The 68,372-nt window shown below is 40.2% G+C and overlaps 5 protein-coding genes across 8 annotated transcripts; 2 read left to right on the forward strand and 3 right to left on the reverse strand.

Annotated features, from left to right (window-relative positions):
• Positions 1–1,946: 1,946 nt before the first annotated feature.
• Positions 1,947–9,730, reverse strand: pus7l (pseudouridine synthase 7 like). 4 transcript variants are annotated; one of them, XM_079652684.1, is made up of 11 exons: positions 9,622–9,659; positions 9,502–9,525; positions 7,864–8,682; positions 6,925–7,084; positions 6,083–6,296; positions 4,928–5,026; positions 4,664–4,745; positions 4,333–4,498; positions 3,571–3,679; positions 3,032–3,085; positions 1,947–2,558 (listed from the first exon to the last, which is right to left on the reverse strand). In XM_079652684.1, exons 3-11 carry the CDS (start codon positions 8,636–8,638, stop codon positions 2,190–2,192), a joined length of 2,028 nt encoding a protein of 675 aa, XP_079508810.1. In that variant the 5' UTR covers positions 8,639–8,682; positions 9,502–9,525; positions 9,622–9,659; the 3' UTR covers positions 1,947–2,189. The 4 variants fall into 4 exon arrangements, with proteins under 4 accessions (XP_079508810.1, XP_079508808.1, XP_079508809.1 ...); XM_079652682.1 differs by lacking the exon at positions 9,502–9,525 and having other exon boundaries at positions 9,622–9,730; XM_079652683.1 differs by lacking the exon at positions 9,502–9,525 and having other exon boundaries at positions 9,553–9,691.
• Positions 9,731–12,486: 2,756 nt separating this feature from the next.
• Positions 12,487–17,689, forward strand: LOC307022796 (tetraspanin-8-like; the record flags this gene model as incomplete). Its single annotated transcript, XM_079655688.1, has 6 exons — positions 12,487–12,561; positions 12,657–12,740; positions 14,002–14,094; positions 15,796–15,867; positions 16,366–16,443; positions 16,726–17,689. 6 exons carry the CDS (start codon positions 12,487–12,489, stop codon positions 16,852–16,854), a joined length of 531 nt encoding a protein of 176 aa, XP_079511814.1. The 3' UTR covers positions 16,855–17,689.
• On the reverse strand, positions 17,333–25,231 carry LOC307022834 (tetraspanin-8-like). The gene is made up of 9 exons (XM_079655731.1): positions 25,015–25,231; positions 23,932–23,997; positions 22,750–22,863; positions 22,524–22,598; positions 22,298–22,396; positions 21,548–21,634; positions 21,390–21,449; positions 21,058–21,141; positions 17,333–20,328 (listed from the first exon to the last, which is right to left on the reverse strand). Exons 1-9 carry the CDS (start codon positions 25,093–25,095, stop codon positions 20,224–20,226), a joined length of 771 nt encoding a protein of 256 aa, XP_079511857.1. The 5' UTR covers positions 25,096–25,231; the 3' UTR covers positions 17,333–20,223.
• A 1,324-nt stretch (positions 25,232–26,555) lies between these two features.
• LOC307023075 (ras-related protein Rab-19-like) lies at positions 26,556–30,426 on the forward strand. The gene is made up of 4 exons (XM_079656092.1): positions 26,556–27,426; positions 28,852–29,035; positions 29,446–29,549; positions 29,638–30,426. The coding sequence occupies exons 1-4, from the start codon at positions 27,232–27,234 to the stop codon at positions 29,824–29,826; spliced, it is 672 nt and encodes a 223-aa protein (XP_079512218.1). The 5' UTR covers positions 26,556–27,231; the 3' UTR covers positions 29,827–30,426.
• Positions 30,427–31,184: 758 nt separating this feature from the next.
• Positions 31,185–60,351, reverse strand: lrrc17 (leucine rich repeat containing 17). The gene is made up of 5 exons (XM_079656091.1): positions 60,073–60,351; positions 48,805–49,165; positions 47,116–47,611; positions 37,569–37,724; positions 31,185–32,148 (listed from the first exon to the last, which is right to left on the reverse strand). Exons 2-5 carry the CDS (start codon positions 49,075–49,077, stop codon positions 31,715–31,717), a joined length of 1,359 nt encoding a protein of 452 aa, XP_079512217.1. The 5' UTR covers positions 49,078–49,165; positions 60,073–60,351; the 3' UTR covers positions 31,185–31,714.
• Between the last annotated feature and the right edge of the window lie 8,021 nt (positions 60,352–68,372).

The raw sequence follows: 68,372 nt of genomic DNA on the forward strand, positions 1-68,372 counted from the left end.
CCTCTATAGAACCAGTGAGATTGCGAAAAAAAACGCAATTCCAGAAATGTCTCAGCAGAAATATCCACAATTGTTGTAACTGGACTCACAGCAAGGATGTTTAATTGGTCTAAAGAAAAAACTTGGCCATAGAAAGCCATACTGCTCTGTGTCTTTCATAACCCTTTCCTTCCACTTCCTCCTTTCTAGAGTAGGCCTATATACGTCAATGGTCATCATGGTAATCGGCGTTCATAACCCTTGACTTCCTTGTCTCAAGACTTTTCTCTGCCTTTCTCAATGAGACGAGTAGTAAAGTTGTCATTTTTGCTGTTGAAGTGGGTCAACATTTATCTATAGCAAGCTGGAACAGGATTAGCCCGAGGATGCAGAGACGTCACTCGCCCATTTCTGTCAGTGTAGAAAAAGTATAGCGTAGCGATTTAGCGTAACGTAGAATCAGGCCAATTATATCCTACTTTTCAACTGCAACTATACTGGGCCTTATCCACACCACCACTTTGCAAATTGTGCCAGTAAAGTATATACTCAAGTTAAATTTGGAAGCAATACTATTTTCTTTTCTATTTTCTGTGATCACCGGTTGGAAACGTCGTGTTTAAAACCAACATCTGCAGGCAAGGTTAAAAGTGTGGTGACTGTTGAGGGGTCAAGGAGTTTCACACTTAAATATGCAGCCTTAATGCCTCCTGGGACACAACTTCTATAAACTCTCATTTCATATCAATGCGTGAGATCTTTTAAAACAATAAATCACAAGTATTAGGAATGAAAGAACACAGGGAGGTATTGGTCGATCTGTCAATATTTAGTTTGACTCACAAGGCAAGAAACTCCAAATACATACAATCTTTTTTTCTGGTTGATAAAGTATTTCGCTTTGTAACTAAACTCCTGAAACAGTTAAGAAACTCATTACTGCTAATGCGTCTCCTTGGCTCAGAGGGTTCGTTTGCTGGCAGGCAGTTTATCACCCAGCGCTGTGGGTTAATGACAGACTGCATGTCAGAACCCACCTCCAACTAAAACTTCCATAAAGTCAGTTTTTACATTGCTTACAATAAAAAAAAACACCCTGCAGTTATAACCAATGTGAGTTATTCATGAGGGAGATTTAATATGCTGCTGTCTTTAAACATTCTCATACAAATTGCATAAATCAGTCACAGGAGGCAGATCCGGATCAACTATAAGAAAGATTGAATGCTGCCCCTCAGCACCGTGATTATACAAGAGTTTTATGCTTCATTATTTTTTATATTACTTCAGGAATGCCTCTCCTGCTGGTGTACAAATCATTTTTTAACTGTGAGTGGATCATGTGTACGGACACACTGGATTTAGCCCCAGATTAGTGGCGTGATATACTCATTAACATCATCAGCGTTTCTCTCATGTGGTGCAGGTGCTGTTTTCACTCTGATAACAACTCATTAAATATTCAAACTTATACAAAAATGTTGAAACTCTCTATTTACATTACATTGAGAAGAGTCGGAGCCCCTGTTATACGACCTAATATTGCTGTGTGTTGTCTCCATCTAGTGGTGATTAGTGACCAGTACACTACTCTTCACTAATCACAAGCACACATTTATTTCTAAACGCTCTTTATTTGTACTGCCTGTGCTGCAGCACCTCTTTTCACCCTCTGTCTGAAACCAGAGCCCAGTCTGCTCAGAATGTTTAGCTGGCCGGCTCTTTTGTGATTGGTCACTTAATGATGTCCCGCCCCTTAGCCTATCACTTGAAATGTGTCAGAGCGCTAGCCAATAGAAGGAAACACAGGGATTTTAGCCTTTGCAGACCATTTACATGCACACACACCTATAACACAGTACAGGAAAGGGACAACTCTAAAAAAAAAAAAAACATAATAGGGCCTCTTTAACATTTGAAAATAAAAGCGCGGAAAAAAGTTATGGAAAAAAAGTAAACAATTTGTTTTTCTCTAAAAGTTTTATTCATGGCACAAAACACAAATACGGTTAACACTGTTTTACATTTATAGTTGTTCATGTGTTTTATCAACTGCACATTATGCATTTTTTTTTCTTTTTATAAACACAGACTTATGTGTTACCTTAACAATGAAAGAAATAAGGCTACTAATAACGTATCACAATGAGGGTTTACAAAAAAATTAAAACAAAAAAACTTCTACAAATGTGTAGAAATACAAGTGACCTCTAGGGGTCACACTTCATGATCTCTCTGAGGCAGATGGTGGCGTAGCAGGAGGAGTCCAGGTCGAAGTTTAAAGTGAGAGTTAGCTTCCCCTCTGCCATAGTGCCGTTGAGCTGCCGGTCACTGTTTCTACTGCTGTTCCCTGTCGACTCCTCCTCCCCCGCCTCCCCACAGGCCGCTCTCTGGAGCTGGTAGCTGAGGTTGCGTGGCGAGGCCAGCAGGGGGCGGTGGCAGCCGGGGAGGTTTAGTTTGAGGTTGCTGACTCTGAAGCGACAGCCGTCCAGCCCGTCTCGGGACAGTCTCTCCTGATACCAGGCCCCCATGGCGTTTTCTGGATACTTCACTGTGTTTCCAGGCATCGGCATCAACACCTGAAAGGATAATAATAATAATATTTTATTTGTATTTACTTGCACATCTCAAAACATTGTCTTGCACTATTTTTATTCTATATTAATGGACATAAAATACACACTGTTTTCACACACACATGTAAATAATATGTACAAATGACCAAATATTTATATATGTTCATTTTAATTCATTTCTTATTTTATAGTTATAATTAAAAAACTTTGATTTTATCCTTAATTTGTATTAATCTGTGTGAATCTGTGCTGTCCTGCTTTTCAATCTTATCTTATCTTATTTGTTCTATGTCCTATATGTATGTTAAACTGTTGGAGGAGCCTGTGACCTGTACGTTTTTCATTGCCATATCTACACTGTAGCTAATGTGCAAATGGCAATAAAGCCTTGAGACCTTGAAACCTAAACAGCAAAAGTTGCGAGAAAAGTAGAAAAAGGAGCAATTAATGTAAAAGTATTTCCCAAAAGCACATACATGTCCCAATGTGTACACCTCTTCTTGCTCCTCTTGGTCCGTCACCACATGGATCTGCAAAAGAGAAAAAGGAACGTTTAAAAGCACGGACATGGCTTTTGCAAAATTTGATAAGATGTCCTAACATTAAGAGTTCCTGCAATGAATAGGTACACTTTCTAGAAAACTGTGCCCTCACTGTCATCTAAAACATATTTCCCATTCACTGTCTATGAAGCTTTGACATCACAGATTCAAGTTGGACATTTATTTAATATTTTGACTGTCTTAGACCGTAGAAGTAACAGACATATATTTTGGAAATGGGCATAGGTCCCCTTTAATAAACAAGCACAGATACTAATTTGCATACTGACATTTGAGCTGTTTGATCTGTATATCTAAGGTTTAAGTCAGGCTTGTGTAGTCCCATACTGTACTTAGTCCAGCTGAAAGCAGTGTTTGCTCCATTGGTACAAATATGGCTGCATTACACCCTAAATATTCAATACTCTTTATCCTTATTCAACGTGTGTTACCACCCTATAACCGTCTGTTACCTGAGGCAGGCTGCTCTCAGCGGAGTCCTCCTGCAGCCACACCAGGTCTCCTCTCCGGGCTCTGTGGCCCAGAGTGCTCAGTCTGTGAGCCACAGCCTCGTTCCACACTCTGGGAAACAGATAGATCACAACAATCATCTTTATTTAACAATTAAAGCACTGGTAGCTGGATTCAATTTCCCTAAACAGTTTATCTCCAAAAACGTATTTCCAGTCCCTTCAAAAGTCTAACATATTCAGTCTGCTGTACAGTCAAATGGTAAACAGTAATGAGATCGCCTTAATAAATGTGTGTAAAGTCAAACAAAGGAAAATAATTCACTATGCATTATTTTTGTCTATGATGATGTCATATTTTCATATAAAATATGTATGTAAAATATGTATATAGTGTATTTATATACAAGAATATGCGTTTATATTGTGTTTTATGCTTGGACACATCATTTTCCAGCTTCCTTGATGCAAAATACAGTCTCACATTAAAAAGAAAAAATATATATATTTGCAGTAAACTGAATATTTATTCAATAATAATAATATAATAATAATAATAATCTTTATTTGTATAGCACCTTTTATAAAACAAGTGCAGTCCAAAGTGCTTCACATAGACATTTCACAGAACACTGATATCACACAGAATACAGTTACCAGTAAAATACTTTTTTTTTTTTTGATGAAAACTAATTCTTTGGGGATTTTTCTTTAAATGCCTCCCAGTGTGTGCAGTGGAGCTAACAGTGTGCTGTGGGCTCTGACCTGCTGCAGTAGGCGTGGGGGTAGAACACCCTCATGCTGTGGGGCAGGCTCAGCCAGCCCTGGGTGCATCCATCCGCCCCGGTCCCGTAGCGGTTCATGGCCCGGAGCATCAGCCGCTCCCTGGCCTTCGACAGCGGCATCAGCGCCAAAGACTCCTTAGCGTTATCTGGCAGGGAAGACAAGAGAAAGGGATAAAGAAAGCGAAACAGTTATGTGGAATTCCTAAAAAGGTCATTCGTTAGTTGTTCTCAAAAAAAGATGGATGACAGCAAATGACTATCTTTTTACATTGTTTGCAAAAAATGAAACCCAGAATTGTCCTAGCTCTCACCTGTTTGAATGAAGTGTCTCTTGGCGTTGTTCACTGGATCACTGAGGTCTTCTGGAGTGAAGAAGAGACGCACGGCACTCACCTGCCACACACACACACACACACACACACACACACACTTCAGATTAACTGACAGGGCAATGATGTGAATGATCTCACACTTTCTTCTGGAAATGTTTCAGGCTTTCTGATACCCTTCATTTTACAGCATGATAGCTTGTTATAACATCAGGTGTGGACATCATAATGCTCTGCCTGACTTACCATGTCTTCTTTGAGTAGAGCCAGCCCTACGCGGTCAGACTGGACGCTCTTCACGCTGCCAAACCTCTGCGGGCCGTAGTAGTTGACAAAACCTCTGGCCTGCCAAGAGAAACATTATACGTTAACGCACAACTTGGGAACAGGAAAGCCAGGACACTACTCTGAGCTCCGATTCATTTCACTCAAACTTGAATGGTTTGAAGTAAATGAAGAACAAAAAGTGCTCTACATATATTAATTGAAGTTATTTAAAAAAAAATCACTGGGCTAATTCAAGTATTACTGAATAGCAGGAGTGATCCCAAAGATATTGAAGTGACTGTTATTTTGTATATATTGATTGTTGTGCTTTTATTTATGTCTTAATGTGTGCATATGTATAAATGTGTCTGTTGATTGTGTATATATAGCAGGGGTGTCAAACTCAATATCATCGCGGGCCACATTCACATAAAGGTTGCACTCAAAGGGCCGGTTGTAACTATATAAATATACATATATAAATATGTAATATATATATATAAAATAATGTATTAAATTACATTATTGCTTCTGAATTGGTTTATTATTAGATAGGATAATAACCTAGTAATTAACTACGTCTGAAAGCAGAAGTCCAGGGCAAATAATTGCAAGTCTCTTCAGTGTGCATGTCACAAAACGAGATGCATTGTGGGACATGTAGTTTATGGGCAACCTGCTTCTGTAAAGTGGCATGTAACCGTGTAATTATACGTGTTATATTCTTTGCAAGCTCTTGCGGGGCCACATAAAATGAAGTCGCGGGCCGGATTTGGCCCCTGGGCCTTGAGTTTGACACCCCTGATATATAGGATATACATATTTTTATATATTTTTGTATTCGGGGTTGTGGGAAACGGTATTTTCGATCTCTCTGTCTGTACACACAAACTGAAAGATTGACAAGAAAGTTTGACTTTGACTTCGATACAGAAACAACAGGTCTCAGCCGTTTGAGGGTAAAGTTGGTAATGTTTTATATTTCTCATACTTTTTCCACAAATCCCATACAAAAAAAATGAACAGTGATTAGTGTGTCATCGGTGCCTACTGAGCCTGAAAATAGGATAAACTAACATGTAAACTAAACTAACCAACGAAAAAACATAAAAAATACAAAAAATGGTTCGCTACCTTTACGTTCTCCACTGCCTCCTTTACCAGCGCAGCCAGGCGAGTGTGTGTGTCTGCAGCAGAGGAGTGTGTGTCACCGTGGGGCCTCAGGTCGCGCACCACCAGGTCGAAGTGGTTCCCCTGCAGCCGGCCCAGTCTGAGCTGCTCGCTGACGGAGCGGATCTGGGTCACACACATCCCCCTCCTCTCAAACTCTGCCATCTTCTCCTTCAACCTGGTGGGGAATAACATCGGGGGAAAAGGAGTGGATTTATGATATTCATTGAGAGGCTTCGAAGTGTCTAAGAAGATCTGAGATTGTTCATGGGCCAACTCAAGACACTCTTTTTTTTATTTGACAGTTTGCTTCATTTAGTCCTGTGTTGACTTTTGGTTGAAGGTTTATTGCCAAGTAGGTTAACACATACAAAGAATTTGGTCAGCACATAAACACAGTAGGAGGGAATACTACTGTATATATACTGTTGCTAAAAAAATTGAAAATGAGCAAAAACAGAACTACATCAAAAGGAAACATCTCAAAAAAACGATTTGACATAACAAAAATAAAAATAAATATACAATAAATATACAATAAACTAAGTAAAGCAACAATAATTAAAAAAATACAGAATATTAAAGTTTGGAAGTGGAGAGCTGTTCAGATTTTAAAATAATGTGTTGCTGTGTCTTTGGATTGCAAGGGGAGTTGGTGAGTTTTCTTAGTTTGTGAAGCACTTCATTTCCCCTTTTGTGCTATTTAAAGATGTATTGAGTAAACATGGTGGTAGCTTGTTGTGTACCCAACTTTAAAATAGGTTATTCCTAGACCAAACAAATCCCTCACAGGAACACAGCTGTACCTCTGAGTTGAGACCTTCTTGACCACCATGGACTGGAAGGTGATGGCTCTCTTGTCTTTGATCCCAGCGTAGGTGAAGTCTGACGGGAGGACCCCGAGAGACGCTGCCATGTAGCTGATCGCCTCCAGAGTCTCCAGGTTCTCCTTTCGCAGAGTGAACCCTGAAAGAGAGGACACACACAAAACAAGGATGTTTTCATTTCAATTGCAAGTTTTTTTTGTTATTTGTGAAGAACACTGACTTAGTATATTGTTTGACTGGACCTTCATTCGGTGTGACCTTATCTGACCAAAAGCTATTTTAAGATATCAATTGCTGTGTGATGTCCGTCATCTTGTGAGGGTCAACTTACTCCTGTAAAAGAAACAAATATATGATCCTATTTGTTTTTCTGTTTTTCTTTAATTAGCCATGGCACCTCCACAAACATCAACAAAATTGACCACTTGATTTTTTTTTAAACAAGAAGGCCAACATTGCAGATTAAATGCGTGTTTGCTGATTCTATATGTGATGTTTTGTTTCTTTCCGTTAGGTGAAGTGTCTCAGGGACACAACGACATGCTGACTGCAGTGGGGTTTGAACCTGTGCTCCCCTGATCCCCATACCAAGGCTCTATCCACTGCGCCACACGCCTCCCATGATACTGTTATGATTGGCTGTGACTAAGAAAATAGAAAGGACAGACCATCTATTTCTATTGATTTATTTTTATAAATATTTTTTCAGGTATGGTTTGTTTATAGAGATATGTTTTGTAAATAATTGTTATACATTAAGTTGTGCACACCACGAACGGAACAAATAAAAAGGAAATGAAATGATCTCAGTGTTTTATGATTGCTGAAATGTTAATGGTCAAAAAAAGGCATTTGGAACATATTTCCTGACATTGAAGTCATGATCAAAATGTAAAAGTGTTTGATTCTACACCATACCAGTGTAGACTTCTTCTTCTTTCCGTTCCTCTGCGCTCCTCTTCTTCGGCCTCCCTTGCTCTCTCAGCCTCACGGAGATGGCCGTCGTCCCCTGGTCGGTGAAGCTCTTCGTCTCCACCAGTTTGCCAAACCTCCGGCTCAGGAAGTGGTGCACCACCGTCCTGTGGTCCTTATCGTCGTCGGGTCCGAACGTATAAGACGAGCCTCGCACTTTGGCGTCTATGAACCTGAAGAAGTCCTCCGCCTCGTCCTCGGTGACCAGCTGGGAGAGCTCTCTGTAGTCGGGGTCTTCCCTCACTCTGATCTCAGGCTGGATGGTGACGGTCATGAGGAAGGGGAAGCGGTGTCGGACGGCCCGGTGGACGTTAGCTCTGTGGTGTTTGTCCGTGAAGGATCCCAAGGACAGCTCCTGCTTGGTTGGCTTCTCTTTGAGAGTCAACACAAACTGCTCCAGCTCCTCACTCACCGACTGGCCTAAAATCACACTTAAATCAAAACTCCCCGGGCTAGGAATGGTGACATCGAGCCCACAATCAGCCGCGACATCATTGTCCTGCGAGGAGTGATTATTCCACTTACATTCTGCACCGGTTTCATTGTTCTCATCTGAGGAGGCACTGTCCGGTGTGTTTGTGGCTGTGTTAACACGCTGCCCACTTGTGTCTATCTCAGTCACCACAAAGTCTTTGATAAAGTTTTTGATGCTTCCGAGAAAGCCTTCATGGTTTGATATGAAGCACGCAGGGACGGTCGTAGCATCACTGTCCTGCTTCATGGTCACTTCATCCAAAAACTGTACCGTCTTCAGTTATTTCGTTACTGAAAGGGACAAAGATAAACACAATTATTAAGCTGTTACAGACAAGGGTAAAAGAGATACACTTAAGGTTATTTTACAGTGCATGAGATGTACTTAAGATACATTTTAATGAGTGGATTTAGAAGAGAATGTACAAATGTATACAAAAAATTGAGATAAAGACCTGAGAGAGTCAGAGAATGTTCATACTTTAAGGACCAACTCTTTTTAAATTGGCTTTAATTTGACTTTCTTTTCATTTTTGTCTTATTTAGTCCTGGTTTGACTTCTGTTGGTTTTAGAATCAGGTTTATTGCCAGTTAGGTTTACACATACAAATAATTGTATTTAGTATATACATAACACAGTACGAGGAACTAAGTCGTAACAAAAAGAGCAAAAAAATAACTATAATAAAAAGGAAACATCTTAAAAAACGATTTAGCGTACAAAAAACAAAGATAAATATCATATCAGAATATACAAAAAATACAATATTAAAGTGGAGAGCTGTATAGATTTTAAACAGGGAAGTGTGCAACATATTCGGAGGATTTAAATAATCTAGTAATTGATGTAGAATTAAGAAGAGAAAGTAAAAATGTATACAAAACTAACACAATGTAATGAGAATCTTGTAAATGAATATGATACATATAAGGCTGAAACGCATTAGACCGGAGCAGATAATAATATGAATATAACCCTGCCTTATTAAAGCTGTCAGATGTTTAAAAAGATAACATATATGCTTTATTTCTGCTTAAACCTCGGTTATACATGCAAAACAGCCAGCCAATTTACAGTAATAACCCTATTTTCCTACAAACAAATCCTACCTCTGAGAGCTGTAACGTGACCTGCTACAACAAAGGAAGCAGAGCACATACCTGTCTTTAAAACGGACATAAACATGTATCGTACAAGATGAATGATAGCTGTTTGTTTACTACACTAACCTGCACGCGGTATGTAAACGAGGAGCTGTTGATGTAAACACAACACCGCCGAAACAATTCACTGTACTTCCGCGTCATGTGACCGTCACGTGACCTTTCTTAAAGGGACCGTAGGCACACTGTGGTTCAGGACCATAGACCGTATTTTTAGCTTACCTTTTTACACAAGTATTCTACAAATACAGAGTAAAAAATGGAATGGAAAGGAAAGAAATATAAAGAAAATTGTGATTAAAAACAAAAGGAAACATTTCAAGTCAAACTTTTTACCAAATAGACGTTTGGTTTTGATTGCTTTCTTATTTTTTATACTTTTTATATTGGTTCCATAATGTTGTAATTGTTCAGGACACGCCTCAAAATCGACTAAAATTGTACTAAATGAGCATAAAAATGTGTGCGCTCTTAAGAAAATCTAAATGATCATTTTGTGGTTATTTACCTCATAATTTAAATGATGTTGGATTACTATTTTACTATGCTCTTAGCAAAACTGCAAGACTGCAGATAGGAACTGAAATTACACAAAGAGGTAAACACTTATTTGTGTATGAATTACTGGTACTGGATATTTCACATACTTTAACCCACTTAGTGTTCAACACCCCTTACAATAATAAGTTGTTTGTGTTACAGCACTTACATTTTGTCTCATGTCTTACCATCATGTACTGCATCGAATAGTTGTCTACTGTAGTTGATTGTGAAAACAATTTGAAACTTGAGGGCAGGAAACAGCACTCATACACAGTTCCTGATCTCCTGAATTTTTAATATGCTTCCAAGTGTACAGATACAAATGTATCCACATCTGCTGGCTGATGTTGGGTAAGGAAGAAAGGAAATGTAACTTTTTGAAACAAATATGTCATTACTTATATTTTCGTTTATGTTAAAGACAGATATTATGTATTTGATGTGTATTTTTTCCATACCTCATTCCGTAACATTTGACTACTGTAAGTAAGACATTAGTGAACACAGATACCCCAAAAGAGACTAATTTATTGTGGTATGTGAGTTGTGAGTGGAATGGAAGAATGGTAAGTGTAGTGTTTCTCAGAAGAGAGGGTCCGTTTCCTGTTAAAATAAGTTGAAATAAAAATACTCATAAGTACACATTATGTAGTATGGACCATTTCAGAATCAGGTAGATAAAAGGGGCCCTATTATGCTAATTTTTCGGTTTCATATTTTGTGCCTTTACTGTGACATGTCTCCATGCTTTTTTGTTCAAAAAGGTATTCATTTTTCTCATACTGCCTGTGCTGCAGCATCTCTTGTCACCCTCCGTCTGAAACCAGATCCCAGTCTGCTCTGATTGGTTAGCTGTCCGACTCTGTTGTGATTGGTCAACGGCTTAGAGATGTCCCGCCCCTTAGATGGGGAGGGCCTGCCTCCCCCTCTCAGCCTGTGATCAAAAACAACAGTGCTGTGGTAACTTGACCTCTAAAGCGTACATCTCTGTGAAGCCTATACTGTGGATTTATAGAGCTTTAGGCTACATATATTGGCCATTAACAGCAACAAAATTAGGAGAGTGAACGCGTGGTTGAAATGGAGTTTCATTTGTGTCATCAGTTTGAATGTGGTAAGTGGTTTTCATTTGTTCAGTGTCAACTAAAACCAGGGGCTCTTATGGTTTGTAAGAGCAAACTATTTGGTAAAACGTTACTGTTATCAGAAGCTTAAATCAAGTCGTTTATTTCAAATCAATTGAACAATTCCATATGTCATGTTTAATCCCAAATGTAATACATTTTCAGGCATTATTACAGTAATTTCAGGACAATATTACACTAGCTGATGCTACTAGAAAGTCATTTAATGGATTGTGTTTCTGCTGTTGTAGGTTGTCAGTGTCCTGCTGTTAACATTCAACAGTCTGGCACTACACAGATCCCTTCAATATATGAAGGTAACACATGTACTGCATATTAACTATATGTATAGTTCTGATATAATAGATTTCAAGGATTCTTTGAGTTTGACATTTTTCTGAAAAAATTACAAACTTTACCATTATAGATTACTAAAGGCAACAATCCAGAGAGTATCGCTGCTTGAATGCATGACTACACAGGACAAGTTGCTCAATGTTTTTGTGCTTGTTTTCTCCACAGACAGATCATGAAGGCATTCATTTGAGATATTGTCTTTACATCCCTTATCTGATCTTTGCCATTTTTGGTTTGTATGGGGCCTGCAAAATGAAGAAATGGGCACTTATAGTGGTGGGTAAAGAAAAATAGAAGTTTGTATTGTCATTGGAAGTAGAATTAATAAACATGTGTGTATGTGTGTGTGTGTGTGTGTGTGTGTGTGTGTGTGTGTGTGTGTGTGTGTGTGTGTGTGTGTGTGTGTGTGTGTGTGTGTGTGTGTGTGTGTGTGTGTGTGTGTGTGTGTGTGTGTGTGTGTGTGTGTGTTTCTCAGTCTGCAGTTGGAATGTACCTGGGCAGTTTGGTTAGCATGGGTTTCGGAATTGGAGGACTGGCTTTGCGACCATGGGTATTACAAAGATTACTTTTAAATGTTTTGGCTTTTAGTGATCTTTCTTTAAAGACCCAGTGCAAAACTGACTATATATGGATATTAGGTAGCAGGCTGCATCAAAACCATATAACAAAAGAGGACATTCTCTCGATATGATTTCATATTAAGTCTCTGTGCTACCACATAATAACCACATAGTCAGAGATAGAGGTGAAGTCCCGCCCATCTACTTCCGACCCATGGGACCTTATTTCAATCTTTTAAATTGACAAACATCATATGTGTAATTCGTGGCACAATTCAAACGAAATCGAAAGATAACCTTTCTCTCCCCATTGACTTCAATACATAATTTTCCCGAAATAAGGTCCCATGGAGCTCCCCCGGAAAGGGAGGCACCTCGACCTTTCTATAGCAGTAGAGGGTAAAAACTATGGTGGCAGACAGGTGAAAATGCACTATAATGGCCCAAAACATAAAAAACTAGTGTAATTGAAAGTGCGAGTTGTCTAATTTATATATTGCTTTGTTTTGTTCTCCAGTCGTTTGAAAGCACTAAGATGGAGCTCCTCAGTTTGCTTCCGTTGAATAATGCGAGTGAGGAGCACATAAAGGCCTTCAGTTCTGTACATATATTTGTAAGTAATCTTGTGTGTGTGTGCCAGTTTGTGTATGCATTTTGTTTGGTTCTTATTTTAGTCTCATACAAAAGCAGTTCCAAGTGCTTGAGGAAGTAGACAATGTCTGCCTATATGGATGTGTAAACTGATATAAAGAATCATTGCTCATTTGATACATTGAGCAAACTTTAAAGGACCCCTATTATACTGTTTTTCGTCAATATATTATAGTTCTTAAATATATAAAAAACTTTTCTCTGAAGTGTTTGGCTCGAAATACCAAACAGATCATTGCAGCATTACCCATAATCCCCTCTGTTTCAGCCCTGTTTCAAAAGTGCTGATTCTCTGTCTGTTACTTTAGAATGAAAATAAGGAGCCCCTCCCAACGCCCCTCTGAGAGAGATTTGGTTAAAAAGAACACAATGGTGCTCTAGTAGTACCTCATTCACACCAACGGAGTTTCAGGGCCGGTTCGGAGCTGGAGCTTGAAAAGCACCAGGTTTTCCTGTTCACACCGCAGCGGAGCAGCCTCTTAGCTCCGGAATCCGGTTCGTTTCAAGCACCAAAAAATTGTCCGGCTAGAGCAAAAGCACCGCATACGTCACGCTTACGTCGAGGCGGGGGCAGGGGCGGGATCAACTCCTGAACAACAACAAAAAGCCCGCGTTTTATCCAGTTTGTACACAACGATGGAGAAACTTAACAAGCAGCAGTGGTCCACTGAAGAGACCAGCTACCTACTGGGAATCTGGTCTTCCGAAGAGGTACAGAGGAAGCTGGAGCGCAATCGGCCGTTGTTGTCGGTGTCAGCTGTGAGGGGTTTCCGCACGGTTTGGCTTTATGAAGCAGGCACGCAAACGGTTCTGAACCTGAAAAGCTCTAGCACGGAGCTTGAACCGGAGTTGTGTTGGTGTGAATTAGGTATAGGAGGAGATTCAGGTGATAAGGTGTCGGGGGGTAGGGTCAACCTTATGACATCATAAAGTTGCCAAAATCTGATCAGCTCTTTTTCAGACAGGTTTTTATATAAATGGATCAGGACAAAAAGAGAGAGAATCTTTTTTCCTGAAACCTTCAGAACCTCTTTACACAGAGGGGACACATGTTGATGTATAAAAGAACAAGTGGATTTTGCATAATAGGTGACCTTTAACTTGTTGTGGAGCACGACATTGGACAACACAAAAAGTCTTGCAGTTGAACATAGATAAAGCTGATGTTCTTGTTAATTGCAGTGACGTGCCTTTTTGTCATTCCTTCTTAGTTTGAGTGCTGTGGGCTGGATCAGGGCTACCAGGATTGGGGCTACAACATCCCAGACTCCTGCCTCTGCACTGAAGAGTCCACTAATCCATGTGGGAGTGTGAAGACCCATTTATGGCTGCATATTATGCTTTATGGGGTTTTCCCTTTCCTGTAGTGTATTACATAGGTTTTGGTGCATGCTAATGGTCTGCAAAGGCTAAAATCCCAAAGTTCCTTCCAAAGGGAGTTTCTCTTCAACACACTCTCTCTCTAAATGAGCCCCACCTCTTCAAAACCAGTGTCATTGCAGCTCACAGTAAAGATGTTTTATGGATGCAAAGAAGCAACCAACTTGGCAATAGAAAGCCATACTGCTCTGTGTCATTCATAACCCTTTCCTTCCACTTCCTCCTTTGTCTTTTTCAAAAGTAATATATCACTGTATATCAATGGTAATCGTCGCTCATAACCCTTGACTCAAGACTTTTCATGGCATTGAGAACAATATATTTTAAATAACCAACTTGATTTAAGCATCTGATAACAGTGGTGTAATGGCAATTTCGTTGTTCCAATGTCCTATATTCTTTTTGCCTTTACTTCACAGGAGATGGGGTGATCCAGACGCAGACACAACAGATGATTTCCGGTCTTGAGGGCAGTTTAGAATGATTTTTATTGATCGTTTACATTACCAAGGTTTAATTATTCAGTCAATGGTTGTATCAGAGCATCTGCCGGGCTGGTTGAATCGGTGTGCTCTTCCTCCTGTGTCCTCGCTCTTCTGGTCGCCTATGACCCCTTTTATACACCCAGTGCAGCTAACCCCCGCTACCAAGTGTTCAAAAATAGTATTGCACTCTAAGTATAAATTAAATAAACTGACATGAACACCCATAAAATGGCTCTACAAGTTGTATTGAGTAATATTTCACGGAATACCTTGCTTTTACAAACCGTAAAATGACACTCCATTTCAACCACATGTTCACTTCCCCCATTTTGTTGCTGTTAATGGCCAATATAATTATGTAACCTAAAGTTCTCCTATGATATAAATCGACAGTATAGGCTACACAGAGATGTAAGCTTTGTAGTTATCACAGCACTGTTGTTTTTATACACAGGCAGAGAGGGGGAGGCACGCCCTCCCCGTCTAAGGGGCGGGACATCTCTAAGCGGTTGACCAATCACAACAGAGTCGGACAGCTAACCAATCAGAACAGACTGGGCTCTGGTTTCAGAGAGAGGGTGAAAAGAGGTGATGCAGCAAAGGCAGTATGAGAACGATTTAATCTTTGATTCTAAAATGTCTCAATATAGCCTAAGCTATCAACTGGGGAAGCTAGATTGTTGATAGCTCCAAAACAATATTTGCACCGGGGCCAATCATAACATTGTTACGCCACTGATACCTTCAGTTACTTTACAGATCTGGATGAACGATGTGAAATATATTGAACTCTTAAATCAGACTTTAGTTCCACCTGGAGTAAATTCACAAGCTACCCTGCAGTATACAAAGTCATTCAAACTAGCTGCACCTTCACCAGCTTTGAGAACACTTTAATGATCAATCATTATAAAACATATCATATATATTATTCTGAAATGGACCAATCTGCACAATGACTACTTTTACTGTCGCTACTTTCACTATATTTTGATGATAATACTTTTCTACTTTTACTTAAGTAACATTCTGATTGCAGGACTTTTACTGTAACAGAGTATTCCTACACTCTGAGACTTGTACTTTTACTGAAGTACAGCATCTGAGTACTTCTCCCTCCTCTGTGACTTTGTATTGTAGGTGGCGGCTCCTAGAAACAGCAGTCTGTTTGAGCACAACGACGATGACAAGCCCATCAAGATTTATCAGGAGGTAATACAAATATTTTTATTCAAATGATAACTTTTACATTTACAGGTTGAAAACTGTTAATGTGTTGATGGGTGTGGCCAGTTAATCACCATTACAAATACAATGCGGGAAAAAGCTTGTCTCCATTTAAAGAGACAGAATATATGGAAATGTGAGGATGTAGAATTTCACAAGACCACTTTCAAAATCAAGATGAAACATTTAAAATGTTTGCACATTGTAAAAGACATTTTTCAAGTTGTTATAAAAGTTTCACACCGTTTTGGAATATAGCTATGGAGACCCACACAATCAAACACGCTACAACGGCCCAAAACACTTCCATTGGGAGAAACGTGCCACACTTTCAAAAACAAATAACACACAAATGTGCTAATTTCGTTGGGAAAAACGAAAGATATTTACACAAAAAATTAGTTCTGTTGTCTAAAACGTTTTTTTTCGTTTACTATATTATGAAGCAACGTACACGTTACTGATTGATCTGCTCTGTTTCAGCCATGCCTTTCATTCTTTATGGAAGAATTCATGATGAATATTTCAATAGGCTTTGTGATGGGAATCGGAGTTTCCTTGGTATGTATAACCATCTGTATGCATTTATAATAAATATACACTACCTACATTTAACTTTGCTACGTTCTTTGTTTATTAACATATTGTCCACGAAGGAGCTTTTTAGGGGCTATTTATCATATTGACTTTGCTTGCCCGGATGTTATGAAACTAAAAATGTTCATATTTTATTTTTGATCTCCGAAACCTACAAAACAATTTCACCTGAATGTTCTTTAGAATCTGTTCTAGAGCTTTTTAACATTTGAACATAGAGCTGTCTCTTTTTTCTCCGTCTTGCAGGTCTTGTCCACCGTGTTGTGTATTCTCATCGTGTGTCAGCTGAACAACAAGGAAGATGTTCCAGCTGTCGCCTACAGTCCAGAGGCAAGAAACGTCAACATCCTGGGATACACTGCAGATTACACCTGATGGGATTGATAAAGATTACCTCGTTTTTTTTGTTTGATAATTTGCTTTAAACAAGTTTATTGCATGTTGTATATGTATTATTTTGCCTTTGAAACTATTTTACCTGGTACAGCACAGGGCATTTTGTAATGTATTGTCAGCGAAAGGGATCAATAGCCATTTTCTGTTTTAAGATGAAAGGATGAATAACTTAAAAATAAAAACATGTAATGTTGAGATCATCTTAGTCGACTCACAGATGATATCAAATGTATCCAACCTCCCACCTACTGTGTTTCCCTTGTGTTAGCTGATCATTGATTGTAGAATTAGCAAAGGTTCCATATCAAAATGCTCAATAAAGAGCATTTGAGTAAAAAGTACAATATTTTGTTCTAAAATAGCATAATATATGGAAGCACAAGTACCAAAAAACTATACAGCACTTGGGTCTAAATGTACGTTTTCAGCTTGATGAAACATTTTGGAAATAAAAACGTCAAGAATCACATATTTTATTCCTGCTATTTACAAAATATATTACATGAGTTCATTCCATAAATAAAACATAATAAGAAAAAAAAACAGTTTATGACAGAAATAAAAAATACCATACTTTGCAAGAACATACTGATATTAGGCATTATGGTTAAAGTGCACAGGTCGACATTGGATCTGCTGTTTTAGAGGAAAATCATTCGACAGTTTATTTATTTCCACCTCAGGCAGCTCATGCAGTCATGTTAGGAGTGATGTGGCGTAAAGGCTTCTTCGGTGAGAGCGGCATCAGTTGGGACAGAAGAATCTTAGTGACGCGTTTTTCTTACAAGAGCCTCTCACAACCTTTCTGCAGCGGCCTCGCCAAAAAAATCATATTTTGGGCGCAAAACTTTGAGGATTTACTGCATGTCTACTGAATGTGCAACCAAACAGAATCCATTTTCCTCTTAGGGGGGTAATTCTACGGTGGCTGACAGGTGCGAACACGCTCTAACGTCCCAAAACACTTTCATTCGGAGAAAAGAGGGGCAGCTTCAGAAACAAATATAAAAACCCAAATGTGCCAACACACATGCAAATGAAGAATCATCTTTACCAACTTGACAACACATGCGCAACATTTAGAATATATTCACCAGGTTGATGAAACACGCTAGACCAGCGGTTCCCGACCTGTGGGCCGCCAAATAATTTGCAAAACATTATGATTTGTGTGGAAACATTTTAATTATTAAGATTTTTTTTTTATTCGAACCTCCTTTCCTTTGTCTTTCTTGATCCTCCTTAGCAACGGTCATTACAGACTTTGACAGCGACCTGTCCCACCGGATTAACAACGTGTCACATGTTTTGAATTGACCAATCAGAACTTTATTTAGCCTCCGTATTGCATATGGTTGAATGTGGGTCACGAAAAAAAAATGTAGATTCTTAAGTGGGCCCTAAAACGTGCCCTAAAAAGTGCTACATAAACAAAACGCTGCAAATAAAAAATGCTGGAAGGAACTCAAAACACAACGAAAACATGGGGACACTAAAAAGTAATGCACACAGCTGGGACCGGAGCGCTTGTTGACGTTCGGAGATTATAAAGTAGGCCAACTGTCATTGTTGTCATTAAGTTACATAAAATGTGAGTTTTAACGGCTTATTTAAAAAATGTGATCGCTTGATTACTTCAGAGATATATATAGCTTACCTAGTAATATCGGAAAGAATCATGCAAACCACTAAAACGTACATTTATAATCCCCGAACGTCAACAAGCGCTCCAGTCCCAGCTGTGTGCATCACTTATTAGTGTCCCCCCTTTTCATTTTGCCAAATCTGTAGCGTTTTGTATTTGCAGTGCAGTACACTTGCCATATCTGTTTTTATCATAAGTGTAATACTGTGTGGAGGTTTGAACTGTCTTCCTCTTGTCAGACAGGTGCTGTGGGCCCGAGACGGAAACCCCAATCCCTGGTGGTGGTGTCCTTTTGTTTGGTGTGCGGTGACACGGGTGGTTTCGAGTTGGACCCTTCCCCCTTTTTTATTTATTGCCGCCTGTTAAGCCCCAGCCCTGCCTTGTACCTCCTATGCCCCCGTATTAACTTTTAGCTGATTGTATAATTGTGGTGTTTTTAGAATAATCAATTGATTGTTATCAAATAAAGTAATTGTGTTAACTCAAACTGAAACTGTCTCTGGCCCGTTATGTAAAACGAACCTGTGCTCCTTGTGGGTTAACATTTTGTATTATTAATAGTTAGTGGGTGAAACTCCCTTACTGTAGGTGGCGTTGTTGGCAACACAAACTTTACCTACCAAACTTGACCTACCCCACCCCGTTTTGTATCCGCAGTGCTTTGTTTATGTAGGGCTTTTAGTAAATGCCGTGCATGTTTTTTTCGAGTTTGTAAAGATGGTTCTTCTTTTTTCATGTATTTTGACACATTTGTCTTTCTATATTTCGTTTCCGAAGCTGCAGTGCGTTTCTCCTAATGGTAAATATTTTGGACTGTTGAAGCGCGTTTGCATCTGTCGGCCACCGTACAATACACCCGACTTAATGTGCTTTAAGAAACAACTAAATGGAGGGATGAAGAGTCAAATATACATTGTGCATAACAAGGCATCGAGACATTCCGAGAGCTGATGCTCATTGCATTGTCTAACCTGATTATTCACCCAAGAAAATACATTGCTCGATAATAAATAAATGATTATATTTCAATCAAAGCACTTTGTAAACACTGTTTAAGAAAGGTGCTACATAAGGGTTATTAATATTATAATTTGTTCAAAGATTATTACTTGCTCTAATGCTGGAAAATGTAATGTAATGTAAAGACTAATAATGTAATGTAAAGACTACTATGAATATTTAAATAGTTGGTCCAGGTGTTGAATTAAACCTAATAATTGATTAAGATGTAGGTTCTGTAGATGCAATTAGATTATTCTTGTCCTCCGAAATGTATCCAGGTATGAAGGAAATGGAGGTAAATATCATCTCATTATTATCCAGATAAGATGTCACTTACTGTTCATGAAAAACGCTGTGGTCAACTCCAGCTACTCAAAGAAAACAAATGGCTGGTTAATGCTTGGTAAGATATTCATTTCAATTAATAACTTCAGAGATAGGACAAAAGCTTTTGAAAATGTGCTGATTATTAAATACTTCATTAAATTGCAATGTTTTTACAGCATTAAGGCCAAATAATTGCATGTTGGTTACTTTTCAATATCAGTCACATGCATTAACAGAACATTTTAATGTCAACATATGTTGCCTATAGCACAGCTAGGATATGGTATACAGCGTATTGTGTTATATGTATGTGCAAATACAAATTAGGTATGCTTGATTATAGTTTGAGGTGTGTATCAAAACATACGAGGTGACTAGAAGGCCCCGGGGACATATCTGTTGGACTGGAGAAGGGCCATGAACTCCTGTTTCCTCCGAATCTGCCCCATCAGCTTGATGCTCATCACCAGTAACACCACCTGGGAGGGATGCACAGGAACCAGCATGAGGTGGTGTTATTAGAATGACTTTATTAAACAGGGACCATGCATTCAATATATTTATTTCAAAGAGAAGACATTATTTATGCAGGATTTAGCTGTTTAAAAATCAAAACTCGGTCAAGTTTATGTTAATGGCTGCCATCTGATTCTTTTTCTGACTAAGGCAGGCAAGGCAAGGTAAGGCTAAAACTATCATCTGGACTCTAATATGTCAACTTCATCAGTAATTGTATATTTGTATGTATTTTTTCATGAAATCAAGTCAATTATTCATATAATATATATGGGGAATTTCTCCCATTTCCCCCCACAAACATTTCCCATTGATATGAAATAATAATAAATATTATATTATTATATATTTATTATATTTTCATTTTGGAACAGTTCAAAAAATAAGCTAATTTAAGAAGAGAAAATTACTTTTTTGTAGTGATGAGGTTAAATAAAAACTGACAAAGAATAAGTGGATAAAATAAATGTATATATATTGTCTATATAATTAACATATGTGTTTATAATTAATATAAGAATGATATAAGATGTGTAGTGTGACAACCCAAGAGCCTTTGTAACAGTAGATCATTAATAAAAGTACAATCAACAAAATCGAAAAATAATTGATTGGTTTCTACCTTTATTGCCTACTTTCTGTTTTCTCATACAAATGATTTGCCTTTAAATGTAAAATCAAAGAACACATACCCAAAATACTCCACTTCCAAATTGTACAGCCATCGCCAACGAGAATGCGAGCTTCAGTTCAGAAACATAAACGGGTAGGCAAGGCTGAAAAATAAAAACAGGTGGGGTTACAATGTGAATTAAGAACATATTGATCTGGTTATACTGGTGGCGTATACTTCCAGTGTGTCAGATTACATCTACTTATGCAAAATGTTAAACATTGGCCTCTGGGACCCCTCCAACAAGCACACAGTGATTTAAAAAGAGAAGTCCTCAGCCACTGTGATTCATGGCTGGGATTCCAAATTAATTTAGATGTAAAATAAATGAGAAAATAAGAAATCTTTTACCTTTTGATAAACATACTGGTTCTTTGGAGCCCCGAGTGTGGCGATGCCTCGTAGTCGAATCTGGAGAGGAGAGAATGACCCCGTTACATCACTTTACATTAGTCATATCTGACTGGACTAAGAAACAAATCTGAGGCTACATTAAGGGAGATACTTACACATTTTCCTGGATAGTGACAGTTACAGGAGGCAGGGATGGTAGGGCCCCAGTCTTTGTAGCCTTCAATAAGACCACAGCACTCAAACTGGAGGCAACACACACACACACACACACACACACACACACACACACACACACACACACACACACACACACACACACACACACACACACACACACACACACACACACACACACACACACACACACACACACACACACACACACACACACACACACACACACACACACACACACACACACTCCCATTACTTTTTGTTGGCAAGACCCGCCCTGCATAGCATTCAAATGATAGGATTGGCCAGAAATCAATGCTTGCACGAGGTACCTGTAACCAGATTTGTTAAAGTCCTATTTCCAGAATATTGTACAACATGAGGACAAGGCTTAACCTCAAGCAGCTACACAGGGCGGGTCTTGATAAAGGAACCTGTATGGCACACAGTCTTGTGTGAATCTGATTTAGTTGAGGGTGTGTTGTGCTTCAGGCTGTGAGGCACACCTCCCCATGGGGAGCGTTCTCTGAGTCATCTGGACATACTTATTTTTATATATGGTGTGACTTGCACTTTCTGAGGACATCAGAAAGAGAGATTTAGTTCCCAAGAAGTTTTCTTTGTTTTTTTCAACATCCACTGCACAAGAGCAATGTACTATTTGGATTGTATATCATTAAACTAGGCCCAATGAACATTAGGTTAAAATAATCCTTTGAATTGCTCCTTACTTCTTGTTGAATACTGTACAGCAGGGTCCTGTTGGCTTTGTTGGTTGAACTGAGTGGCATCATGGACAATAACTTGGCCTCTTCACGGACCACGCGTTTCTGAGGAGGGAGGAATCACATTGAAAACGGTTCTTTAGATACCAAGACATACTGTTGTTGAAGTTTTTAATACTATAGGATTACAATAATTGTTGTAAAAATATAAACGTATACCGTAGTAACATACCTCATACACATCTTGGTAGCTTAGCGCTGTTCTCACAATAATCGTTTGACTGGCTGCTGCCAATCCAGTTGCATACTGCACACACAAAAACAACAAATAGTAAGTCAACAAGAACGCTATTTTCAGAAAAAAAAATGTGAGACATGTATATACAGTATATTGTCCTACACAGGTAAATAGAAAAAATCGTATAAACACAGTGATAGTATACGAAGCAGGTTTTTACCAGAATTAAACACCATCTCTTCCCTTTACAGGCTCCGATCACACCGAGCACTGAGAGCAGCAGACAGCCGATCTCCACCACGTACATTATCACCACGGAAACATTTGACACCAGCTGCGGAGAAAGAAAGCGTTGGCGATACATTAAACTGCAAAACATATCATTTGATGAATTATAAAAGTCCAGTGTGTGATTTAGTGACATCTAGTGGTGATATTGCAAACTGCAATGAACTGAGAGCACCCCTCCGCTCACCTTTCCCTTTCCAAATAGCGGATACAATATATTTTCTTGTGTTATTCACAAAGTTTTATCACAGGGTAATTTGTGTTTTTTCGCAAATCGTACACACAGCTGAATTTATCTGGTTTACTGCGTTGGTTTGATCCCAAAAAACGGATTTAATTGCAGTAAACAAATTTAAAACAATGCCGAATTAACAACAACATGGTGCCTACTTGTAAGAAGTTTGATTTCATTGTTACTAAGTTCTGTACGCAAAACTAAATGAAAAAACTGCTTAAAATTCTTGTTTTCTGAAGGGAGTATGGAACAATCAGGCTACATGCTTTCTAGCTGCTTCAACACTCAAAATAACATTGACTAAATTAGGAATAAACATAGTGCTAATACTGTATGACTTTGAAATTATATAAACTCACAGGAATTTTAAGATAATTGTTTCGTGACACAATATGATATTATGGAAATATAATACTGCATATTATATTCCATTGCTGCCAATACATCCCCCTAAATCCTACACACTGGTCCCACTAACGTTGATATTATTTTGTTGTCACAGATGTATTCCCAAGCTAGCCCGGCGACAAAAGAAGTCAAAGGTCAGGGTCAGCTAGCAGCACCTGAAGATAATTCACTGTCCTGCCCAAGGACACGTCTCCGGGCAGATGCTTGCCAACATGAAGGCTCGAACTCAGGTCTCACGGTGAGGAGACAATATATATATAAAGACGCTGATGTGTTGTGTGCAGGCAATATTGATGGACCACTAAGTAACACCATGCATAAATAATCCGCTGATTGTCCTTGAATAACCCGGTTACTATTGTGCTCCATTTGAAGCCTGACAGGAGAGGCATTCCTGCCTTTGATAAATCATGTTATCTGCTTCGGGAGTATTTTTCATCCGTTCAGAAGGTAACCTGAAGTCTGTCTTACTTTGCCAGTCAGAAGGAGATCTCTATGCCAAGCTACTGTCATCGTCAGCATGAAGAAGCAAAGCGCCTGTGGAGAGGGAGATAACAATGTGTGAAGATTGTGAAGTGCACAAGACATGAAAAGCATAGATGGTGATAAGGAAAAAATATATATAATCAAAATACCATTAGAAAAGTATCACCTGAAATGTTTTAATATTTTTAATCATATAAACTGAATTTTAAAGTTATATTGAAGGCTATCCACGATAAACACACAGTCAAATTAGGATACACACAAAGAAAGTGACAAAATACAATAGTAAACAAATAGTTATAATCTTATCTTTTTCATTTAAAAAAAAAAAAAATACCTTCCTTTTTAATATTTTAGTTTGTTTCATCGTTTTTGTTTTACATTTTAATCCACATTGAGTCTATATCTGTCATATTAAATGTGTTATATAAGAAATTGCTTCAATGCACATACATTTTAAAACGTCCTGATCCTTTTTTTGCTTATTATTATTATTATTATTATTATTATTATTATTATTATTATTATTATTATTATTATAGTATCAATACAATCCTATTTTTATTTTTTTTGTCACCCTTTTATTTATTTTTTTGGAAGCACATTAAGTCTGTCTTGTCATATTACATTTAGTTATATAAACAAATATTCTTGAATGCACATGACTGCATACTCACAGCTGAGACAGCACATTGTAAACAGTAGCATTTATTCAGACTGACAGATTTGGGGTGGAGATTACAGAGGATTATTATGCTAATGCATACATCATAAATAATTTTAATCTTAAACATTGCGTCTTCTTCATACAACTACCAGTTATGATAAATTCCTCATCACTTTATTTGTATATAACATTCCTTCATTCAATCTACTGCAGGAATTGCAAACACTAATGTTGAAGGATGGGTTTCTTCGCTGCAGTTGTGAGACAGACAGTGTTATTCTGCTTATGCTGATCTGGGTCAAATCGCAGCACATAACAAACATTTAATCAGAGAAATAACCCATATAAGGAAATCAGGCCTCTCAGCTTAAATCTCATGCAAAGCGGTGAGAAGTACCTACCATATGCACAGCGTTTGCGAAAATAAACGGCCTTTTCAGGCTCGTTTTATCCGCCATCACGAACACGGCGCTCCGCTGCATGCTGCTGATTCTCCCAGGCTCCAGACGCCCTTTTCACATCCAGAAAATATTATTGCTATGGATCTATTATTGCAACTGTAAGGGCATCTATCTGTCTATCCGCACAGGACGTCACTGTGATGCACTGGGTGAGGGGTCTGTGACGCTTTCAAGTGCAGTCGGAAATATCGGAGTCGAGGCGTTTAAACGCCCAGGAATGATGTTGTTTTAACGATTACTTAAAACATATATGAAAGAATGATACGCAAGAGGCAGGGTTGGGAGGGTTACTTTAAATATGTATTCCCTTGCAATTACTTATAAACTGGGGAAAAATTGGCATATTAAAATTACATTTTTAGTGTGTGTGAATAGTGTTTATTTGTCAGATAGTATACATTTTAGTTGTATCTTTCACGGTCAACTACTTTTTTTTTTTTCTATTTTGAGATGTCAATATATTATATCTGTTTATTTTCTACTCACGAAAGAATGTCCAATTTGGGATCAATAAAGTATATCTTATCCTATATATTGGTGACCTCAATTTGAAATGCAATGCAAATAAACACAAGATAAAAAAAAAACATCTTGCATATCAAGCATACACTTTAGTTTAGTTTCCTCTTACTGCATTAATAAAGAAGATATTTTTAAAGCAAAGAATGAAATAGCCACATTTTTACTAAAACAATGTAGGCCTATATTGATATGCTAAGTATACCTGTTCCAGGCAGTGGACTACAAAATAAAAGTTAGTGTAACAGATCAAAGTTTATGTATTTCAATGTAACTTTAAGGGATGCAGTTCCCTTTTTTGTGTGCCTTATTACGTAATACCATCACATGTTTTCCATTAATCCCCAAGCCTGGCAATGAGTTTGTGCTTTATAAAAACGTACAAAAAATACTTATCCTCCACACATATTCACCAGAATCCAAAAATACCTTCCTGTTTAAATCCCATCTAAAAGTACTTGTCTCACTGACTCACATATAGTGTTGACCTTTCCTGGTTTTTACATATATTTGTATACAAAATGTATTATTGTGCCTATGAGGTTTGATTGACCCATACATCTGTTATGAACATATTATATATATAGACATCATATCATTTAAAGACCTCAGTGACCTCAGTTGGTACTTAATTTAAAATCTATTGGTTGGTTTATACAGCCCCTATTACAGTGGGAGGCCCAGTTCTTTTATCCATTGCTTATTCATTTAGATTCACCCACGATGTCTCTCACAATAACAACATAATGTAAGCTAGGCATTGTTAGAATTGACATACTTCATTCTCTCGTTCCCTCAAAGCATCAAAACATCCCAAAATGTGTTTATAAGTGTGTTCATGCATTCTAATTGGCTGAATGACTGCATTTCCCAAGATCCCACAGTGCTAATGGGGCTGGGCTACACTCCAGGAACAGGTAAGGCGGGTTCCTCCTTTTGTTTCCACACACAGGTGCCTTGTAGAGAGAGAGTGAGAGTGAGAGACGCAGGAGGCTAAAAAGGGAGTAAGAACTGGAATAACTGATGACAGGAAGAGGAAAAGGACTGACACGTGTGACAGAATAGCATGTGGACTGGACAGGAACCTGGATCACAGACAAGGATATATTCTAACTGTTTCATTTAAAAGGAAGTACCTGTGACAAACAACTAACCAGGAAAGAAAAAGGATGTGTACGTGTTGTTTCTTTTCCTGCAGGCCACAAAGTGGGTCAACACCTGAGAGGAGCAGCAAGGACTGAGGCAGTTTTGTCCTGCTGAGAGAGCTCATGAGAGGGGGAGAGTGAAACTGAATTGCTGGAAAAACAAGACACAGAGAACGCAGGATTATAAAGACTTGTTTGAAACAGGCCCATTTGAGGCTTCCAGATTGCTGTTTGTGTGCCTTACAATTAATTTTTAACTTACTGGTGTGATAAATGGATTATCATTAACCAATGAACAGCAACAAACTTAAAACTGGTTTTACAGGCTACACGTGGAATAATGTAACTAAACTAAACGGTGGAGTAACATTTTTTTGGGTGACACCTTTTAACAGAAATTGATAACGATAACCCATCACCTCTTCACCTCCCAAGTGGTCTACAGTATTGGAGCGAGCACATCCACAGTTAAATACTCCACTGTACTTCCACAATGGAGACCCCAGGACCTGAACATGATGAGTCCTTTGACTTCCTGTTTAAGATCATCCTGATTGGAGACTCTAATGTAGGGAAGACCTGCTTGGTTCAGAATTTTAAGTCTGGGATCTTCTCCGAGAGACAGCAGAACACCATCGGAGTGGATTTCACCGTACGGACCGTTGATATCGAGGGGAAGAGAGTTAAGGTTAGTACTAAACAGAATGTGGTGTGTTTAGGGACACACATTGTATGACAAATAATGTGATACAGTAATAGGTATTTCTAGGCCATGTCATCCCTACTGTAATTCAAACGTCGTCCCTGTATGACCCCTGTATGATACCAGTATTACATTTCATTCTATATGGGATAAAGAGTCTTACATTTAACAAGGTCAACACTGCACCAACCCTGATTATGCTCCAGTAATGGTGGCTAAATGCCTTGATCCTTATCATGGGTTTTAGGGCCAATTGGCTCCGACAATAAAAGCAGAGTACAGGCTATTGTTTTGGTACCAATATTTAATGAAAAGAAGCCTATTGCAGGATCTAGAAAATGCAACTCATATGCGATGTGATGGACTTTTTCCAGGTTTGGGGATAAATGACACCACAGTGAGAGTTTTCTTTTGGTTACAGTTGGACAGAAAAACCAGTCGGACCAGATGCTTACATGAAGGACTGGTTTTTCAGGTGGCTCTGCTCAAGCTTTGTGCAGACAAAAATAAACCTGTAATGACTTCTCTAAACCGTCATTAAGTTTGAAAAGGAACTAAAGGATTTTACAGCGACCAGTTTTGCGTGCTTTAAAAGTATTTCTGGTCTTGAACCAGTCAGTACCTCATTAGTGTGCAAAGTGATTGCATTGGTCATTGGGAAGACACAGGCACCGCCAACTCCTGTAGGTTAGGCTGCCTAGAATGATCAAAGTTGCTACAATTTTTCCTTTTTCGTATCTGTTGCTTTAGGTTTATTTGTAAATGTGTCACAAACAAGGTGAAGAACAGTCTTGAATCACAACATAAGGTCACAATAAGGTTGTAGAAGTAAAGATTTCAGTGTTCATACAACGATAGGTTTCTGTTTCCGTGTTAACTTCATCCATCCCCCACCAACAATCCAAAGAAAGTTATACCAAAGTGTATTTTATAGGATCATATTGAGCTTTTATTATATACAAATGATGTTATGATTCAAAAGCAGAAGTAGGCAGTTGAAACCATAAACACTGGCATTGCAAAGGCTGTGCCAGAGAGCTCAGATTGGTTGCTATGACAGCTGTAACCGCGTAAACATGGTCTGTCAGATGCTCAGGGAATATTCTGTCAAGGGACACAAATAATCTGACACATTTGTTGGTGTGTGTGTGTGTACGCATGTTTTACTCATGTTGTGGGGACATACCTATGTATACACAATCACAATGTGGGGACCCGCCTTTCTTTTGGGCACAAATGCACGTTAATCGTCACATTTAAGAATGAAGACTTAGGTTACGGTTAAGGTTAGGTTAAGGGTAAAGTAAGGGTTATGTGAGTTGTAATTAGGGTTAGGGTTGTCTAAAAAAAAAAATTGATTGTCAGTCAATGTAGCCTAAAGGGATGTTAACATGTGTGTGTGTGTTACAGATGCAGGTGTGGGACACGGCTGGTCAAGAGAGGTTTCGGACGATCACTCAGAGCTACTACCGCAGCGCACACGGCGCCATCATCGCCTATGACATCACTCGACAGGGGACCTTTGACTCTGTGACTCACTGGATCAAAGAGGTGGAGATCTATGGAGCAAACAATGTGGTGCTGGTTCTCATAGGTGAGTGTTAGTATGTGAAGTGAATAATATGAATTCAAAAATATGGCAGCATCAAGCAAGTGGATCGAATGGTTATACGGTGAAAGTTATTGAGTTTATTTACTTTTAATTATTGAACTATGTGATGTCGTTTGAGAAGATGGAAACATTGACATTTATAGTTTCAAATAAGGATCCTTTGTGTCAAAATTTGAGAACGCTAAACACAAAGGTACTTAGACAAATGATGGTACAACCCTGTTAAGTGGGTCTTCCCCACTTAAGTGTGTTGAAATGTTAGCCTTAGCATACTGTAGTAATTGGGTACATTGTTGATAACATTAACATGACTTGCTACAGACTCCTATTGGGTGTTTAAGGTTAGATGTATTGTATATGTATCTCTCATTTCCCTGATTTTCTCCATGTAGGTAACAAATGTGACCTGGAGAAGGAAAGGCAGGTTCAGTTTGAGCAAGCCTGCAATCTGTCAAAGGAGAAAGAAATACTAGCTGCTCTGGAAACATCAGCCAAGGTAACGACTACACACATACTGTACATGTAACATAATAAATCGGTTAAATTTGTTATCTCAACTTCTCTATCTCCTTCTTTGTTTCCAGGAGAGTCAGAATGTGGAAGAAGCGTTCATCATGATGGCCAGAGAGCTGCTGTCTCGTAACGGCCTCAATGTCCAGCAGGAGGACTCGGAGAGGAACAACACGCCCCGAGTCCTCCTCCGGTCCAACTCTAGGCCGATAAATGGTCTCATGACTGCTCACACTCCACCAGAGAAGAAGACATGTTGCTGATCACAACGTGGAGAGGACAGGGAAGTGGGCAAGGACACTTATGGAGAGAGAAGAACAGATGCATTGATGGAATAAGGCTGGCCTCAAGAACCCTTGGATTCAAGACGTTTTTAATAACTATGGACACATTATTTCTGCTTACTTTTTTGTAGCTTACCTAGGCATACATTATTGTTCAGCTGATGCCACAGGAAAATAGTTGACATGTTAAGCAATGGGGAATTAAGAAATAGCAAGCCAATCTTATTTATATCAGCTACTTGGATTGTTTCATTGTTATTCCAATTATTTTAAAGGTTGCACTAACAATATTGATGCCGATATCAACAAACGAACTATTCCAAGCATCCAAAAAAACGGGATAGACTATAACATGTAATAACTGCATATATGACTCTTGAGTATTTGACCCAAGTGACCTCTTGTGGTGCCGGTATGACGAGATGTGATCCTCTACTGCTGCTGAGCTCCAGATGAAAACGTCCTGGAGAAGCTGCTGCGAGCCAAAAGACTGTGAATTATCAATATGTGTGACATCCTGATGTACATTACATTGTCATGGATTAATATAAAAGGCTGTGAATGTCTTCTTTAACTCAACCTGTGTACTACTAAATAGTAAACACTAGATGGCAGTGTGCTGTAACACATAGCTCATTGCTCTCGACAATAAATAACATGTAATTTAAAACATCTGTGACTTATCATCACTTAACATCTGCGTTTAAATCTTAAATGCAGCCCAGTAAACAGGAAATCTTTTAAATTACCGTTAAATGTAAACGTTGCCAAAATGACTTCCTGCCAGCCTTAAAGTCAAGCTTAAGTAGCTGAGGTGACTAAGGCGGACATCCAGGAAGGATTATGTGGTTGTGTCAGATGCCAAATTGGCAGACCTGATTTATATACCAATCCAGAATTTGGTACTCATTATGACTAATGTTATTTTTTCCCACTAATCTGCTTTAAGATTTTTTTTAATTAAGTTATGAGTGAAATAAGTGTAGTCACAAGCAACACATAATATGGTTTTATAATATCAGTTTGGGACATTAAAAGAGTGATGTATTATTCCGTATTATGATTTGAGTATTTCTACACTGTGGTATTACTGCTTTTACTTCCAGAATTCCAAAATTAAAAAAAGTTGTCTGGTGTGCTTTGGTCTCCAGCACACTGGGTGGCGCTAGTCGATAATCAGTGAGACGTTGTTTCCCGCCTTTATCTAGATTATTTTCATAGGTGCACGTTAGATCTTTGTATATGTTGGCAGTTTCAGGAGTAAATCATGTCAAATGCAAACAATCTTCCATCATAATGTTAAGGTCTGATATCAGGCCATAAGACTTATATTCAGAAAAAATAAACCCAATTTTATTTCCAGAAACAGGTAGACAATGCCGTACATTAATTAATACAAAAAGGTTTTCTTTTAAAAAGAGAAAAAAAAGTATATCCTAAACTCATTATTAAAATGATTGTAACAGAATAAAAAGGAGAGCTCCTATAGTTCATTGTGTGGGAAATTCAAAGAGATGTCCTGGTTGGGAGTTTTAGATCTGATACAGACTGGTTTGAAAATGTTTTGCAAAAAGATGAAACAAAAGCTCAAAGAGCATCTCCTAACTTTTGTTTAAAGGTAAACTTAGCAATAGTACTTTGCAACTAATAATCGTTAAAGGAAATGTCGAAAGTGTCCTAAAATAAGATGGAAAAAGCTGACTACTAACAAGACAATGGATGTTATCCCAAGATTGTACTTTTACACATCATTTTACACATCAAATCACTGAGTCTACCTTTAATTATTAACTATTCAGCCTCTCCAAAGACTGCATTTGAATCAAACACCCCTATAACCCCCACCAGTCCGCGATCACCCCCCATTCTAACTTAGCCTGATTATCTCAATCCCTTTTTGCTTCTTATCCTGCAGAGGCTGAGGCTGACGTTCCTCCTGCCTCTCATCCGTCTCCCCCACTGCCTCATTGTTTGTCCCCCCTTGTCCTCCCTGTCCTGTATCCCCCCCTCCAGTTTGTCTATCCTTGGGACATTCACTGTTGTAGGTCTTGACGTAATCCTCGACGCGCCATCCCCTGAACTCCGGCGGCGCAGAGCAGATCAGGCCAGAGTGGAAGACGTTGGGGTGGTGCTTGAGCCAGTAGTTCAGGTAGTGGATGTTGTAGTCGCAGATCCAGGGGTTGTTGTCCAACGACAGCTTCCGTATAAAGTAGAGGTCCTCCAGGACACCGTACTGGAAGTAGTGGAGGGTATTGTTGGAGAGGTCCAGCTCACGGAGGTGCAGCAGGCCAGCAAATGCAGCTGTGAGGGGAGGAAAAGTTAAACAAAATGAGTTGACGTTACAAACGGCTCCCTGAATACTAAAAAGTCCATCCTGTCTTCCCAGTCCATTCACCAGTTGTTTGAGTGAAGGGTCCTGCAGACTCCTTGAAATAATGTCCCTGGTCGCCTTGCAATTGTAATTTTTTGTGCTTGGCCGTGGGCGTGTCGTTTTTTTAGAAGAGCTTTTCTTGTGTCAGGAAAGCCTGATCTAAAATTAGACTTTATTTGTAATTGCGTTTTAGGGATGGCTTTAGTTTTTGGCAAATCATTTCTAATCAAAGACCAAATCATCCGGTGATGAATTGGTCAAAGAAATACAGATCTTTCACCCCATTTGTTTCCTGCGTCAAACCAAGTCAACAATGACTTGTTAGGTAGTTGTTTTAAACGTTTACAAGGACGTATTATGCTTTTGGCGGTTTTCCCTTTCCTGTAGTGTGTTATATAGGCTTTCGTGGATGTACATGGTCTGCAAAGGCTGCCATCTCAAGGATTTAACAAGGACACTCAACACCCTTTGATTTGAATGGTCACCGTATTGATAAATGATCCTTATTTCTAATTTGTCTTACAAATCTCCACAGGTGCATCTATTCAACTCCAGTTAAAAAGGTTGACTGTTAAGGAAAGAATCACATTCTCAATGAGGCTTCAGGAAAACACATTTGAAGAAATATGGAAAAAGTAGAGAATTTACATATCCCAAAGACGACCATCCGATTGAATGTATATGTATAGATGTGTGGTCACATGTATGTGTGTATGTGTATTGAATGTATGTTGATATGTATGCATATGCACATGTGTAGACATTTGCTATTTCAAACAACCCCCGTGTACTTTTTTGTTTTTATTTTACTTTGACTAATTTTGTTTGCTATTTCATTTGTCACTTTCGGGTCTCTAAAAATATATGATTTGAAAAACTGTACTTGTACTATAATGTGACCCCAAATAAATAAATAAATAAATAAATAAAAAGGTGACTGTTCACATCCCTAAAAGGTTCCAGACATTAAATGAGTGCGTGTAATGGGACAGTGGAAACGGTTTCACGCTGTCCACTAGCCTTGAGCCTAGCTTTGATCTCAACAGAGCGGAAGAGAGGAGGGGAAGAAAACAGGAGGAGGAGGAGGAAGAGTGTGTGGAGCATATAAATGTTGAAAAATATAGTGATGATGAAGACATCACTGAGTCAGAGACATGAAAGAAGACGGAAAATGGACACTGGGGAGTTTATTAAATCCATTTCCCATCATGGTAACAGATAAGTTACAGTAACTGCAGCTTCATCATTCAACCATAAAGATGACAGATATGGAGGGTCCTCTAATGGAGGAAGGAAGAGCAGAGGCTCCTCGTATCTTTGAACTCATGATGAAACTGACTCTCCTGACTTTAAATTAGGTTTTTTTGCTTACAAGAAACGCAGTGTGGTCTACTTAAGATATTTTCAGGCAGTGAAATGTCCTAAAGTAAGTCTCACATGTTCATCATGAGAGGAGAGACAAAAAAATGTATCCTGTGTTTCTTTGAGTAACATTCTAACCCTGCAGTTATCCCCAATCTTTTGAAATGTAACAGCAATATGATTACATGTATATACAGTACACAGTTTTTGTGTATGCTGATGACATAATCCTGTTACATTTAATCCCTTACTTCTCAACATGATTGCTAAACCAACTACATCTGTTCTTCGTTTCAGTGAGTCCTTATCTCACCAACCTTTGAGACTCTTTATCACGGAAACCCCCTCTACATAAATCATCTCCAACTGTTTTAATCACCAGTGATCCATGACCAACACCCATTCACCCAAAAGCTCTAAAGCCTGTCATCAATTTTTCCAGCTTTGTAATGCACATGCGTTGACATTCTTAGAACTGACAAATGAGTAGGCAGTATGGAACAAAAACACATCCAACTTCAGCAGAGGTGATCAATTATGGATTAACCCCCCCCAGGCTTGCCCGGCTCTCGGCTGAAGTTGGCAATAAGTCTCAATAACATACAAACACAATTTCAAAGCCTGTGGTCACCATAACGACAGATATCATGGTTGCACAAGCCCCACTTTTACATATCTGTCTGCTGAGTCATTGTTGCTTCATTTACAGTAACACAAAAGAGAGTATGGTGTGAATAATCTTCTACGGGGGATATCGGAGAGTTTGGTGTGGTGGCTGACCCGTGCAAACGCACTACAAAGACCCAAAACAGCGCTGAACTTTCGAAACCAATGCAAATATAAAAAGTGGCCAAAACACATGCAAATTCAACTTCACCAACTTGACGAGACATGCGCAGCATTTAGCGACATAGCTGCATAAATCAAACGCTGCAGACACAATGGAAACGGGGACAATTAAAAGTGAAACCACAGCTGGGACCAGATCGAGCGCTTGTTGACGTTCTGGGATTCTAACACTGACCAGCTGTCACTCTCACTGGAAAACGTACCTAAAATCTTAGGCGGATTTTGCGGGGGGGCAGGGGGGGCATTGCCCCCCCCCCCTAGTGGCTGAAATATGTTACAGCATTACTACGTCTAAAACTGTTCCAATACAAATATTTCTTTATATCAATATTTTAATAGATGGGATATAATGATTGTTACAATACAAAATCTGAATAATATCATGTTTTGTTTGAAATAATTTCATTTTTGAGCAGTCGAATGTTGTGACGTGTGTGTGTGAAGTATGAGGTTAAGGGCAAGTTCCCTTGCTTTTTTTTTGCATACAAGGGATTCAGCTATTGTATTACAATAATTAGCAGTAGGCCTAATGAGTATGCAGCGATTTTTAAAATGTCCAATTTCTGTGACGTTTAAGGCGTCTACTTCTGCACTAAGTAGGACACTGGTTAATAATATTGTAGCGTGTTCAAGTAACCAAGGGATATAGTAGTTATCAAATAAGTATAAGATGTGCACAGTTATGATACGTTTTACAGTTATGTAATGCACTGTTGTTGGGGGGAGAGACCGCCCCTTCCATATGAGTGTGTGTGTACGGCGGGCATGAGGCGTGCATGACGGGACGAGTTGTGTTCGTATGTGGAAAAGTCATACTCAGTGCGGTGAACGCTGGCTTTATTGCTACTGTATCCGTAGCACCCCACGCAATAGTTGGGACTGTGTACTGACGTCAGTAAAAAAGTTTGCCCCCCCAAGTGCAAATGTCAAACTCCGCTTATGCCTAAAATATACGTTTTACCGGCTAATTTTAACAATTTGATCACATGAGTCCTTCTGATATTATTGCAGATCTGCTGTAAGCTAGCTAACGTAGCTAACCTAGTCATTTCAAATATACTGATACAATTATGAAACAGACTTACTCTGCCAACAGTGACAGTTTCTTATCTTTATAATCCCATAACGTCAACAAGCGATCCAGTCCCAGCTTTTTTCGCATTTCAGTGTCCCCTTTTCTGTTGTGTTTTAGGCTTCTTGCAGCGTTACTCCTAATATACGTGTTTTGCTCCTGTCGTGTGTGTGTGTGTGTGTGTGTGTGTGTGTGTGTGTGTGTGTGTGTGTGTGTGTGTGTGTGTGTGTGTGTGTGTGTGCACGGCCACCGTAGTTTTTGGTTCAAGATTGACAATTTCTAAAATATCCTATAAGGAAAAGGCCTTCAAATGAGCTTCAAATATACTGTATTCTCTTGTGACAGTCTAAATGAATGTTTTGTCTATTTCGGGGTTAGTATTTGAAGGAAAAACCGCAGCAATCTGCCACAAATATCGGCCAAAACCAACAATGAAAGACAAATGCAAATAATTGTGCATCTATTACAAACACCCCACTCTGCCAGACAATGAGAGAAGCGAAAAGGAAGCATGAGTGAAAGATAAACAACCTCTTGAAAACGATTCGAAGCACGTTTTATTTCACTCACATAGCGAAAGGAGCAACCATGATTAAGGCCACATGTCATCACAAGCTCTCAGCATTACACAGAGTTTCTCATTCACTTTCCAAATAGTCTTGGACACACGGGGGTGAGCTGCAGCAGATTGTTTACATGTGTTGCAGGGTAATGAAGGAAATTACAAGGATTTAAAAAAGGATGTCCCTGGGCAGGAAGATATGAGCCAGACATCATTAGCCTGCGGAGAGTAATGAGTCTGCACTTTTTAATTGGGGTAGAGCTGAGGCAGAATTACTAATCAGATATTCTGCTTCAGTATGACAGATCTCTTAAACAATTATGTTCCTCTAATGAAATTCTCCAACACCTTGCCTTGTTCTTTATATAGTCTTGAGATATTGGATTGACCCAGCTGTTCCCAGTCTCTTTGTCTAGAAAGTCTGTTTGTTACTCTCTATCACCAGTAGCATTTTAACTAGAAGGGCACTCCTGAATTGGATCAGCTCAAAGATTGAATGGATTCTTTCTTGGCCCATGATATAAAGAGTACATTTGAGTTGGTAGTTATTCTTAATCACGCTGACAAACAAACTAAAACCTAATCAACAGAACCGGAAACATTATGTACTTGGCAGAGGAGAACGTTTGGGAGTATTTAAACCAAAAAGTGAGTTGTATGGTGAAAAGAGGTGATGCAGCACAGGCAGTATGAAAACATTTTTAAACATTAAAGCATGGACACATTTCACAGTAGAGGCACAAAATACATTATGAGCCTGAAATTAGCAGAATGTCCTCTTTAGGTATGTCATGTAATTTTTTTTTACTTGTGAAAAGTGAACATAAGTCAATGGTTCACACAGTTTGTTCATCCATCCTAACCTCCTTTCTACACTTTCTTTTACGTCACATACGCTTCCTCCTTAGCACATGTCATTAAAACTACAGCCACTTAAGTTGCCAGCTAGCAATAAAGGTAAACATGGGTGTGAAATTAAATACGGTTTATTACGGTATGACCTTGGCATAATGCATGTAAGGTCCCAGCTGTGTGTGCTCAGGTGTGTGCTCAGGTGTGTGTGTGTGTGTGTGTGTGTGTGTGTGTGTGTGTGTGTGTGTGTGTGTGTGTCCTAGCATTACTATACTTGTGGGGACCTAAATCTGTTTACACAGTCACATGTGGGGACTCGCCTCCCTTAAGGGGACAAAATGGAGGTCCCCATGAGGGGAATCATTAATTTTAGGGTAAAGACTTGTTTAAGTTTAGGGTAAGGGTAAGGGTTAGGGTTAGGGTTAGGCATGTGTTGGTTATGGTTAAGGTTAGGATAAGTCTCTAGGATATGCATGCAAGTCAATGTAATGTCCCCTGAAGTGATGCATACATGGTGTGTGTGTGTGTGTGTGTGTGTGTGTGTGTGTGTGTGTGTGTGTGTGTGTGTGTGTGTGTGTGTGTGTGTGTGTGTGTGTGTGTGTGTGTGTGTGTGTGTGTGTGTGTGTGTGTGTGTGTGTGTGTGTGTGTGTTACCTGTGTCGATATGTTGCAGGCTGTTGCTGCTCAGGTTGAGCAGCTTGAGGTCTTTGGACAGCAGGAACTGTTTGGGCCTGAGATGTTTGATGGTGTTCCGGGACAGATCCATCTTCACCAGGTCGGACGGCAGGTCAGATGGGATGTTATTCAAATCTGCAAAGAAGAACAAAAAGCCAGACTTAGATAAGTTCTCGTGAACTGGAAAATCAACTTTATCGCCGTGTTTTTGCAAAGATTTTGAAGTCCTGCTGCTTCACAGGATCGAGGCAGATGTGCACCACTAAAGTGCAAAACTCCAGAAGCTTAAAATCCTATTAGTTTGCATCTTTACACATTTTCAAGATGTTGTGTGGGTTGTGTGCAACATTTAACTTTTTCAAGATGGAGTAGTGTGACAGTATTTCTCTCCTGTGCCAGGGCGAGTGTGTGTTGCTTATATCTTCCAGTGTTTTCAGCCTCACACACATTTCCCAACATCTCACCCTAATGTATGTAACAGCAATTTCTACATGTTCCCGTGTCGATAACAGATCCTCTCTGGAGTCCCAGACTAGAACACATTTCCCGAATGCTATTCAATCATCCTGTTGAGATGGCTAGAATAAAGGTTTATGACTGTCAACACAATTGTCTCAAAGATAATAACAGAGCTTGAATCTACATCATATGGGGACAAGTCGATCCAGATTCAAGCTACGACCCATCATTCCACATTTCTACTTTTGGCAGTAGTGATAAACCTTTTCAAGTAAGAAACAATAAGAGAAAAAGAGCAATTTTTATGGATTTTAAATTGCCTCCCACAGTCTTTAAACTCGTTTCACCTGCAGTGTCAATTTGTTTGAATCGGAGCTCACATCTGCCGTGCCATGGCACACTTCTGTTTAAAACTGAGGATGAAAATAAACATATGGTGATTGTTTTTTAAGCGATTCGTAGGGGTTGCAGATGAGAGGAAACACACGTGGGTGGCATGCGCTGAGATGTTTATTTTGATGGAAAATCACTGATTTGTCTTCTAAATTAAGAGAAGAAGACTATGTGATACGTATGTAAGCGATTGAGCATCCATGGCTACAAGGGTTAGAACGAGTTTCCTGCATGTGGTTTTTTACACAGACTGTACCACTAAGAATTCTCGTGGTACTTTTATAGAGCAGATGTCACCGTCTTTACGCAGTTTACTGCCGCAGATGTAGTTAGTTACAAAGGAGGGGGCATGGTGCCATTAATCAACACTGACTGGAAGATAATATAATTACACTCAGAGGACACACAGCGTGAACAGAGATGTAGCCAATGCACTCAGGAAATGTACTTATTCTTGTAGTCATGTAGTGCCTACAAAAGCCCTTAATGGTGAGGCACCATCCTATCTTAAAGAGCTCATAGTACCCAACTGCCCCACTAAGGGGAATTACGTTCCCAGAATGCAGCAAGGTTATTAGTGGTTCTACATGTATGTCTGGATCATGAGTTGTTGTTTTTTGGTGGCACTTAGATAGATTGTTGACATCCACTTGGACTCTTTATCTTTTATATATATATATATACCCAATTGTAAGTTTATTATCTTTTTAAATCTTCACACTGGACACCAGGGCCAGCCCTTGGCATAGACAGTATAGGCGAATGCTAAGGGCGCATCAATCAATGGGGGGCGCCAAAAATAAAAAATGTTTTAAAAAAAAGTTAGAAATTAATTATTATTATTTTAATTTTATTTCATAACAACACAATTTCCCGATTTTGGATCAACAAAGTACATCTTATTATCTTATACTAACAGAACTACGCCTATATTGCGTACAGCGCCCATAAACTATCGCGTACCCCCCCCCCCAAATCAAGTTGAAATGCCCCAGCCCCAGTAAAAACCAGAGGTTTATGTGAAATAGTTCTTTTTTGAAATAATGATTTTAGTGTGCAATTATAGGTTTTAAATGTTTAAACTCCCAAAAAGCGTATACAGCTTTTATTAACATTGTAATTTACTGTGTAAGCGGCCGCGGGGGGAGAGCTTTAGAGAGCTCTCTCCTGAAAGACTGAGCGGCTCTGATAACCTCAGCTCAGTGAGGTAAAGGTACACCTTTATATGATCATTATAGTTATACAAAAATAAGAGAATAGATTTTCATCTATTCTCTTATAGTATAAAATACTATATGACAGTAAAAAAAAAAGTTGTTATTAATAAACAAGAATACAGTTTAAAAGGGGAGTGATTTGTAAAATATCCATAAAGAAAAAGAACATTTGCTTCCAGTTCTGTTTCAAATGGTTGTTGAGAGATGTATCCATAGATCTCCCCACGTTGCTCTCAAAGTGCACCAGATTGATGCTTTTAACTTCAATATTTAAAAAAAAATCTTCCCGGGGGAGCATGCTCCCGGACCCCCCTAGAGGAGGTGAGGTCCACCCCTCACTTAAATAGGATACTAAATACATTTAAACACATCTTGTGTCCATATCTTTCTGTTTTGGTGGTGCCACAACCGTGCATGCATACGCGAATCATAGTGAGTGTCTGCATTTGGGGGGGGGGCGCCAGCTAAAATCTTGCCTGGGGCGGCAAATTGTTCAGGGCCGGCCCTGCTGGACACCTATTGCATATCTGTATGTCTTTGGAGAGGGATCCATCCTCTTACTCTCCAAGGGGTTTCTAACATTTCTTCCCTGTTATTTGTGGGGTTTCTTGGGAGTTTTTCCTTTTACGCCGCTGGAGTCTTGAGGCCAGAGGGTGTTGTATTCTGTACACACTGTAAAGCTGTCACGGTCTGTTTATTTTTTATTTTATTTTGAATTGTCACAGTCAGTCTGTTTTCCTGTGTTACTTTGAAAGGTGTTCACCCCCTGTCTCATGTTTCATTTCCCTCCTGTCTGATTGTTTGTTGTGTCTTGCCTTTTGATTGGTCTTGTATGTATTTGAGTTCTGGTTTTCTGTTGGTGTTGATGGCTTCTTTTGTGTTTAATATGGAGAGAGTTATTGTCTGTATATCAAGTCACAAATGTGTAATCTGTGATATCGTGTTATATAATTACAATGTGATTGATTACTTGACGGTGATGGCTGATCACTGTGCAGCAGATAGAGACATTGGGACTCTCGAGACACTTTTTTCAAAAGTCTTCCATTATGAGAGGTCTAAAGGGATTCCCACCCTTCCAATGTGTACATGCCGGTCTACATGTGTCCGCAGCCTTGTCCAAGATTAGAAAAAAAGTCGGAAAAATGCTGGCTCTCTTTCATAAGACTGAAATTCCCAGGCTCCCATGTGAGAAATCAACCAAAGACAGATTCTCTCTGTCCAAGAGAAACACATCTGTGGTCTTCTGTGTTTTACACTGATCAGGATAATCTCCTACGCTGTGTTTTCAGTGATGACACGAGTATCTGTGGCAGTAGTAGTGACAAAAAGTCTGGTTTGTGACTAATGTTTCTTAAATCTAAGCCACGGGATAAGACTTAAATCTGTGTTTTTATCCATTGCTTCCTGTACTGTAGCTTAAACGTGTGTTCAGGACGGTTTTTTAGGGGTCTTTTGGGTATCTTGTGATATTTAACGGGGCAAATCCTTCGGATAAAGTGTTAGGCTCTTTCCTGCTTTAACATCAGGGCCCACGCAGCTCAGACCGTTGAATGATAAAACACACAGAGAGAAGGAGAGAGAACATGTCAGGAAAACACATTTATTCAAGTCATTCAATCAAAACTGGATATTTTTTTCAGTGAATCTGGCAGAAGCATTATTGGAACATCTGTCCTCAAATATTCTGTCCAACAAAGAAGTGCTTTTTTAGTACCTGAGAAAATCTGTGTGTTTCGTCTAACAACACCTCTGCTTTAAATGTAGTTTGGACTATGTGCAGTCCCAATAGGCCTAACTAAATGTAAGCTGCGCATTAGTAGAACATAAGGTTTAAGCGTTGCAGTAAATGTAAAGCAAAACGTGCGAAACATTATTCTAGACATACAGTATATCTATTTATGCTTTTTTTGAAAGGGTGAACAATGCTTTTTAATTGCATACCAAAGTCTGTGTTTCTTTTCATCATATTTTCTATAAAATGAAATAAAAGTTAAGCAAAAGGTGTGACGCTCAGCTGTATAAGATATATTTCCTTTCCTGGAGCAGGTGGTGCAATATGTTTCATTCTGTTTTGACAGTGGAAAGGGAAGCATTTTTTGACTGTGCTCACATGATCACTTTATAGTGCCGTGACATTTAGTTTTAGACACACAGCGGGGTGGGGTAGGTAAGTTTGAGAAACCGGCTCGAGATACCCTTTTTGTTATATTCCATGGAATGCTCTTAACATCCCGATAGCAATGAATATCTGAAGTGTTTTGACAAAAGATCCATTAAAAAATGTCATCTGTGGAAGCCGTGGTACTGTAAACAGCACGACCAATCATCTGAGCCGGCCCCGCTAAAGTAACTGGATAGCCTACCTGCCTGTCAGCCTTCCATCTGTGCACAAACTTATCTCGTGCCCTCATTGGTCATGTGCGCGTTCGTGTGTGTTGGAGGAGGGGCTCTGAAAGGAAGTGGCAGATTTACTCCGGTTGTGTATTTTGAAATTCTAGCGCACTCGAGCTGGTTTCTCCAAACTTACCGACCCCGCCTTTAAGGTTTAAAAATACTTTGTGTTTTCTTAACAATTTAAGCCACCAGATGTGCTGCAATTAATACGTTCATATTTAATGTGTTACCCTTCTCATCCACGTTTTCTTGTGAGAGTCACTGTCCTCTTTCTCATTTCACGCTCTCTACCTTTGCCACCCACTGACTGAAATGATGGAAGATTATTATTTTTTTCTGCTAACTAACTGCCCGCTGGGGCCAGGGACTTACAGTAATATCAAGGGTGTTGTTTTGTGTGACTGGGAAGCAGCCAACTCACCATATACATGAGTCACTTTACTGCTGCAGTGCTGCAAACTGGAGTTTAGATGGAGGATTTATGTTACATCGGAAACCAATGATTTGTTGACCTCCTGAGCAGAGAGGCTTTTTTCATATTTTCACACACTAACATGAATTTATACAGCTAGTGTTACTTTTTTACATTAATGTGACTTGTGTTTTAGCCTAGTCCAGTTAGTGGAATATGGTTGGCAAGTCTAGCGCTGTACAATAGCTGCCCACCCTAGTACTAGACTCCTGGTACTAGGATGGGTTAAATGCAGAGGCCAAATTTCACTGTGTGTGCTCTGTGCTCTGCATGGGTGACCATTATAGAGGGTTTCATCCCTCCCAATTCTATTTTTCTATGTTGCCTGTAATGGCATATGGTAGTCAATATAGAAGTGGTGCAAGAATAAGTCCTAAAACCGGGAAAAGATTAAGTATTTCGGTCATAAAATCTAACGTAAATACCCCAATCCTGAACGTCTGAAGCTTCTATGTGGGTTAAAAACAAAGCGGTTGCAAACGAGTGTCTTAATGAGAATAGTAAACGTCATCAGTGTTTGTATAACAGAGATTTTAACAAGTAATTTGAAGGCACATTTTGCCACAGCACTAAAGTCCATGTCCCATCTTTGAGTAACACAGCCTTTAAATACTCCCATATTAACTCCAGCCACTTTATGTAGCATTAAATTCCAGTGAAAAAGAGTTGGAGCTTGAAATCTGCTGTGGTTCACCTCTAATGAAAGCTTTCAAACCAGAGTGAGGGCGACATGGAGTCAAGGGAGAATAGGGTATGGAGAGGGACGGATAAGAATATGTTTCCACTCTGGTTTTTCATACGCCCCCCCACCCCCGTTTGTTTTTCAATCCCATCTGAAAGAGAACCATGTTTGTTCCACTCATCGTCATTGACCATACCATGTCTTTGTGGTTTTGACCATTGACATTCAGATTTTGTCAAGTTCCTTGGTGGATTCATAATCTGACTGCAGTTTATTAACTTTTAAAAATGTCAGTTTTGCTGTCAAATTAAAAACTGTGCAGGCTGGACCAAACAGGCCAATGTTATCAGCAAATGTAGTGTCTGTTTCTTGTACCCTGGTTTTACGAGCTTAGTTATTTTAGTTGATATTGTGCCACCGTAATAATTAGCAATCATGCTGATGATGAAGCTGTATTTAATGAAATGACCACCAATTAAACACAAATGATAGGTACACTATGGAGTTTTTGACCTTTAGTTTGTTTATGCTGTACACGCTCACATGATCAGCCAGGCTCATGAATGAGCTTGTGGGCAGTAGAAATGGACGTAGAATTATACCAAAGTGACAACTAATGCAAAGCAGAAGAAGTGGGATGCAAGCTATGTCAACATTTTAGATCATAAGCATAATAAAGAATCACATTTGCAAATGATTTACGATTTATGCTTTCAAGTTAATGGGAACTTGGAGGCAGCAGGGTCACGCTTCATATAGTCTGAGAGAGGTGGATGGTCATAAGAAATATTGAATAATGAAAGTTAACTAAGAGAAGGCAATTTAATATCCATTTAGATGTTATTATAAGCGATTTTAATAGGCTATACTGTGCCAAAGATTAGCAAACTGCTAGCATTTCTTTGGAAACCGACTATAAGTGGAGGACAATGATATAATATACGTGTGATTATTTCACTCTGACAGCTAATGAAGTGAGCTAATGAAAACATTGGAGCTTGAAGGCAGCGCAGTGAAAACAGCAAAATGGAAATACTCAACGGGCATCGTCTTACAATGTTCAAAAGCACAAAACAACACTTATATAATTTCATGTGTAACAGCAGCTGCAGTATGTTGAGGAAAACCCACACATCACATATCACTTTCATGGTTTAGGAGGCAGGATGTGGAGAGTTACTATCGTGCAAAAGAAACTCAGGGAAAGATATGGATGAGTTCATCAGCCTGTGTGAAAAACAGAGAAACCCTATAATGGTTCAGATAAAGAATCGATTCAAAAGCATTACTGTAGAGAAAAATAAATTAGGAAAATATGTTAAAAGCTTCCTCGAGCATTTGCACAACACAGATGCTGCATTGTGTGGTTTTGGCTCTGTGACGGATTTCTTTCAATGAAAGGCATAAGCTCTCCATTTATACGTTCATTCAATTGCTCATTTAATCTGGGTAGCCCACTTACTCTAAAACATGGACAGAGGCAATCATTCAGCTCAGTGTTGACGCAGGATGCTATTTGGGTGTCAACGAAAGAAGAAGAGATGAAAGGGAGGAGATGAGAGAGCAACCAAGAATGAAAGACCCCACATTGAAGTACCCAAAAAATGACCCGTCTGCAAAAAAATCAGAAACTATCATTCATCCCTCCAGCCTGTCTTTGAAAACAACACTGACACAAAGTTGTATGGAGCTCTGAAGGAGTTACAGCTTTTATGCTAGAAGTCACATAGGGGCATTTTTACACAACGGGAACCAGATGTGAAAACTGGAAGAGCTGCTCCCTCCTTCCCCTGACTGACTATTCCCATCTTTTCTGAAGCATTCTAGTCATAGTGACTCCTTGTTAAACTGAAAAAACAAACAAATTAAGTTGCTGGTGGTAATAACTGGTGGTCAACAGTTATTCACTACAACTCACTACAACAGCCAAAAACACTCGCATAACATTGTTAAAATAAACCAATAAAACTTACATTTTAGGTACGTTTCCAGTGATAATGGTTGTCGGCCAACTTTACAATCGCTGTGTTTTTTTATTTGCAGCACTTTTAGGGAAGTTGGTGAAGATGTTTCTTTATTTGCATGTGTTTTGGTCCATTTGGGCTGTTGGCCACCATAAATAACTGCCCTATTGAACAAAGAAAACCCTAACCCTAACCCTAAAGGCCCGGACACACCAAAGAACTGACACAGACGGCCCCCCGACTGTTGCAGGTACGAACTGCGCATGCGTGAGTGGCAATAACTCTCCTTACCAGCAGGTGGCGGTAGTGTGTATTCGTCATTCAAAAGAGGCAACAACCGGAAGACAGACTGCGTGATAACCGAGAGAAGAAGAACAGACTGCGTGATATAAACAAACAACAAATAGTGTGTGCGTTCTATTTTCACTCTACAGCGAGAAGCTCACGGGGCTTTCCCCAATCTGTGTCGAGAGCTGGAGTTAAATTAAATCTCAGATTTGCCTTCTTAATAGTTTGTTTGGGTCCCTCACTTCCGTTTCGCTTCTCATGCACTGATTCGCTAGCTGAACAGCCAATCAGAGTGATTTCTTTTGACGACAGCCTCTGGCCGACTGCCCGCCGATTCGACATGTTGAATCGGCGGGTTTTCTGCCGAAAAGGCGTCGGCACGGTTGAAACGACACAACGGTGCGGGACACACCAATCTGAGTAGGGCGTGTCGACGCTCATCGTCGGCCTGACGCCCATCGACGGACAAAATCGGCTTGGTGTGTCCGGGCCTTAAGAGAAGGAAATTTGAGGGGTACTGAACCCCATACCTGACTGTCTAAACATTAACTCAAATGCTTCAAAATGCTATTTATCAAACCGCCAAACAATGCAAAACAGAAGGTAGCCTAGTGTCAAACAAGAAATTATGAAGAAAGAAAATTATGTTTTCTGCAAGGAGATGATAGCTTTTAATTTGAAAGGACAGGCTAAGACTATGAGACCTTCCCTCTCACACACCACGTGGCAAAACACACACATCTCGCTCACTGTTGCTGTAACCAAAACATCGGACAGAATCTAATTCTCGTTCCCAATTTCACTTGAAAAGCAAGCAAGACTCTCCACTACAGAGTGCTGAGCAAACCTAACAAATGTACCTTTTATACAAGGTATTCCTCTGCCAGGGCAGTCTAGTTGTTATTGAAATGTTCGCCAGGAAACCTGTCAGACATGGTAACCATCAAAAAAGACAAGCTACAGTTCACCACAAAGTGACACTGGTTGATTTCACATGGGTTTGGCTGCAAATGAAAAATGCGGGAAAAATATAAATGGGTCTTTGTGTGAGTTTATGCCTCACCTCATATTTAAGTTGCTTTAAAGGTCCCCTATTATACAGTTTTTAATTAATATATTATAGGTCTCAGATATATACAGAACATGTCTCTGAAGTGTTTGGCTCCAAAGACCAAACAGATCGTTGCAGCATTACCCATAATCCCCTCTGTTTCAGCCCTGTTTCAAAAGTTCTGATTCTCTGTCTGTTACTTCAGGTGAACATAAGGAGCCCCTCCCCACGCCCCTCTGAGAGATATTTGGTTAAAAAGAACACAATGGTGCTCTAGGAGGAGATTCGGGTGATAAGGTTGGGGGGGGGGTTACCTTGGTTGGTGATTGGCTAATGGTTATACAAGCCAAAACATCGTTATGACATCATAAAGTGGCCAAAATCTGATCATTTTCAGACAGGTTTTTATATAAATGGATCAGGACAAAAAGGGAGAGAATCTTTTTTCCTGAAACTTTCAGAATCTCTTTACACAGAGGGGACACATGTTGATGTATAAAAGACAGGAAAAAGTGGATTTTGCATAATAGGTGACCCTTAATATGATTGCTTTCAACTAACCTAATACAGTTATGTGAATGTGTGATACAGTGACAGTCTCACCTTTGTTGCCGCAGTCCAGCAGAGGTTTGGGGAACATGTAGGTGTGGCACATGGACGTGGCCTCTGTCTTTTTGGTTGGCTTAGGCCTTAGTCCCGCCCCCTGTCCGCCGCCCTGGTTCCTGTCCACCTGGTTGTCTCCGGAGCACAACGTCTCTACCTTCAGCCCCTTCAGCTTCTTGCCCAACAGCGACAGGGGCTGCGCGCACTTGCCGTAGTTGCCCAGGTTGCGGTTGCTAGGCACCTGAATGTTCCTGACCAGGCTGTCCAATTGGCAGTTGCAGATCCAGGGGTTGTCGTAGAGACGGAGGTAGGTGAGGCGGGGCAGAGGCAGCAGGACCTCCTCAGTGGCGGTCTTCAGACGGTTGTGCTGGAGGAGCAGGGTGGTGAGCTCTGAGAGGCCGGAGAACGCTCCGTCCTCCACCATCGAGATGTGGTTCTGCTGCAGGTCCAGGCTTTTCAGCTGGGAGAACTGGGAGAACATGTTGTCCCGCAAAACCTAAGAGGAAACGAGAATGATTGTGATTTACAATAGGTGCAATCAACTATGATGATACAAACAAATAGCAAGGATCCTGCAACGACATTAGATTCTAATGACCCAAAATCTTGGCTGTTGCTAGTGTATTAGCTTCGAATTACCCAAAACCTGGACTCCAGCTAGTGCATTAGCTTCTAATAAACCAAAACCTTTTCAGTGCTGCAAAGAGAAATGAGAATTATATATATATATGATATTCGGCTCCTTTGCTGCTCAATTTTCAATGGAAATGTGTCTGCACTGGGCAGCTGTCTGCTAATTTTCAAATGGGAATCATGAGAACGGTGAGCCTCAACCAAAAGTTAGTTGTCAAACATTGTCCAAGACATCGTTGTTCGCTAACTTTTTATAGGCAAAGACCCGATGAGGTAATATCACATAATGGGATGAGTTTATTCCGCAATTGAAACTGTAGGGCACCCTAGCTAGGCCTATTGTAAACGCATAAATACAATGCACCTAATTACAATGAGTTGGCTTTAACAATCAGATTGTTGTTTTGCAATAATGTTTTATAATTCTTGGAAAAATCCAACAAAAAAGTTATAAAGACCTAGCTCGAAATACAATAAAATCCATTGTTTTTGTTCCTTCACTACTCTTTCATTCAACAACCAGCTCTTTGAAATCGACCATTAACTGTAATTATACTCGTAATTGAGGGATTTTTGTCAGTCATTGGTCTACTCTCTATTTATTACCTCTCAGGCAAAGCGGTTTGTTTTGTTCCTCTCAACACCTGTGACACATATCCTGTGTGCGCACTTAGTCATAAACAAACCTATACACACACACACACTCACACTCACACACACACACACACACACACACACACACACACACACACACACACACACACACACACACACACACACACACACACACACACACACACACACACACACACACCCAGCAGGAAAATGTGTCTTTGATCTCGGCTCCAAATAAATGGTGTGCAGATGCTCATGCTAGCAACCAGCTAGGGTCGGCTTATTTACAAACTGGTTATATAAAACTGTACTAGACTTTCTCAGAACCTGCTAATTCTTGTAAGTTGTGTCTCATTAGACCCCCTGCTACAGTCAATTCACACATGTCATGCCTCTTTAAACGTGCATGAGGAAGTAGAAAGCGCACTAGTAGCTACATACCTGAATCTTATTTCTTGCCAGCAGCAGGTGGTGAATATCTTTAGGCCAGTGTTGCATCACGGCCGTCAGCTGCTTGTCCTGGCAGTCCAGGTACTTCTCTCCGGCCTCAATGTATTCCTTACACTCCTGAGTTTGACGTCTCATCACTCCTGCCCTGTCTCTGCCCCGCACCCGGCCCCTCGCGCCCCTCTCCATAGCCCCTGAGCGAGGGCCTCTCCGGGGCTCAGCTGACCGGAGGAGCAGCAGGAGGAGGAGGGTGATGAGGAGACGCATTATGGGAGAGGAGACGAGGTAATCGGGTCAACCTCGGAAGACTGTTGTCGGAAGATTGGCGTGACGGGACACGGGAGGCCCGTCACAGCTGTGTGCAGAGAGAAAAACAGAGGGAAAGGTGAGGTTTGACTTGTTTTGGGTTGCGTAGGATTTTTTCCTGGCTCTGGCTAACTCTGTTTGACTAATTACACTGGAGCTAACGTAAACATACAAATTGTGTTATTAAAGTGTTTCTTTTTATTCGTCCTGTGTTCCAAATCTATGGAAAAACTTTCACTTAACCCAGTAAGACATGAACCAAAGTGACGTTCACCGTTGGTCATTTTTGTCACCCAAGTACTTCTGATGGCAGGCAATGCAAGACTGACAAACGACACAATAACAACGGGAGGTGTCGGAAATGAATAAATCTTTAACTTGGTTGAATGATAGATAATATTCGTCTTGAGGCTCTGTAGTGATTTGCCCAAAAAAGTAAAGGTAATACAGCGGTAAGTCAGGAAGTTTGACCTGACGAACTCTGTATCGATTTTTGATAAATGTCCATAGTTTCCGTACTTCCTCTTTTGACCAAACCTTCCCCTAAAACTACAGATGAAAACCAAATAAAAGTTCTGCCCACGTCATTTCTTAGAGATAGTAATATTTGTACACGTTTACTCACGTCCGAGCTACTATAGTTAGCAAGCAATGATAATGGCAAAGTAGCTATGGGTTAACAATGCAAAATGTTTTTACACCTTTCACCAATTTACAGTTCATTTTGAATCTACAAACGACCATATTGTACGTAATAACAATTACAGAAAATGGGACAGAAAACATTCTAACGTTTGTTTAAGTCTAATAGTAAATTATTGATCAAATGGTGAAAATAAAAAGCTGGACAGAGTGTTATATTGTGAGGGAAATATTAGAAAGGTTAAACGGTAAAGAAAAGGAATATAATTGTATTTACATATGTAATCAAACGTACAGGCATTTCTCATGGTGGCATGTTGAGACTTGCTGACATCTAAATGGTAACACTGCACATGTTGAAAGAATTAGCGGAGAGGTGGAGCGAGAGGAAACAGGATAGGGGGTTTGAAGGAAAAGAAAAAAGCGACATTTGTTACGTGTTAACATATTATGGGCTAGAGTGTGGTCGTAGTAAAGTTGCAGTTTTCTTTCATGGATATCCCATTAACTTCTTCTTCAATCAGCTAATCAGAACCCAAGGTTTCGCTTTCCATCTTTTCCTACAAGATTATTTTCAAGCCTGTTCTCTCTCTCTTCCTCGAACCCCCGCTGTCCTATCATCTGTACTGGCAAATTGTGGGAAATATGGTAACTCCAAGACTTGAGTTATTGATATTTTTGGATACAAGGGGTTCAAAAATGGTGAGTCATGGGTCCCTTGTGCGATCAGGAGCAGAAAGTCCAGGTCCACATGTTTGCCAGAACACTGTACAGACACACACACACACACACACACACACACACACACACACACACACACACACACACACACACACACAAAAACACACACACACACACACACACACACACACACACACACACACACACACACACACACACACACACACACACACACACACACACATGCTGACTCAGTCCAACTGTACCAAACCGCAGCCTCCTCACAGTCTTCCAGACTCTCACACAGTGGAACAAGCCCGTCAATGCAGATGGTCTCGTTCCATTGTGAATAACAGACGGGGCATGTTAGTTATCGACAGACAGAAACAGCTGAGAATGTACCAGGGGAGACCCTTTCCAGTCCATTGACAGTCTACAGTCCAACTTGCAATCATCTCAAATGAAGCGAATATGAAAGTTTGATTCCCCTTCAATGCAGCCGTCCATGCAATACTGTAATACACTTCTAGTGAGCTGTTACCCCAAACCCATCGGGACCAGAATGAATTTGTTCATGTGTTCACGACGTGCATGGGTCCTATACATCAACACCAGGCAAATGTTCTTGCATGATTGTGCGGCTGATGAGAGACAGGTGAGACTTGTGCCAGTCCAAACTCTGGATGAGACTGAGGTGGAAAGCATGGACATGGGTCTTGAGCGGACCCAGACACTTCCTCTGAGTAAATGCTTTCAGGTCAATTTCATTTGGTTTGGTCCAAGTGTTTTATAAACAGTACTGTGATGTAACTGTACCAGTTGTCTTGTGCAGGTTAATGGGTAAAGTGTGGCATGAATTGCATTACAATTCATAAGCAATCTAAGAACTCACAAGCTATCAGTCAGAACAAACAAGAACAAATAATATTTTTGGGGGTTTTGCTGTATCCATTTGATATCTGGACTTTCTTTTCCAAAGTCATTGTTTTTCAGTGTGATTAGTAACTTGGAGTTCAGAGAAAACCTTTCAGGACTTCATTGTTAAAATCCAGTCTACAAACTAATAAAAAGTTAAATATAGGAAACAACATTCAATTTTGGTCAATGCATTCGCCTGTTTTTCTCTCTGCACAGACTGTTAATATGTATTATTTTAGCAAAGCCTGCTGGAACGTAATAGGTTAATACAACTTGGACTCCAAACCAGGACGCTTTTCATACCAAACTGTTGTCCTGTTGCCAATAGATTCTGCATTGATACTGTATACAGTCATCTGTTGGAAATATACAAAATGAATTTGTGTATAAACCATGTAACTGTGAGCAAGGACATGCATGACTGCCTCTAAAGACCTTGCATTGTTATGGTGTATGGATGGATGGCCAAGAAATAGCTGTTGACATTGACTTGTGACATACTTTAGTTATGTAACATACCTACTTAACCCTAACCTAACCCTAGGAAAATATTGTTGTTTGGGTTGGTTATGTAACATAGCTACTTAACTAACCCAATAACCCAGACAGCAATATTTTCCGAAACCTAATTGAGTAGTTTTGTTGCCTAAAAAAGGTTTTGCACTGCAGGGGTTTGTCCACAGAAGTCGATCAAACTGAAAATATTGAATTGTACGTTTAAACAAGCTAAGGGAACTGTTCACTTTTATTGCACATTATAAGTTTATTTTGAGATCAATCGACTTGCCTTTTAAGTCACTGAACCCTAAACCTGTTGAACTATTGCTGGCACTGCTCAGATTTTTCCACATCACATCTGCTCACCAGAAAAATGCTAGCCCTTCTTAGAAATATCTAACAACGGTCAGCCTGAAGGTCCAAGACACATTCCAGCTGGGAACAACAACAAGTCCAATCCTATTGGGTCACGTCGTGCCCCTATCAGCTCGAAATTAGCCATTCCAGTCTAGTATTATTACCCACCCCAGCTCCTTCTGGCAAGTCTTTGCCAACCCAAAGAAACCCGTCTCCGTGCCTGTAGATGTTGACCAGAAAGCCCTCAGGGTTTCAGTTACTTCCCCCAGGGGAGTTGCTCTAAATGCTAGGCAGACTGTTGTTTTACTGCCACTGTCATCTGTACTGAACCAGCATGAAGTTTGGTAGCAATCTGTCTCTTATTTTAGAACATGGAAAAATAAGCATTTGGGAAAAATCAGAAAAAGATGGAAAGTGATTTGTCTGCTTTTTATGTGCATGTAAGGACGTTAGCATTTGGCTAAAGCAATGCTGTATGTACGGCCTCAAAAAAGTGTTAGCATGGCTAGCTTTGTTATTTATAATGCAGTCAAGTGCCTTACAAAGTTCCAGATAGCATCAGATATTTAACAAGTTCTCTAACGTGGTCAATCAGACTCTTATTTCACTATTTGACTATTTTATTTTTTGTATTTACTTGCACTATTTCTTCTGTGTTTCTGTTTTATTGTGTTGCACTGTTGGTGGAGCCTGGGACCTAACATTTTCATCGTCATAACCAGTGCTTGAATTGGGCCGGTACTCACCGGTACGCAGTACCGGCACAGCGGCACTTCTGATTTTTACCCATGTGGTACCGGCACTTCTTACTGAGTACCGGCAAGGTGCCGGTACTCAGTAAAATGCCGGTACTCAGCCGCCGGCAATATACGTATATATTGTAAACGCAACGCAGTGCAAATGTGGATCTGACTCTGCCTCACAGAGGGTGACTGGCTGTCTACATGACGTGGCCTGCCGACATTGCCACTTTCATACAGATCATACTAATCCCCTCGATTGGTCTCTGTGTGTCATTCAAGCTCGGGAGGGTGTGTGTTGTGTATGTGTGGCGCGAGCGAGCGAGAAAGCGCGTGCACCGGTTACTTGTATTGTTGTTAGCATCTGGTGCTAGCTAGCTGCGCTAACGGATATAAGGAGCTTTTTCAACAACAAGGTGGAGGGAGAGTCCTTTGCTGTCAGACTGAGAGGCTGATAACTACAGCTCTGGTGAGGTAAATTACTCTCTGAGTCTTTAGATAGTTAACTTAGTTTAAGTTATCTCAGTGGGTCTCAAACGGTTCGGTCACCATTTATGTAAACACATATTTCCATTTGAGGGGGTAGTGATTAGTAAAATATGCATGAATAATACAAACAAAATGTTAACTAGGTGAAAAAAGGTAAGATAAACTTGTTGAGAGCTAAAACTAGTCTTTGCTGTTGCCTCAAAGAGGAGCAGGGGGGAGAGGAGGGAGACAGGAGAGGCCGATTCAGGAGCCCAGACACACTCACAACTATAAATGAACCAAAAACAAATAAATAAACAAGTTTCAATGTTTTTTCATATTGGATATTGTATGTTATTGGTTATGGCCATGTACTTACGATTTTATGATTATTTAAATGTATACATTTTTGTTTCATATGGGTGTAGTCTCTTTATTTCCCCCTCAAAATGCACCAGATTGATGCATTTAAGTCCAACATTTTAAAAAAAATCTTACCGGGGGAGCATGCCCCCGGACCCCCTATAGGATTTGAGGCCCGGCCCCACTGTTCCCAAATAGATTTGCAATTTTTTTTAAATAGTAACCCATCTCCATATGTTTCTTTTTGGGTAGTAGATTTAAACTAGAGGGCTATCACTTTGTGCAGCAACGCTATTGACAAATAAATCCAGCAAAATGGCACAAAAAACTGGTAGTGGCCTCAGGGACGAGGAGTCATTTAACCAGCCAGTAGGAGTCAAGCTTTACTTTCTTTTATATCCATAAAGAAAAAGTAAATCTGTTTACAGTTGTTTCATTATGGATGTTGAGAGGTATCCATATATCTCTTCATTTTGCTTTCAAAGTCCACCAGATTGATGAATCTAATTTCAATATTTAAAAAAAATGTTCCCGGGGGAGCATGCCCCCGGACCCCCCTAGACTAGAGGGTGTCAGGTCCACTCCCCACTTATAAAAATAGCACTTTACCACTGCACCCCCTCTAATCTCAGATGCACCCTGAGTCATTTTGTTTAAGTACAGTGAGCCTTTCTAAAATATACAGTAAAGAGACAAACCCACCAGCATTATAGGATATACTATGACTTTGTGCCAAATACTTGTTGCTGATTTAGAGTACTGGCACCTTTTTTATTCCAATTCAAGCACTGGTCAAAACTACACTGTAGCTATGTATGTATGACTAATAACAGCCTTAAACCTTGATTAACATGTACAATTCTTTAGCTAACGTTAGATATATTACATTGCATGTTACTTAGACGCTTAATCCCAGACAGAAAAAAGGAGTAACTTCAGTGGTGTGGTGTCTCGTCAATTGTGTTTGTTTTATGTCTGTCATTTCATGTTTAGTCAGGTATTTATGTCATTCCAAGTCTAGTCAGGTATTTATGTCATTCCAAGTCTAGTCAGGTATTTATGTCATTCCAAGTCTAGTCAGGTTTCTATGTAGAGTCAGGTTTTCATGTTACTTCATGTCTTGTCTGTCTATTTTATGTCCGTCATCTCTACTCAAGTCCCCATGTTTCATGTCATGTCTCGTTTTCCCATTTCCTGTTTTATTTTGTACTTACCTCTTGTCTTTCTTTTCAGACCTTGTTACTTCCTCACTTTGGGTGTTTTCCCATCATCGTCAGCATCTGCCCCGCCCCTGATTGTTTCCACCTTTTCCCAATTCCCTCATGTTTAAATAGTCCTTGTCTCCCTTTGTCTTGTGCCAGTTCGTCTTGTTTCAGTGTGCTTCATATGTCCAGAGACCCACCGGATACCAGAGAGGAGAGTCGTTGCATTTGAGTCCAGTATTTTTGTACCCCGTTCTAACAAGTGGTCATCTCATCAATCTTAGTCTAGCCTTCAGCACTTTATGTCGTGCTGTATTTGGCTGAGAGGTTTCTCAGTCTGTTCACAGTTTAGTGATGCTAAGAGTAAAAGCCTCAGGGTGAGTCTGTTAACAGTATGTTGTTTGGCTCTTATATTGGGTGCTATTGGGGTTCTTTTGAATGACTGGCTCCACGTCAGGTGGATTTCATAGAGAGACCACAATCAGTGCAACAAGTAAACCCTATCAGACAAAACTGTAGTGTGTGTATGACAATGCCATCAGCTATGATAGAGATGGAATTACTGGCGTGCACCAAACCCACTCTTACTGTTCTTTGTATCTGAAAGTGCTGAGCAAGTGGAATATTCAATGTGGGAATTTGTGTTAAATCTACCTAATGGCTTTTAAAACCAAAACAATTTACGAGTCAGTCTTTTAGACACTCAGTACTCAGCTTAAGTGTGCTCTCTATCATAACAAACCACTGAATACATGCTTAGGTGTTACCCTGTGGGGAATTTGTTTTGGGCAAAATTGTGCATGGAAAGAAGACTTATCTCCAACTGAACTTCATGTGTCTCCTTCTTTACAAGTTTCACTGCACCTTATTTTGAAATTAAACTACTTATTTTCTCGCGGTCTTTACACAATGTTGTATTTTGAACTCCTCTTAATGGCGTTAGTTTAAGATTTACAGTAGAACACCACATACATTTCATACACATAATGCAGGGTAGTGTTCCAGAAAGAAGTCAATTAAACCCGGTTGTTTGGCAGGATGCGAGTGGTGACATTGGCCAAGGCAAGAGGAAGTTACAAACACCGCTTTGCCAAAGGACCAAGGATCAAAGCACAAATAATAAAGTTAACTATTCATCGAAAGCAGACTTCTGTCAATGTCTTTTTAATGATTGAAAAACAACGTGTGTTTGGCCCTTGATCCGGATCTGCTGCAAACTTCAGTGAGTTCTTCCTTGACCCTTTCTACACCCTTCCACCAAGTTAGGAGCGTTAGCTTTCCGGAGTCCTGCAGAAGAACAACAATCCAAAACCGAAAACATACCCTCCCTGCGGATGTTATGAGTGTGAATGAAGTGGAGTTAACTTCCAGATGGCACACACATAAAACTGTATGTTTATGCAGATGTACACAGTGAGATACATTACAAAGGAAAGCCCTGTCTGTGTATGTTTTCAGAACTGTCTGTGTGCTCAAATGGTTCATTTGGTCTCTGCAGACCGATGGAAACAAAGACAGTTGGCCTCTAACACCATCCCAACCCACCAGGCAGAGGGGGTGGGAGAAAACATTGCAAGACATTAAGAGAAATACAGATGGAGGAAGCACACTTATTTGAAAACCACATCTTAGAATGAAAATAAACCCTCAAGGAGAAAGTGAACACAAGGGAAGCCCTAAAGACAACATTCACGGCAGAAGCTAAACTAGCATGGGATTTCCACTCGATTGGGAACCATTTTCCAAGATAGGCCTTTCTTCTTGAAGGGCCTTTCGTCCTGATAATATAGAGAGATCAAATATATTACGATGGTGTCATATCATTTGTGGAACTCTGGAACTACCGAAAAATGCAGTCATTGTAACTTCAATGACTAGTTCCTATCGGTGTGAACTCAAAACCTGAACTAAGTTGAGCTTGGCAGGCTTGCAACAAAAGATGAACTGTCCACAAGACACGATACAGGGGCATTACATAATCGAGCCAAAACACATGGCTTGAAACTGCTCCAATAAATAATTGTATATCAAACAAACGACGGAGGGAAACCTCACACAACAAGCGAAGTATGAAGGTGGCCCCCCCATTAGGAACAACAAAGAAACAGAACACTGTAAATCCCCTAGGCTTTACGGTGCATTTAAGTTCCTTTCAGCTCATTGTTTTGATCTTACTGTGTAGCCATTTCCTTGCGTATCTTATAAAATCGCTTTTAAATGACAATTTGCAACCTTATCTCAGACTGGGGGGTGAGCAAGTCATACAAATAGCTACCTGCAATGGCTGCCTGTAGAGGCTTTCCATGCCCAAGTAACGTTGGACTGGCAACTTGGGATGGAAGAAGGTCAGAAAACAGTTCAGAAACACAAGGGGCCACTGTGTTAAGGAGGGGGAGCGAGAACAAGCAGGAGAGGCTTCAAAAACAAGAACGAAGCTTAGCTACTAGTCGAAGAATGCTAACAATACAGAGAGTCAGTCAGTGAGGCAGTTCATTACAGAGACAGAGTTGGAGGGTGAGATGGAGAAAGCTAAAAGGTAAGGGTTTCTTCCTCTGCGAGCCAACCTCCCAGAAAGCTTTCCTGACTTTATTTGTCTTTGGTTCCCTTTGTGTGGGTGTGCATGCATGCCCACAGGTCTGAGGCTTGTTACCATGTTAACATACATCCAGCTGTAACAAAGAGAAGGAACACAAGGAAAGAATGACAGTACAGTCTGTGAGAATGTAAAGAGAAGAAGAGGGGAAAAGTCTAACCACAAGCACAGACGAGGATGAATCGACACAGACAGACGAACTGTGGGGAGAACAAGCGACAGAGAAATGCCTCACACATCCCTGAGAGCCTAATTGAAACCAGACGCAATCAGGTCTGCAGGAAAGGAGAGCAGAGAGGGGGAAAAGCTTAGTAAATGACACTTTGATTTTTTTCAGAGAGGGTCAGAGGTGGTGAACTCACAAAAAGGATGGAAAATAAGCCAAAACTGTGCCTTTGTGTTTTCCTTACTCCCTTGAGAAATCACTTTTCTCCCATTCTCTGGATTCCAAACTACAAGAATAGCAGCTTCAACCCTTGGAAGAGGTCACCATCCCATGTACACACGCGTGTCAGGGTCCATACTCCCATGTGTGTGTGCTTGTGACAACCGGCCAGTTTTCAGCTGACGTTATGCAGGCATCAGTGTGGCCTCCCCCGTGTTTCTTGGCTTGGTCTAATCATGTTCTGAAACGGCGAACTGTGAAAACCTCAGCTGCATCATAAAAACGGGATTACTGTAGAGCCCAAATGTGCCAGGTTTATACATTTCGGGCCATTTTACTACATGTATTTTTTACTTTATGTCATATTTTACTGTCGTTATTTTTATGCTTTTCTATCAAAAACCTCGAGTGCTTTGCAAACTGCTTCATTAGAATGAGGGAGAACCAAAACTGTCATGAGATGTTCAACAGAGCTCACACACACAAACACAAACACAAGCACACTGTCTCCGCTAACCAACCAGCTCCAATGCTTTGTATTGGTGCCAGACACATCTGCAGCTAACCCTAACCCTAACACACACACACACACACACACACACACACACACACACACACACACACACACACACACACACACACACACACACACACACACACACAGCACACACACACACCACACCACATCACACTACACTACACTACACTACACTACACTACACTACACCACACCACACCACACCACACACACACACACACACACACACACACACACACACAACACACACTCCTTCTCTCACTCTCCTTCCTCCTACTACAAAGTGTTCCACTTAAACCTAACTGCGGCAAGCTGAAACAGCAGAAATTGAAGTAAAAGGGACTCTCGCACTTTTTTATAATCAGAGTAAACTTGCAAGTCAAGCTTTTTCTCTTTCCCCCCCGTATTTTTTTGTTGATGTGCAGGATTCCAGAGGGAAACCACACAGTCTGGATTTTTACTGAAGCCTACACAATTGCATTTAACTCCATGTGCAGATGGACATTATAGCAGCGCTCACACACATAGGCTATAGACCCGCAGAACACGCAAACTCTGCATGAAGCTTTACAGCACTTCAAGTTTTAGTGTGGTCAATCCGTGCAAAAAGATTAAAGTTCACTATGTATTCATAATAAACAAGAGTCATGAGGAGGGCGTGACTATCCAGAGTTTGGATCCAAGAGGTTAAATTAACCCCACAATCTGGCAAAAGTGGAGCTTCTCAGGGAACTGACTGCCTGTGTGAGTGTTTTTCAGTTATGGTGCATGCGACCACCAGCCGGTTACATAACAAAAGCAGCGATGGGGCATCTAAAATTAGCCACTGAATGTTTCCTTTGCTGCATAATTTATCCACGATTCATCAACTCCAGCATGCAGTGACCGTCCAGGAACTTGGCACAACTTCCACAACTCCAAACAAAAAGTACTTTAGCAGTCCCTTTAATGCTGATCTTGAACAAGGTGCAACCTAAATGTAATGGATACAGCCATTCATTGCTTGTTTGAACTTTCTTTTTCTTTTCATATCTTCACCCATGTAATTTCATCCTTGGCACAGAAGCCTTCCAAGCTGCAAATAGTTGATTGAATGTCTGGCGCTGAGCAAGAGTTCTAGTTCTGGTTCGTGCTGCTGAAATGTATCTTTAAATAACTTCAAATGAAACACTTAGTCAGCTCTCAAAATCACCAAGTTGGGTATGTTTTTCATCAGGGCATGCCTCTAGTGTCTTAAGAACAAAAGAATAGAGGGGGTGCTTTTCCTTTTCTTATTTCATTGTTCTCTTATTTTAAAACTTTCAAAAAAGCCTGTCAAATAAGAAGCAGAAATAATCCTTTGGAGAGTTGTATTACAAATCTTTTAAGCATTTCACACAAAGATTAGAATAATATGCTTTTGCAAGCTCTCAGTAAATTGAATTGTGTCACCAAGAACTGAACAGTGGTGCCAAACAGTACTTGCCAACATATGGCTCTTGAAAATGGAATATTGGATCAGGAAGAATTGGGGAGCTGTGGACAGACTTTTGTAAGCCAGATGTGATACAGCATGAAGGTGATAGTCCTACCTGTGCAGGGAGAGAGTCTGGCCCAGGCTCGTCCACTCGGACCTGCAGATCTCCGGTTGATCCCGCGTCCCCGGCTCCTAATCCTGTCATGAGCGCTGCGTCTGAGCCAAGAAAATCTGCCGGGCTGCCTATAAATTTAGAGCCTAGAGTGAGGGACGAGCGACCGGCTGCTCCTCCAATCTCTCTCTCTCTCTCTCTCTCTCTCTCTCTCTCTCTCTCTCTCTGACTCTCTCTCTCTCTCTCTCTGGTGTGTTGAGTGATTGACTACTGCCTTATACAAGCTGCACTCTCTCTCTCTCTCTTTCTCTCCTTCACTCCTTTGCTTTTCACCCACTCAGCTGGATCGCACAGAGAATGTGAGGGGAGAGAGACTTTGAGGAAAGTAAAGCTGATTCTCCAAGGAGCAACAAGGCAGTGTCTGGTGTAGCATTACACACACACACACACACACACACACACACACACACACACACACACACACACACACACACACACACACACACACACACACACACACACACACACACACACACACACACACACACACACACACACACACACACACACACACACACACACACACACACACACACTATCAAAGTAGATAATAACAAGTCTGTGTAGTTTATTGTGAATATAATTACTGAAATATGACTTAACTGTTACTGTATGTTTGAAGTAGCTGCTGCCATTAATCCAGGCTAACAGGAGGAAGGAAAGGAGACTGTTTGGATACATTTATATCATCTGCCGTGGTCCCAATTTGTAATCCTTAGGGCCATATCTGATAAATAAATCCCATCATTCTCATACCCTACCTTATCTTCCTGTTGTGCAACAAACAAACAAACAAACACATTTTTATCATTTCCAGTAGTAGCTATGCTGCAAGTCCTCTGCTTCAGTAGCAAAAGGCTTTCCTGACAGGTTAACCCTCCTGTTGTCTTCGGGTCAAATCTGACCGATTCACTACTTTCATCAATCATAACTTTTTTGTTTTACATTCGATTGCATTAGGCTTTATGATATCCTTCACAGTAGACATTTGAACATATAAAATTGCTGATCACCACTTTCATTGAAAAACACACACACAAACACCCACCCACACACACACACACACACACACACACACACACACACACACACACACACACACACACACACACACACACACACACACACACACACACACACACACACACACACACACACACACACACACACACACACACACACACACACACACACACACACACACACGTGTAGGAGGGCTGCAACCCTGTTTTGGTTCCCATTTGTGAAACTTCCAGAATATGCTGCTTACTAACAGAGAAATTGGGCATTGGGTGGCAAAACCCTCACCCATGGGTCTGGTGTGATGCTTCCAGCCTTGGAGATGTAAATCCGGGCAGCTTTGTTCCATAGCCTCGGTCCACGTCCAACATCTGCCTTTGATCGCAGCTTTAGAGGAGAACCTCTGCTTTGTCATTAGGCCCTGAGTGATGTTAGCATGCATGTTGCAGGCAACAATTGTGGTTTCTGGATTGTATCACTTTGCAATATAGTGCAAGAGGTGGAACCAACCACTTACACAGTGCTGTGTTCTGTCCTACTTCCTTTAACCATGCTATGGTCCATTGCTTTGGACCAGACGGCAACACCTCAATAACTATCAGATGGATGGCCATACAATTTTGTCCAGACATTATTATAGGTTTCTCTGAATTTAAATGGTCTGCAAAGGCTAAACACCCAAAGTTCCCTCCAGAGGGAGTTTCTATAAAGCCTTGTTGGAACATTAAAGCATGTAAACATGTCACATTAGAGGCAAAACATACAAATATGATCCTGAAAATAAGCATAAAAGTGCCCCTTTAAAGAAAACCCTGACAAATGAACAGTTCAACACAAAACATCAAGCTCACTTTAAAATAATCTGGTACCACTTTACAATAAGACTACCCTTATAAAGGGTTTACGAATAGTTTGTAATTAATTTATTAATTAGGTTGTAAACACCTTATAAATGATTAATAAGCTTTTATAAGATAAACAGGGCAACTGTCACCGGTTGCTTGCCAAATAGTGAGCCCACATTTATCTGTACTGCTAGGTCCTATATTGGCTACCTAGCTTACTTCGTCTCCTTCATCAGCCAGCATCCTTGGTATCTGTTGCTCACTGAGTTGATTCTCGCTGAGTAGCCAATACAAGGCTTAGTCATCTTGCCAAATTGTGAGCCTGTGTTGACGTATGAAAACTATGTTGGAACTGGTTTATAAATGGTTCTTAATGATTAATAAAGTGTTTACAACCTAATTCATAACCTAATTATAAACCCTTTATGAATCTTTTATAAGGGTAGTCTTATTGTAAAGTGGTACCAATAATCTTAATAAAATGATTATGTCACAGTAGCTCTAGGCACAAACCTGAAAACGAGCATAATTTCCTCTTTAAGTCCGTCAATAAGAATGCTGGTTTATTTAAAATATGTCGATGAGAACCATATCAACTGAACTACATGTATGAAAGCGCCCTTAGTGACCCCCTGACTTTTCCTCAAGCACCATCATGAGAATGTCATTTGTTTGTTGTGTGACTGTTGTAGCCATTTGACGGTAACAAGTTCCAACTTTTGACCAAACACTTATGCAGTTTGATCCATTCTACATTTCTGTGATAAATCATATTCAAGCTTCTGTTGGTGAGCTAACGTTCTATTGTTTTGCACAGGAGTACATCTGTATATTCACTGATGAAGCAGTGAAGATAAAAAGATTCCCACAGCGGCTGACACACTCTCTACCACTTGTTTCAAACAGGCACAAGTTGGCCTCTTTGACACAAAACATCTCCCACAAGAATGCTTTCATCTTTTAATAAGGGGTCTTCTGTGTAATTGTATAGAGCCAGAGTTCGGCAATCCATGCTAATCGACATTCTGCTGCTTGCTCTTGTCTTGTCGTCTCTTCTCCTCTCTAGATCAACACTGAGTGGAACAGCTCCATATTTGGGCGACCGTTTTGCCCTGGCTCAGATGGATTGTTTACTGCCAAACACTTCAAATGGCTTAAGGGCAACTGCTGCAAGTAAGCACAGGAGCTGGGATGAACAGGGCTCGAGCTTAAGGACGTCCCGTCGTCCCGGGGCCGAAAAAAATAGTGTCAGGGAGGATAAAAAATAATTTTGGGACGAATTTGGGACGAGAGTTAAAATAAAAATACCCTGCTAACTCTACTACAAACGGCGATGAAAATGAAATCGACTGCACGTTGTGTGTAGCACACAATTATTAAACCTCCTTGTCAACATAAACACACAAAACATTTAGCAACCCGCGAAACACACACACTCACACACACACACACACAGACAGACACACACACACACACACACACACACACACACACACACACACACACACACACACACACACACACACACACACACACACACATACGTAAGCTGTGCCCATGTGCTGTCAGCCAGCCGCACAGCTGGCTGTGCCCGCGAATTCCTGGCCCGCAAATTCGCGGATCTATCTACAGTAGGTTATGTACTGAGTGTGTGTATTTCGCGGGTTGAGTGATGTAAAATGACAATGGTATCCCGTGGAGCAATTCTGAAATGTTTTACCGTTACATCACAAAAACGCACAGCAGAACCAGACCCTGGAGCGCCGGCCTCTTTATTTACTTACTCCACTTCATCCCCTATGGGTAATAAGGCTGAGATGAGAACCCTCCATCGTATTTAGTCCTTAGCAATATGCTGCGCCTCTCCCCATGTATGGATGGGTACCGAGCCCCGTTATTAAACGGGCTCCGCCCGGGCCGGATATATTTTAAAAACAGTGGTAACGTTAAGCTCCGACGTTATCTGACTTTTTATCGGTACTGGAGACATTTAAAAAATATATGTCATATGTAGTATTGCTACATAAACATTATATCGCAGTTTTAGTTTATCCAACTCCGTTTCTAATATGCAATAAGACTACAACATGCGTCTATGATGTATTTTCGAGCTTTCCAATCCAGACGAGATCTCTCTCTCCCGTCTGTGTGCGAGGGGGCGGGGCAGTTTGTAAAGGTCTCCTGACTGTGTTACAGACTGTCCTCCTGGTTAGTGGTTACTCTGGGTTCTGTCTTCAGGACAGAGTGTTGGATTTTTTTTGATAATTGGATGGGACTTGATTTGATTCAATATTAGTAATTTTCTCGTTTGTGTGTTTGTTTAAATATATTTGGCCTTTGTCATGTGATTGACTGATTTACTCAAATAAAAAGGTTGATGAATGATCATCTAATGATTTGTATGATGTTTTATTTATGTTAAAGGTCACTTTGAATGATTTTAACTAATGATAAGTAGTAGAAAAACTAATATTTTAAATTCGGGACGGTCCACATTAATTTCGGGACGGCTTAGATTGTATTTCGGGACGGTTCCGGGAGGATTGTGAAAAAAGTTAGTCGAGAGCCCTGGGGATGAAGACCGTGGGCTTTTCTGCAACATCTATAAAACAGTCAACCTGTCTGTTTATCAGCGGGCTGCGGACATACAGTAATCCATCCCTCTAACATGCAAGCACCTACAGTAACACTGCAAAAGCACATCAGGACACTCAACAAGAATACAGAATAAAATCCAAGTACACTGCTTCAACAATGGATATCTATTACACCTAACCTCATGCATGTGGGTATGTGTGCATTCATGCCCAGATATGAGGTTTAACGAAGGGTTGTTCATGTGCCAGGCCAGCTGTGGTGCCAGTGGGGAGATGAAGGATGAGCGCCTTGTTAAACTGCTTCAAACACATTCTTCAAAGAGCCCGGTCGAATTTTGAACCCAATGCATCCATTTAAGACATTTCCATAGCCTCTGTATAAATGTCTAAATACATCCTTGATGGAAGCACAATGTGTGAACAAGTCTAATTTCGTCAGGCAATGCAGTTTACGACTTGTGAGAAATCAACTCTCCGTGAAAGATAAAATCAAAAAGAAAGCAAACCAGATGAAACGGTGGCTCAGGTCTCCACAGGTTTCTAAACTTAAATAAGAAACACAGTGGCTCTCTGGGAGGTAGGGAATCCATCTTAATGTCATTATAATTTATTCTAATTGTTCGCTTTGGAGACTGGTTGGCAGTTACGTAATGTAAACTGACCTCTAATTTGGCCAGAGCTGCATTTCCTGATTCCCATCCTTTGCCACAGGGAAAGCATTTTGTAAATTGTGGCAGCAGTGCTTTCCTGTGAGTAAAACAAACTCTCCCTATATTTGGTTGGAGAAACTGCACACTTCTTCTTGTCCTTCATCTTTAGAACTCAGAAGTGTGTAAACCTGATGCCAGAAGGAATATTGTTTCTATTAGAAGAATAATAATAATAATAATAACTTGAATTTATATAGCGCCTTTCATAACCTCAAGGTCGCTTTACAAAGAAACTTGCAAGGACAAGACATAAAACATAAAACAGGGGGCAGAAATGGAAGTGTAAGTGGGGGGGGGGGAGAGTGAGGTATTGTTGGAAGGCGATGTTGAACAGATGAGTTTTAAGGGTTGATGTGAAGATGTTGAGAGAAGGGGCGTTGCGGATTTCTGCAGGGAGGGAGTTCCAGGGCGGGGGGGGGGGGGCATCGACACTGAAGGCACGGTCCCCGAAAGTGCGGAGGCCTGAAGGTGGAATGGAGAGCAGGCCAGAGTCTGAAGGTGCGGGACGGGATGTAAGGGTGGAGGAGATCTGTGAGGTACTGAGGGGAGAGGGCATGGAGGGACTTTGTACGAGGAGGAATTTGTAGGTGATGCAGGACTTGACCGGGAGCCAGTGGAGGTTGAAGAGAGTGGGGGTGATGTGTGTTTGAACCCTGGCAGCTGAGTTCTATATTGGAGCCTGTTCAGGGTTTTGCTGGGAACCCCGGACAGGAGTCTGTTACAATAGTCCAGGCGTGAGGTAATAAAATAATGAATCAGCCTGATGTCTGCAACAGAGAAGAAGGCAGTTCATTTCAACAAAACAAAAGTTCATAAAACTCACTGCAGGGAAACCAGCCCAGCCCTAAACAGCAGGCAAAGTTAGTTTTTGTTCGTTGAGCATTCGTCTGCTACACCCTCTGTAGTTGAAGGAGACAATAAGTTATTGGAAGAGTGAATATTTGACTTACATTCATCAAGTGTCCAGGAAAATACCTACCAATAAATGCTATTGTTGCCCTTTGTCTGCAGGTGTGCAATACTGTAGATGCAAAGTTAACAGGATCAATTAAAGGTAATAATATGTATTTGATGTGTTTACAACTTGACTATGTTGCCCCCTAGTGGCCAAGAAAACTGCTGATTTCTTTGATTGTTATATGTCCCAATTTTTACTTTAACGTGTAACTTTTCACGTTGTTGCCCATCTTGTCCTAGACTCCGAGATATCCTTTTGTAGCAAGCATTTCAGCTGTGCAAAATGTCATACATTGGCTTAAGTTACGTCACTTGAGACAGCATCAGTTGAGACTGAAGACTACAAGTCAGTAAAATAAAAAATAAAAATCTTTGGTATTATGTCTTTGGTTATAGCTTGCTGCTACCAGCATAAAAAGCCAACTTTTTGACCAAAATGTAATCATTCCAGTTGCATTGTGGGTAATGTAGGTACCAGATTAAGACAAAAACAATGCATCGACTTAGATTTCTTTTGCTTGGCCTTTGCAAGTCCAACCTTGTTTAGGATTGATGGAGAACTTGTTCCTGGACCTACATGTTTTGTCAATTACCTTGGCTCTATTTGTTTTGGAGCGATAGAGTTGCAGACAGACATTTCCCAATCTGTGTCCCATGCTTCTCTACCTGGCCACAATCCATGGCAGACTGGAAACGCATTGGAACAACACATGTACACACTAACGCAGCCGTACGGATACAACTATTTAGACAAACCAGATGACCCTGTGTCTCCATCTGCTGTGGCTATAAACTGAAATCCTATTTAATCAAAGCAGCGTGCACTGAATCCCCCCGAATACCCCATTAGAGTCTGTCAGCAGCATTGAAACTCTACAGGTACTTTGAAGACATTAAAAGTCACCTATTATGCAAAATGTTCTTCTTCATGTCTCTTCTACATCAACATGTGTCCCCTCTGTGTAAAGAGACTCTGAAAGTCTCAAGAACAAAGACTCTCTCTCTTTTTGTCCTGATCCATTTATATAAAAACCTGTCTGAAAATGAGCTGATCAGATTTTGGCCACTTTATGATGTCATAACGATTTTTTTGGCTTGAGTAACCATTAGCCAATCAGCAACCAAGGTGCTGTTTGAGAAACCAATGTGAGTTGCGTTTATCTTTACCCATGGATGCACAATAAGAACGGACCCATAATTATCGTCTTACTGCCATCCCACGGAGCTGTAATAATGGATATATTGCACATGTTTGCTGTAATTCATTATTATACTACATGGGCTGTATGATTAAATCTTGTACCGTAAATGTTGTATTAAATAAAGTTAATATTACCGACGTTAGATTAACGTCCCTGTAGCTTCTTATTGCACTAAGAAGCGTATTGCACTATATATATATATATATATATATATATATATATATATATATATAAATATATATACAGTGCAATCATTCTTTCATGCTAAATGAAGCTCTGTTGCTTGGATATCACTAGATCTTGTTACAGCGTAATATAAGTATAACGATTGATGTGTACATTAGCATAATTACTAGCTAGCCGCTAGCTGCTAACTGCCGCCTCGTTAATATCAAATCCATCATAATAACAAATCATTACCATGCTGTCATGAACGCGCGGTGCTGTCATGTGTACGCAAATTGACGTGCCTGATGTGAACGAGCATTTTGGTAAAAGTTGCGCATGCGCTATGAGCGCACATACAGGTACTTCTCAGGCATGTTGGGTAATCTGTGACGTTTCGCTCTCTCAAAAGTTGGGCCATTTTATCAGCATGCGCCAATGAGCAACTCTCATAGGAATGAATGAGGCCCCGCCTCCCACGCTGTATCCAGTTCTTATTATACATCCATGGTTTGGAGCCAAACACTTCAGAGACATGTTTGGAATATACCTATAATATATTGATGAAAAACAGTATAATAGGGGACCATCAAGCATTAATCACTCTTTAGATGAGAAAACCACGTAATCTGCTTGTCCTTTCTTTATTTTCTCAGTGTTCTTCTCACTATCATTTCCCCACTGTTTATCTCTCCCATTCTTCTCACTGTGTGGATGTCCTTTCCTCCTCTTTCAACTCCTTGGGAT

This window comes from Notothenia rossii, assembly GCF_949606895.1.
Source record: "Notothenia rossii genome assembly, chromosome: 10".
NCBI classification, from domain to species: Eukaryota; Metazoa; Chordata; class Actinopteri; order Perciformes; family Nototheniidae; genus Notothenia; species Notothenia rossii.

What these genes read in the sequence shown, in the direction of transcription:
- lrrc17 (XM_079656091.1), bottom strand. Translation starts at nt 49,077, where the DNA reads ATGCGTCTCCTCATCACCCTCCTCCTCCTGCTGCTCCTCCGGTCAGCT. An exon ending in GCTGGACTGCGGCAACAAAG is followed by an intron (nt 37,725 to 47,115) that starts GTGAGACTGTCA and finishes TCTTCTTTGCAG; the next exon opens with ATTTGAATAACATCCCATCT. An exon ending in CCTGCAACATATCGACACAG is followed by an intron (nt 32,149 to 37,568) that starts GTAACACACACA and finishes CTCCCCTCACAG; the next exon opens with CTGCATTTGCTGGCCTGCTG.
- LOC307023075 (XM_079656092.1), top strand. Translation starts at nt 27,232, where the DNA reads ATGGAGACCCCAGGACCTGAACATGATGAGTCCTTTGACTTCCTGTTT. An exon ending in TCGAGGGGAAGAGAGTTAAG is followed by an intron (nt 27,427 to 28,851) that starts GTTAGTACTAAA and finishes TGTGTGTTACAG; the next exon opens with ATGCAGGTGTGGGACACGGC. An exon ending in TGTGGTGCTGGTTCTCATAG is followed by an intron (nt 29,036 to 29,445) that starts GTGAGTGTTAGT and finishes TTCTCCATGTAG; the next exon opens with GTAACAAATGTGACCTGGAG.
- LOC307022834 (XM_079655731.1), bottom strand. Translation starts at nt 25,095, where the DNA reads ATGCAGCGGAGCGCCGTGTTCGTGATGGCGGATAAAACGAGCCTGAAA. An exon ending in TCGCAAACGCTGTGCATATG is followed by an intron (nt 23,998 to 25,014) that starts GTAGGTACTTCT and finishes CCCTCTCCACAG; the next exon opens with GCGCTTTGCTTCTTCATGCT. An exon ending in ATCTCCTTCTGACTGGCAAA is followed by an intron (nt 22,864 to 23,931) that starts GTAAGACAGACT and finishes CTTTCTCCGCAG; the next exon opens with CTGGTGTCAAATGTTTCCGT.
- pus7l (XM_079652682.1), bottom strand. Translation starts at nt 8,638, where the DNA reads ATGAAGCAGGACAGTGATGCTACGACCGTCCCTGCGTGCTTCATATCA. An exon ending in AGGCAGTGGAGAACGTAAAG is followed by an intron (nt 5,027 to 6,082) that starts GTAGCGAACCAT and finishes TTCTCTTGGCAG; the next exon opens with GCCAGAGGTTTTGTCAACTA. An exon ending in GAGACACTTCATTCAAACAG is followed by an intron (nt 4,499 to 4,663) that starts GTGAGAGCTAGG and finishes CTTCCCTGCCAG; the next exon opens with ATAACGCTAAGGAGTCTTTG.